Source organism: Alligator mississippiensis, chromosome 6 (genome assembly GCF_030867095.1).
Source record: "Alligator mississippiensis isolate rAllMis1 chromosome 6, rAllMis1, whole genome shotgun sequence".
Taxonomy (NCBI): Eukaryota; Metazoa; Chordata; order Crocodylia; family Alligatoridae; genus Alligator; species Alligator mississippiensis.
The window spans coordinates 55,513,424-55,585,512 of record NC_081829.1 but is presented as its reverse complement, the minus strand read 5'-3'; the positions used below and the strand labels follow the sequence as shown (position 1 = coordinate 55,585,512).

The 72,089-nt window shown below is 43.6% G+C and overlaps 1 protein-coding gene across 2 annotated transcripts; it reads right to left on the bottom strand.

Moving 5' to 3' along the window:
- Window positions 1–12,656: 12,656 nt before the first annotated feature.
- Window positions 12,657–68,875, bottom strand: LOC106736965 (hexokinase HKDC1). Of its 2 annotated transcripts, none has more exons than XM_019484379.2 (19): window positions 68,861–68,875; window positions 66,114–66,219; window positions 53,352–53,514; window positions 39,974–40,122; window positions 39,768–39,887; window positions 38,011–38,106; window positions 36,675–36,774; window positions 32,991–33,174; window positions 30,212–30,367; window positions 28,862–29,095; window positions 27,743–28,047; window positions 26,173–26,321; window positions 25,965–26,084; window positions 23,941–24,036; window positions 23,750–23,849; window positions 18,872–19,055; window positions 17,941–18,096; window positions 16,545–16,778; window positions 12,657–13,936 (listed from the first exon to the last, which is right to left on the bottom strand). In XM_019484379.2, the coding sequence occupies exons 2-19, from the start codon at window positions 66,174–66,176 to the stop codon at window positions 13,792–13,794; spliced, it is 2,754 nt and encodes a 917-aa protein (XP_019339924.1). In that variant the 5' UTR covers window positions 66,177–66,219; window positions 68,861–68,875; the 3' UTR covers window positions 12,657–13,791. The 2 variants fall into 2 exon arrangements, with proteins under 2 accessions (XP_019339924.1, XP_006273539.1); XM_006273477.4 differs by lacking the exon at window positions 68,861–68,875 and adding an exon at window positions 66,586–66,805.
- Window positions 68,876–72,089: the final 3,214 nt, after the last annotated feature.

Below are 72,089 nucleotides of genomic sequence, written 5' to 3'. Positions count from 1 at the left end.
AATCTGCTCCTTGGATGCCCCTGTCCAAGGAACCTGCACTCATCACAGATGCGTTCAGGCAGCAGATCATGGCTGGCCCAGGCACTGTCACTGCCCCATGAACCCACCCTGTGATCCCAGCCTTGCCTGCCCATCCCATTCCCAAACACTCCTCCCAGCCTGCCTGCAGCCCCATCCTACATAGGGAGTTCTGGTGAGTTTTTGCACGGGGGTGGGGGCTGCTGACCCAGCCCAAGACAACTCATCAAAACTCCCTATGTGGCCCCAGGGCAAATAATTATCCATCCCTGGATTAGTCGCTTACTTTGCATTCTGGAGGACAGAAAGAGTCATTTTCATCAAAATCATGAGAGTTTTCCTTTGTGCTCATTTCTGGAGTGCCTCTTGTGACATCACATTATAATTCTCATTGCCTGTGGAAAAGAAGTAGGGAACAACGTTAATTTTCAAAGCTTTCTCTTACCTTCAAATACCTCCATTCCTACTAAGCATGTACACATAAAATTAGAAACAATTATACCATTAAAACATACTCAAGGGCACAACAATCCAAATAGATATTAATTTGTCAAAAAATGCATTAAAAGATCCAAAAGCCAACAAATCTAACCAACCAAACTATGTCCTGGCTTTGTTTTCTTCTGAGGAAGCTTACTAAAATAACTGTTCTGGAATGGTTCATTTGGCTGCTTCCAAAGGGTAGGCAAGTCCAGAGGGCATGGGAGAGGAGATGTCTCACTGAAAGAGATTTGTGAAACTCATTTTTCTTACATTATTGTTGTTGGTTGGATTAAACCTTGTTGAAAGGAGAACATAAGAGCTCCCTTTCAGTCGGGTACCAGTCCCTGCTACTAGGGTTAATTCTGTTTTTAAGCCAAGAACCATCTAATGTAAAATTCATTAACAGCTCTTGGAGCAAAGGACTTGGGTTCACACACACAATGCATTCAACACTGAGCTACAAAATCATGCTTCCTCTTGCTTGTTCTTCTAGTCTCATGACAATTGCATTCTTGTCTACTCTGTGGCCCACCTTCAGCACAAAGAGAGTGCAGTACCCACCACCAAACTATTCTATAGCCTGGGGCTTAGGCATTCTCCTGTGAAGGAGATGTAAATCTAAATCCCCTCAGGCTGATGAAGGCCTAGAACTCAGTCTCACTTCCTGAGCAATTGCTCTAATTCTTAGGCTACTGTGCAAAAAGTGAAGATACCACCACCCCTGTTTGGCCATGGCTGTGTGTGCTGTGTTCTGTACTGAACTCAGTGCCACCTCAGCCAAGCATTAGACATGTCTGCAGATTCCTAAAGAATCAGAGAATTATATTAACTTTAGGCAGTTTCCATTTCTTATTTAGATCCTGAAAGAGCTTCAAAGGGAGTTGGGCACCTAGCTGCTTGATCTGGATCATTTCTAAGCATGCTCAGAAGCTGATGTCTAGGCACCAACAGAACTTTTCAGACTAAACTGGAGGAACATAAGTGGTTTTGTAACTGCTGGGGTAGGGTTGATCTAATATGTTTTTTGACTTTAAGGTCTGATCTAAATGTTTATCATCTAAATGGAACCTAGCTGGAAATCAGACACTAAACTCCTTATGACAGCTGACAGTCAGCTAATGGCACTGCTAACTGAAAGCTTTACATGAATTGTAAATTCTGCGACTGACCCTGCACTGCATATTCACAGAAATAATCATTAGGCACAAAAGTAGTCCAAGGCACTTCATTTGTCTATCCTTACCTATAAGAATTACTCACATGAGTAAACATTGCAGAATCAGGCTTCCAGTGTTCAATAGGGTTAGAGGAATAATTAGTCAGCATGTAACTATTTAAAGAGTTTCTAAATATGCAGGCAACCCCCGCTTAACTCTCTTAATTGGTTCTGGGAAAACTGAGTGTTAAGTGGAACCCATTTCCCCATATGCATTTATGTAAATAGAAATAATTGGTTACTGCCACTTCTTGACATAGCTTCTCACCATCACCGCTACTTTACCCCACCCCTCCGCCTGCCTGCTGGCTGCTCTGGCCCCACATGCCAGCCCCTGGCCCACATCTCCTGCTGGCTCCAGCACCACAGGGCCCCACACTCATTGCTTCTCCCTGCCACCGCTTCTCCCCCCCACTAGCCACTCCAGTACCATGTGCCAGCCTGGGCCCCCTGCTCCTGCTGCCCTGCCCTGGGCCCCTGCTGGCCCTGGCTTTGTGGCACCAGTGAGGGACCCGAGCTCATGCCTGCCCGCCTACTCACTGCTACTCACCGCTTCTTGCCACTGCTGCCACTTCGCTGAGCACTGTAACGAAACTGGCTCAGCGTTAAGTGAAATCAGGTATGAATTTTGAATGAGTGCTAAGTAAAACCGTGTTAAGCAGTGGTTGCCTGTAGTTCATTTTCAGAGGGAGATGTTACTAAGACTTCATTGTAGAAGGTGTTACTAATACCTGTTGTAAATGACTAGATAGAGCTGGGCAGGGAGAAATGGAAACCACCTTTCTTACATTTCCCATGGTTATAATTTTCCAATTCCTGTTTCATCAATGGTTTTGGCCATTGAGTCACAGTCATCTCAACTTAGAAAGGTTCTGAGAATCCTTAGCTTCCCTTGACTTCTCTGTACGCCCTTCAGAAGGACAAAACCCAATATTATGACCTTATTTTAATATAAAATCCATGTATACACCGTATTAAAAGTCTTTGAACTATAGGCTCTTGGAGTTATCTGAGCTTGTCCCAGGGGAGCTGGGGTGGCAGGAGGGCCCCAAGCCAAAAGAGAGCCCCACTTACCTCTTGTAGAGCCCGAAGAGCCGGAGGAGAGGTGCGCGGCGAAACCACCGGTGAGGGTGATTAGCTGCACATATATACAGCTGCAGCCGAGCAGCACGGGCAGGAGATGCCACCCAGGAGAGATAAAAAGCGGCCCCGACGATGCGGCGGGGCAGCTGATGAGCGGAGGCTGGAGGGAAGAGCCCTCACATGGAGAGAATCAGCCGCCGTGCCCAGCAGCATGGAAAGCCGGGGGCGGAGCCAGGAGAGGCTCTGACGGAGTCAGCAGCCACGTCGAGAGCCGAGCCGGCAGGGAAGCCGGCTGTAACATCGAGAGCCGAACAGGCTGGAAAGCCGGCAGCAACACCAGCCGCAGAGCCGGCTGGAAAGCCGGCAGCAACACCAGCCGCAGAGCCGGCAGGAAAGCCGGCAGCAACACCAGCCGCAGAGCCGGCAGGAAAGCCGGCAGCAACACCAGCCGCAGAGCCGGCAGGAAAGCCGGCAGCAACACCAGCCGCAGAGCCGGCAGGAAAGCCGGCAGCAACACCAGCCGCAGAGCCGGCAGGAAAGCCGGCAGCAACACCAGCCGCAGAGCCGGCAGGAAAGCCGGCAGCAACACCAGCCGCACAGCCGGCAGGAAAGCCGGCAGCAACACCAGCCGCACAGCCGGCAGGAAAGCCGGCAGCAACACCAGCCGCAGAGCCGGCAGGAAAGCCGGCAGCAACACCAGCCGCAGAGCCGGCAGGAAAGCCGAGAGAGACGCTGACAGGGAACTTACCAGCTGCACCTGCAGCAGAACCAGCGGCAGCACCAGCGGAGGAACCAGAGGCAGGAGCCCAGAAAGCAGCGTCGGGGCAAGCCGACACCAAGACCCAGGCATGAGTTTGCATGGGAGCCTCGGAGAAGAGGTAACGAGGGGGCATGTCCAACGGGGCCCCGTTGGGCCGCACAGGAGGGCGGCAGAAGACACAGAGTGGGGTTAGACAGTGGACCTTTGCGGCCCATAGCGGCCTTAGGAAGAGGCGGGGACTTAACACCCCAGTGGGGTGAGCCACTAGGGCGGTGGAACCCAAGTCCAGGGCAATGCACATGGCCCAGAGGCCAGAGGCACCCTTTTGGGCCTCTTGGCCCAGTAGTTTAGAGGACTTAGTTATCACAGTGGTGGGACAGGCACGTCATGTCACAGGGTGCTTAGTATAGGGCGATAGGGAGTCCTATTGGAGGGACTAGGCCAGAGGACTTCGTGGACCTTACACCAGGCCCAAAGACGCAGGCACACGGCTGGCAAGCCATAGACAGAGGTTGGGGAAGAGCCAAGGACACCAAAGGGGCCCAAAGATCGGCAGCCCAAGGTGGCGAGTGGCCAGGGTGTAGGGGAGGTCGGAGCCCCGTGAGTGCCCACCGGAAGGCACGATGACCCTGGAGACTGCCCCAAGGGGGAACCCCTCCACTGAAGCAACATACAAAGTCGTGGCAGGGGAGTTAAGGGGACCCCCTGATGTCAGCAGGGGTAGCCTGTGGGGTCCACCCACAAGCCCAGGACAGACACGATCCATAGTCTGGGCGAAGGCTGCACGGGAGCGCTTGGTCGAATGGAGGCGGGCACAGAGCTGTTATTGTCAAAAATGTGTCATAAAAAAGTTCCCTTGAATATACCCTGACTACCTGATATCTAGAAAGTAGCAGCCTGCCACACACTTACATTTTCACAGACCTGCATTTTCCATATTGGTTTAAACTTCTATTCCATCCAGGGTGTTTGGTTGTAGCCGTGTTGGTCTAAGGACATAGGCAGGCAAAGTTCTTTGGCTAGATGTGATATCCTTTATCACAGTGTTTCTCAACCTGGGGTACGTGAGACATGGGCAGGAGGTACGTGGGTGCTGCATTTTGGTCTTTGCCGGCTTGGGCCGGAAGTTCCGGCTGCCACCCTTCCCACCATGTCTGGTGCGCTGCGGCTTTTACTGCCCAGCATCAGTGTGGTGGGGGACAAGGAGGGAGGCCCCATGCAGGATGCTTTGCCCTGGGCCACAGTGTGAAAAGTGGGACTTGGCTTGCGGCAGCGAAACCAGAAGTGCCATGGTGGGACTTCCGATTTCACTTTTGCTGCATCCATCGGCAGGGGGTAAGTAAGGTACCAAAGGTTGAGAACCACTGTTTTTTTAGATCAACTGAGTAGTTGGAACAAAGTTCCTTGCAAGCTTTCGGGCACAAGTACCCTTCTTCAGGCATAGGGAGATTCTACTGTTGTTCTGAGATCTCCGAGGAATGAAAGAAGCTAAAACTGACAGGAGGTCAGTGAGAACGTAAATAGGTGGAAATTAGGAAAACAATGGGTAGAGAAGGGAAGGGAGCCTGGGCAAGGAGGGGGAAAAATGGGTGAAGGAATGCCAAAAGTTAAACAAGGGAGACTTTACTCCAGTGACAGCAACTGCTCAGTTGGTCTAAGAAAAGATAATTGCATTCCACCCAAGAGAGTGTACAAACACCAGCAGATTCTCCTTATGTCTGAAGAAGGATGTTTGTGCCAAAAAGCTTGAAAAGAACAATTTTTCTAACTATTTCGTTGGTCAGATGAAAGTATCACATTTACCCAAAGAACACTGTCTGCCTCTTTTTAAGGGAGGACAGCCAAAATAATAATCTATAAGTGATTAGCAATTATCCAAGTACAGTACCTGAAATTTTTGCTTCCCTCTAAAATACCTGGCTGGATTCTTGACTCAGTGAGTCTTTGGTCAGATTTTTATCACAAATCCTACTGCAAGCTTCTAAACAGGTTCTTGTTTAGGGCTAGAACTTGTATTTTGAATACACACACGCACGCACACCAACCCGATTTAACTATCAATGCTATTTAGTTCCAAATTCTATTATACTGTGAAATAATAAGCCCATAGATGATGATAATGATAATAATAATAATACCACCAATAACAACAACCAGATACCTACTTCAGTGCCGTCTTAGGTTGACAGGTGTCATCCTGAAAGCTGCTTAGCAAAGGTATCTTCAGAAACTTCATATCTTGACATATCTAGGATCGTGCCTGAATGCTGCAAAACTTAGCTGCTACTAAAGGAATGCCAATATTAAATATTCCTGTTTTTTTCCTTTACACTTAAGGCTTCCCCCTGTCAACTTTCTGGTATTTGTCAGCATGGTGCATACTTTACTGGACAGATATCTAGCTGTAAATTCCTTCATCTCTCTATTGCCAGCATTCTGTAGTTAGAGAGCTAAATATCTATCAGATATAAATGCTACTTACTGCTTATTCCTGCTGCAGTCTGTTGAAGTAAACACATTTTGTTTGAAAACTGTAAACAAATTATTCTTAAATCTTTCAAAAAATGTGAATTATGTTCTTTAACAATATAATTTCATTGTGAGGAATGAAGGCATTCCTTTCACTGTAATCATGATAACATATCAGCTGGTTTTTTAGCATCAATTCTTTTTTGTGCAAAATGTAATGACCATGCAATTATTTAAATTTCATGCTAACAATCTGGGCTTTAGACTTTGCAGTGGAGCAGCGCTGTACTGAGAACACAAACTTGAAAACAATGGAAAAAAGTTTCTGGACAAATGTCCTTGCATGCATAACAGATGGCCTTTAAAATTCACTCAGCCCAATCATGCCCAAATAAAAACAAAGACATGTCACTTGCAGGTTAAGTAGCAAAAAGCTAAATCCTTGCTTCTATAGCACAACTCAAAAAAAATTACCAGCCCCCTGGCTTTAGCTTGGTGACTTGTTCAATCATTTTGCTTTTGGCTTCCTGAAGTTTTCCTTGGTCGAGTGGGATATAAACCTAAATAACAACAGCAGCAGCAACAATGATAATACTAATAGTTTGCTACAGCATTACTCTCTTCTCTGAAGCATGTTTACCCTTCATGAATTTACACAATTTCTCTCTTTTTTTTTTTTACCTATTTATTTTCCAGAATCAACTGTAGTTCTAGAATCAGTATTCTGTACAGTCCTCATCAAGGTTTTCATAATATGCCTAATAGGACAGCACCTTCCTTGTTTATCTGGGACCTCACCTTACTCTACATGCATAGCTCCCAAAACCTGCACAACTCTTCGCAATCTCATGAGTTTGCAAGAATGGAGGTCCCCCCACCCCCTGCCCTTATTCAGTCTCTCTCTAATAATATGGTAACAGTAACAGCTGGCACATGTATAGATACTTCCACCTATACATGTCTAAAAGGATTTCCCCACATAGCTGTGTCAAAGGAAAGTAGAATACCCTGGCCTTACAGATGTGCACTGACAATTAAACACAGGATAAATGGGCAGTGTGGTACACATGCACCCAAATTAAGGCACCATAAGAGATATGAGCAATAAAAATATTTCACATAACACATAGAACATGTTTATAGCTGGCTTGTATGGCACCTTAATTTAACATGCGGCCAGGGCCAACAATCAGCTGATTGTCAGCTCCAGTGCCAGGAATATGCTGGGGACTTGAACTGGCCCCGAACCACACAGAGCCAGTTTGAGTTCCAAGTGTGGCCTGTGGACTGTACCAGGGCAAGTTTGAAATCTGGTGCCAGAGCCAACAATCTAATTGTCAACCCCAGCCCATCTTGCTAGTACAGGGAGAGTCTGGGATCATAATCCTAAGATCCCCCTGTGCTGGCAGGTAGCCATCTATCTCTGATCCCAAAATCATGCCCGCTGCCCTGTATGTGTATTATAAGTTCTTATTTAATCTCTCTCCATACATATGACCACACACACACACGTGTGTGTGTGTGTGCATATTCTCCATATGGAGAGAGTTTGAATAAGAGGGAAAATATGCCTATATAATTTCTTTTCTTCACTCTTCTATACAAGTATATAAATTTACCACTTACCACTATTTTTACCACTTACCACTTACCATTTACCACTTACCATTTACCATTTACCACTTACCATTTACCACTATTTATTATTTAAAGACATTAAGCCTTAAAGTTTTATTTCTCTCTCCACTTAATCACCGCCATCTTCTCCAAACAGCTTCCATCTTCCATTCACAAAAGAAATAAAGAAATCTTTTCTGCAGTCAATTTTCCTCTATTTAAGATTTTTTTAACTTCTCTCTACAAATATGAACATTCTATTCCTAACTAGGGAAGAAAGAACAGGATTTCAAGTATAGTGGTGATATCTATGAAGACATTTTTCTCTTGCTTCCTGCTCCATTAATATAAAAAAGGAGGAAAAGGTCCTCAGAATTTAAGGTATTATGTTTCCTTGAAATTCATAATATTACCTGTGTAAGAATTCTAGTCTTAAGACCTTCTAGCAAAGCATTTGTATAACTGTGATAGCTGACTGCTTGATATTTTCTAGAGTAAATTAACAGCTCCCCTGATCTTTACAATGTTTAGACCGAATAACTGATCCTACCCCACTCTATGTTTGTTACACTTTTTAATATCTATAGATTTCCTGAGGGATAGTGCAATTTAATCATGGACCTTTTGAAAATGAGAAGTAAAATCAGGGAGGGAGAACAGGAATCCAAGAGAAAAATGTTAAAACAGCAACATACTGTAGATTCAAAATCAAGTAGCATCTCTCACTTATGTATTGACACTATTCACAACTACCCTTTGAATTACTATAGCAGCTTTAAACATTTTACTATGGGCATATATGCTTATAAACAAAGACAATAGAATGTTTGAAGTAACAATTAGGCTTTTTAGAACGTCTTACAAGTGACGGCTGGATCAATTTCACTTATTCAAAGCAGCACCTGTTCTGTACCTTGCCTATAGGTCCTAGGCAAGACCCTGCATTTTGTTCTGAAGGCTTTATCTATTTTTCCACTGAAGGCTTTGTTTTTGTAGAAAAATCTATATCCTTGATCAAATACCTTCAACAGCTGCTGTGGGTTTCATGAACCATCACATATTATGTGAAGAGTGACTCAAAAAGATTTTGGACTGCATGAAGCAGATAAGCAAGTGTTCTCATTGTTATACCAGGGTGCTGGCATGCAGAAGTGGGGTTGGGTGCTATGCGGCATGAATTGCAAAATTAAATAGAACAGTGTGAGAGGTGGGATCTTAAATAGCTAAGATTAAAAGCAGAACTAAATAGAAAGCCTGTTACCAATGTCACTGAAGCTTAGACTATTTAATTTTTTTATTTAATTTACTGCACACTACTTACATTGGAACTACATTCACTGCTGTCAGCTTAACGACAGTTAACATCAACTTAAACTTTATAAAGGACATCTACCATGGTATTCAATAAAGTGGTATTCTCCCACTTCCTTACACTTTAGTCACTTACATATATAAATTACAATATAAAATACATTAGAATCTTTCACTTACCTGTTCTAGAGGAAGCGCTATCTACCAATTTTGCATTTATTTAGCATAGGTGTTAACAGCTACACAAACTGCACAAGTGACAAGACAGTGGAGAAACAGTCCCTTTGAAAAGTAGCATAAACATAACTCAAGACAGCTAATTCTCTGCCTCCCTTAACTCTTACTTGCACTCACTCTCTCTCTCTCTCTACTGTCTTGTTTCTATACACTGACACATTGCTGCCCCGTTTGGGCTCCTAGCACTACCTTAGAATGTTTAAATCACCCCCCAAATTTGAAGTATAAAGAAACAAATAATGAAAAAAACATTTTTCTTGTATTTGGTTTTGGGGCCCTAAACTTTGACACTGTTCCTCTCACCTTAAGTAAAACAAAGTTATCATAAAAAGCCATTCAGAGTTTCAGTAATCAGGGATTTCTGAAAGATTTACAAGTGATCTTATACCTATTTGTCAACCTTACCATAGTGACATAAGGGAAACACCTCAATAGCAAATTGTTTTATCATTTACTCTGGATTTCAAAGTAAATAAAAATCAGGAGCAAGTGCTATAATAAACCTTCTGAAGCCAACAAACCTAGATTCAACAGAGAGAAGGCCAGTAGATGAAACTTTCTTTTAGAGCTATATATACCAAGGCCTGAAGGCTTAATTATGATCATCCAGTTTATGTTAAGCCTGTGATTTAGAACTCATCCAACCTTCTGCTGTTAGCCCATAAACTTAGATCTTTTCCAGTTTTCCCATATTCAAGAAAAATAAAAATAAAAAAAAAACAGTCAGTTTCAGAAACCATTAAGACTTTATTAATTGGAAGGAAGCTGCATTAAAGAAAACAATACAAGACACCATCACAAAAATATGGAAGAAAGGAAGTGCAAATAAGCCACAAAATATACCAATTGAAGTGTGTCATTTTATTTAAAGACTGTTGCCATGCGCACACTATCAGTTCTATACCTAATCTGTATTTTTTTTTTCAGTGAACTATATATTGGGTAACATCTGACATTTTTATTCTTAGAATCCTAGCTAGAAGAATGCCAGGCCATGTATGACATGCATAAAAAGGATCTAGTGCTACTGCTTAAAATATGCACATGTGAAACTGCAAGCTTGTAACATTCTGTGCATGATTTATGTTTGCATTATCATGAATTATGTAATATTTCATTAGCTATTTAGAGAAACACAAATGTTGTAGACAAAGCCGAGAGTGACAATATACAGATTCTAAATACTAACCAGCATTCTGGGAAATTAACAGAAGTACTAACTCAGCTCCCTGTGGCTAAGGAGGAACTAACCCATGCCTTCTCACCTTCTTTCACAAATTAGCAGCCTCCACTGCTTCCATAACTTCTCATTGTTCTACTGATGTGTTAAATGTATCTGTACAAGTTGTGCTTGAATTCACTGTTTTCTGATTGCTTACATTAAGTTTCGAATAAATGTGGACTAAAACAATGCTCTTGGCTTTTTAAAATATCCTCATACAATGATTCACATTTACTTTGTGTGCAGCATTTTATGATCATGTAATCAGATTCCATAACACCCACAATGCAAATTGGCCTAGCTTGTTGCTGAAAAGAATAATCTGTGGGTGAGGTATAAGTTGTTTTGCTCCAAATACTTTATTTTCCAGAAAGACTTAAGCTAAAGCAGAATTGGATATTCTTAACCTAAAGCTAAAGAATTAAATTGCTCCAAACCCCCTGTATTAACTAAATTGTAATAGCCCCCAGATGTGTAGATTAGTGGGCCTCAACCTTTTTAGACTCAAGGCACCCTTCAGAAAATACCAGCTATTCTACTCATTTCTTCAGTGGAAAAATACCAGTAATAGAGAAATTCTTCTATTACGGAGAACTCAAAGATCATAACAGGTCAGTGTTTTTACACTGTGGATTCCCATTTGAAATTTTGGAGTTTATCTTGAGAATCAAGCATAGGTGTTACTCATCTAACAGTGCTTGGCTTGTGGCACTCCTGAAGTGATTTCATGGCAGTCCTGGGTGCTGCAGCACCCTAGTTGAGAAGCACTGGTGTAGAACAACCTTTAGACCCTGGTTCCACAAAGTAGCATGCCGTTGCCAGAATACATATCTTTAGCAACGTCTTTAAAGAATTGGACAGATTGTCAGCTCTTAAAATAAATATAAAATATGGGTAATTTTACAGAAAAAAAAACCCACATTTATAGTCTACATATTTTAATGAAATCAATGTTATCAAAATAAAACAGCAGCTGTATAAAATTCTTAGAACCTGCAGAATTTGCACCATCTACCAATAGATCATACTCACCTCTCCGGGAAATGTATAGAATCTCTCCCCCAACAGAGTGGTAGGAACCCAGTACCTTCTTTTTCCAGCGGTAACCAGACATCCTCTGCATTTAGGGGCCAGTATACATGGCCCAGAACACACACTACTTCTCACAAAAGTATTCTTTTCACTCTGGGGCATAAACACTAGTTGAAGCCCCTGTTTGCATAGGGGACCTTACAGGACCTTCTAGCCAAATTACTAGGTCCCAGTATTGCCAGGTCAATATGGTAATACTCTCCCTAACAGTGGCAGCAGTGTTCCTTCCTTCGTCTCTGGGAGCAGTAAGGCATCAGAATTTGGTAGCTGTGGCCATCTCTTTTTCACAGGTATTAAGCCTTTGCTCTAACTTCAATAGCCTGCAAACTACTGGTATTTGGATACAAAACTAATTAAAATCCAAGATTCATCCTATTTTTCACATGTAATCAGTATACTGTTGAGCCAGTAGATATTGTCTATGTAGGGATTCTATGGCAAAATAAACCAAAGGATGAATTTAAGAGGCAATGGCTATTTCACACTTCCTCCCCACCCTCCCCATGTGGACACTTCTTATTCTGCACTAATGTATTTTTGCAGTTCAGGTTACTCACTTCCAAAGTGGACTAAAAAGATATCTTTAACATAAAATGAAGATTGCCTATATAGGAAGTTCATGTGAAACTGCTGTTTCAGTCTATTTCTGGAAGTAGCCAACCCCTCATACCCTTCTAAGACCCTCATCACCACAGGATTTAGGCTGCTTTTTGACTTGGAAAAAGATCATTCAAACTTGTTATTTTATTTAGGAAGTTTCATTTTCTTAGATGAGACTATTTCCTGTGACAATCTGTTCAAGTGGTATTACTAAATCTGAAGAAACTTGAATGAAAATAAGTAGTGTAACTGGGATGGAGAGACTGAGACAGCAGAATTAGGTGCCACCTTTTACTGGGGGGGCGGGGGGAGAAGATGCAAAACAGCCACCATAGCTGGAAGCTGGCTAAGCCACTGGCACCAACACCACAGCACCACCACTGGCCAGAGCACAATGCTGTCCAAGTGTGCCTCTGAGGAAAATAAATGTAAACTCACTTTCGCCAGCTTGCAGTGATTACATAACTAGTCCCTTCTTAATTACTCTCTCCAGTTACCTCAAATACAAAGAAAGCTTTAGCAAGTAAAAAAAAAACAAACACAGAAAACAATTTTGAACTTTTTATTTTTTCATACATTCTATAATTTCATCATATATTCCCAGTGAAAATATAAATCAGACGTATACCTTAAAACTGAATTCACTGGTGCTAAATTTAACTCTTCAATCTTACTTCAGACTTTCTATTACCATTAGCACAAAGCCAATTATTTAATACAGTGCATGACAGTCATTACTGACACATCCAAGGTCCTATACCATGTCTGTTACAGCCCAGTGCCCTATTCCCAGCTCAATGGCACAGGAATGTATGTGAAAGGAGTAGTAAAAGAACAGGGAAGTAACTGGGTGTGGAACAGATATTCTCCTTTTGTGTCATACTATTGTTCGACATCTCTCATTTTGGAATTACTAAATCAGGATGCAATTTTTCAGTCACACCTCAACATGCTGATTATTTTCTGGGCATCTGGAAATGGCCACACATTGCTGCCTATTTCTCACAGAAAGATACTGTATAAAATGACCATCTGCCAATGTACGCAGCAGGTGCACCAGTTTTGTCATCCGCCTTACTTATTCATTAACTATATTTTGAGGAATCTGCTTTTGTCCATTACACCCAGCTGCTAACCATGTCCAATGTAAGTGCAGTTTTATAAACAAGATAATGAAAAAAAGTAATACAACTTTAATATAAAAAGGTCCATTAATTTATTCCATTTTACAGCTGTATTATAAAATATACTGGAACACAGAAGAAACATGCTTACTAGAGAGGTGCTACACTAAGATCTTGATATCCACTGAGTCAGACCATGCAATGATTAAAAGAAATAATAATACTGAAAAGCAATGGAAAATTCACAACATGGTAACATTTGTGGGAGCAGTAGTTTAAGCATTTTGAAAATGAGTTTGGAAAAATATTACATTAATATGGCTTGTGGTATTGTATTATGCGATATTGAAATGCTGACTATTTTTGCTGTATCCCAACATAGTGCAAACTATCAACAGAAATGCACAAACCAAATTATAGTGACATTAATGACTGTTCAAAGTTTGGCTGCTACCAAAATAACAGGTGCTTCTTATTGGTCTGTGGCCAAATTATTTTGTGTGATCATTCAGCCAGTCTCTAATACACATGCACAGGTCTAATTAAACATGACTTTCCTTTAATTTTCTCCAATACTATGCAATCTTTTTGCAACAGCAGTAATGAGGGCAGCTCCCTTCCCACTCCCATCTTCAGACAGCATAAAGGTCACATCACACTGAGGTGCCAGCTCTTTCACCATTTCCCGTAAGATCCTAGAAAAACTTAAAGTAAAAAAAAAAAAAAAAAGCACTTTACCAACCATTTTGTAATGTATGCAGTAATTATTTGTATTCATTATATTATGTATACTTGCTTACAAACAAGAAGTCAAACCAAACCAAACAGCCCAATCAATCAGTGTCATCTTCCATTGGTCCTTCCTTTCCTTCTCCCTTCAATATATTTAGTCACCAACAGGACACAGAAACAAATTCCTGAATCCAATAAGAAGGTGAAAGGATTGACCCATTTTTTCAGAGGGATCATACTTCACTTTTATCCTTCCTAAAGCCTTCTGGTTTTTAAAGAAGTTTGAAGAAAGGGGAAGCATTAATTCTAATGACTCTCTCCAACAAGCAGCAGGAGGTAACACTGGGTTCCTTCGTATTAAGAAAATCTACAGCCTTTGGTGGAACTAACAGACTCAAGCTATCTGTGCCATTACGCTTGTTGTACTTCTCCAGAGTCTGCCTGTTCCACATGGTGCAACAGCGAGCGCAGAAGTTCAGACACTTGCTAGGCCAACTTACTGAAGTGTTTTTTTTAAATAAATAAATAAGGAGTGATGGCTTCTTCAATCCCAGTGATTCTGATTATAGTGCTAATAGGAAATAGAGTGCAAGAATGTATACTGAAGGCTATTCAGAATTAAAAACGGGGAAAGGCGAAGAGAAAGGAAGAAGGGATAGTGAAAGAAAAGTTAAAACTATGGAAAGATTCTTAATCCTATGTTTAAGCTTAGACAGTTGAGAAGTAACAACTAAAAAAGTGCCTCCATATAAAAATGTGCAAAGAACTGATGCTAATTAGCAAACATTTTAGCCACACAATAAAAGCTAGAAACCTTCCCCATTCTTTCTATCATTTTTAGTTGCTGTTTTCCTACCTTCAGTTCTTCCATTGTGATGACGGAGAAGCCCCCTGCTTTAGAAGCTGTTATGGATGACAGGCAATCTCTCTTCCATATGGAAGGTCTTCTCATGTACCTACACTGGTAGCTAATTCTATGTCTTCCTCTACCATGGCTAGATCTTATTTGTGCAACATAGATACAACTTCAAAAACCTACATGACATTCCTTTTCAACAAAGCCACACACCTCTTTGGGAAAGATTTGGCTAAAGCCATCATTAACAAGTTCAAGATCTAAAAGAGTCATCCAATAAGTTCATTTTGAACCAGTAAAAGGCTTCTTCCAGGACAGAGGTTTTCAGCATGAAGTCTCCCCTTTGCAGAAGATCTTTGTTTTGCCCCTCAGGGCAACCAGTAGAGTTTAATAGGGGGCAGAAGGGCTTAACGATACACCTGGATAAATATGCGGCCTGACTCCATGCTGATTATTCAAATAGTCCAGGAATAATACCGAGTGCCTCCGTGAAGGCTGCACTATGCTTTGTGCATTTTTCACTACACTAAAGGAGCAGTTGGTTATGTCACTGGAGACATCCATCAGACTATAGATCTGTTATAAGCTGTTCTAGAGTAGGCAGCATGAAGCATGGTGTTATTGATGTTTATATGAATTATGGTTAAATGAGTGCTAGTTTAAAGTACAGCATAGTTGGCCAATCTGTCATGTTTCCAACTGAAGTGATCCCCTGAGAGGAGTATAAACTGTGATCACAATGAGGTAAGGAACAGAAAAAGGAAGAACACCTCACTCCTTTCAGCGATTCTTATTTCACAGACTCCCCAGCTGCACTAAGGAAAGCTTGGCAGAGCTGCATTGGCAGCTAGAACAGAATTGGGACAAGCTACATCATGTTTATGAACGGATGTTCAGATGGAGCTTCTACCACATCTCTGGGGAACCTGGTCCAGTGTTTTACTACCCTCCTAGTGTGAAAATTCTTCCTAATATCCAACCTAAACTTCCCTTGCTGCAAGCAACTTGACACTGTTGCTCCTTGTTCTGTCGTCTGCCACCACCGAGAACAATTCTTACATTCAATTTTGTTGAATCCCACTTCAGTTTAACCCACCAATAGCAGCTTTCAATTTGAGAAAACAATGCAGCTGGAATTTTAATACATTTTAAACATTCAAAAGACCATAAAAAGGAAATGTAAAGGGGCCTAGGATTGTTAAATGAACCAAAATGTGACAAACTGTTTGCTTAGCCAGGGTATACCAGTTTGCTTGCTAAATACAGCAATAGTGCTTGCTTTCTGTAAATGCATGAGCTGACATTAAACATTTAACATTGACATTGACATTAAATTAGCTCTTGGCACCAAGCCCTTACACCAGGCATGTAAAAGATTTAGTACAGTCTCCAAATACATATAACTAAAGAAATAAATCATGTGTAGTTTCCTACAAGACTAAAATCACCTCTTATGTTTAACTCAGGAGCAACAATCACAAAACAATAAGTTTCCCTTTCCTCAACCTGGCAGTTTTGAATAAAAGCACAGTACAGAAAGGTTCTGCATTGGATTCTCTGTTTTCAATTTTTTTCAACCCTAAATCCAAGCAAAAGCAGTGTCAGCTTCAGGAATAGATGATCATTTCTGGGTGGTATTCTTTCACTATCTATCATCAAAACAGAATACTGAATCCTGGTCAGAATTAAGCCAGAACTAATGAAAGTAGACACAGGGTACTCACTGTGGATGTAACTTGTATAAAGTCCCATCCACTCCGACAGTGATTTTCAAGTGCTCTACACCTCTATTTTCTCTCTTCTTCTCTACTACCGCAGCCAGTCCTGCCCCACAGAGTTGGGCTGCTCTCCTTGAAACAGCACCACACACCTCCTTCACAATAATGCTGTCGTCACAAGTGCTGTCCAGTCCAAGTTGCTGCAGAATTCTTCTGACCTGAAGAAGAGCTAGCCGGTCACTATGTTCATGCAAACACAAACAACAGCTTACAGTTAGGGGATACTATACACACTTCAGGATTTTCAGTCTTACAAATGAAACTGAATTCTCAGAGACACATTTTAAACACATTTATTCTCATGCAGCCCCACACCCAAGTTTTGTTTCTGTTGTGATGGGGTAGATTTTCAAAGGCGCAGAGTAGTTGAGCACCTAATTCTCCTTGAAAGTCAAGCAGACTTATGCCCCTCCTACCATTTGTGCCACTGAAAAAATCTCCTCCTAATGGATCACAAGACAGCCACCTTATTTTTCACTGTCTATAATAGTTACTGAAAAAACAAATACACATCCTCCTGCATACTCACACTCTAGCGTTTTTAATACTCCAGTACTTAATACTAGTAAGTAGTATTTTAAGGGCCTCACTGAAGTTTTTGAGTAACGTGCTAGAAAGGTTCATGGTGCTAGAATACCCAGGGTGTCATTGTTGGATGGAACAGGGGTAACCACTCAATTGTTACAGAAACATTACGCAATTCCCCATTTTCTTTATTTAGAATGTAATAGGCCTCTCTAACAGAAAATGTTCTACCTTTTTTTGAAAGGGAGGCTTGTCTAATAGCACAAAAAATTCAGGGCCAGGCATGAAAGTCTTCATGAAAGCCAGGACAGTCACTTAGATGATCACTGTGGGCCTGAGTTTCTATTTAAAATGAGTAATATTTGACATAGAATTTATGCTGAAAAGTAACTTACTTTGGATGCAGACAGACTTAAATTGTTCCAAGGATATCACTGATTGGGAACTGATTCACTGTTGTCCCTGGACTAGCTGTGACACCCTGGTTGAGAATCACTGGACCAGCATCTCAACTATTCTCCCAATATAAAAGTTGTGACTGGATGTCACTGTATCAGCATTCTTATGTTCTTGTAAAGTTCAAATTGGAAGCCATTTAAATGTAAAAAAGTTTGAAGACTGAAATGGATAACTTTACAGTGGTTACTTTTATCGATCGGGACAAAGTTCCATCGAGTTGAACAAGAGCACTGTCCTGAGTAAGAACTTTAACATTTAAGCTGGTAATTGTCACTGCCTCACTGTAATCTACCTATATTCACAAAAGCAGATGGCAATTAAAAAACAGGAACCACAAAGATATAATGAATTAATTTACCTTTCAATCTGAGACAGGAATTTTGTTTCAAATATTCCTCTTGTCCTGAGCGTCTCTGAAATCTGACCTCTAAACAGAAGTCCATGCTTTGTTAAGTCGATCAGAATTTGCCTCACTATTTCACCCAAATACATTCCACTGGTCATTTTTTCATATCTGTTTTACAAAAACATTTTTAAAAATAGATGGCAAGTCAGTGTTTTAGTATGATTTATGCTGTGTGCTTAAACAACTTCCTAAAAGCATTCAGAAATAAAGTATTCCATTATCTGAACTCAGTGCTGTTTGGCCATAATACCTGTATCTGGTATAATGATGTCAAATGCAAATACTAGTTGCAATATTTCACATATTAAAAAATTATGAAAGTATATAAATACACAATATTAAATGCAAAATAGCATTTAAAACCAGGGATCACACAAAACTAGAACATTTTTACCAAACCTGCCCTACCTGCAAACTTTGGTGATTCACATAAATTGGCACCTACAATCAAACCAAAACCCAGCCTCCTTAATTCATTTCTTACAGGATTTGTAGGTTTGCAGGGAGGTGGCAGGAGAGGAAGGGAGTAGGGGGCATTAACACAAAACTGTCATAATTAATCTTATACAGAAAATATTCAGAAATTAGTATTTTAACCTACCAACAAGCTAAATGAAACAGTATAGGAAGAGGAACATACAATGATGATGTGTATGCCTGAGGTTTGCTGTTTTGTAAGTTATTGTTGCTGTGGTGATAGAAATAAAAAGCCCTAACATATAGAATCAGGGAGAACCATACAATTTACCAATTGGACAAATTAAGTTTTTATATATTTTGTAATGACTTTTCTTAAAATAGGGTAAACAGAAAGCTAGCCAGCCTAGTTCAAAGAAGATGAATTAGGTTATCCATAGCTTAAAGACAATACTATCAGCTTTACCTCTGTTTCCCAGGATTTAATGAACCTTCATCCACTTCTTTGTCATATTTTGTTCTGATATTATCAATGCACCCATTGTCACCAAAACCTCCCCACTCTGTGTTAATACACATTTTTCCTTCATTCCCTTCCACAACTTCTATATTCTTCATATCTTCCATATAACACACATTGCTGCCTGTTCCTAAAAGAAAACAGCAAGGGTTCGGTCACAGGAGTGTAAAGGAGTTGAAAAGCATAGGGGAAATGCATGGTACCTATTCTGTGCAATACTTAAATGTTAGTTCTCCAGATTCCAAACTACAAAGATATCCCCAGATCTTAATAGAAGTCAGTTTCAACAAATAATTTCTCCAGTAGAATCTTCTACTTATTTGGAACACTGAACCATAGAAAGTCAGGGTTGGAAAGGATCTCAGGAGGTCATCTAGTCCAACCCCCTGCTCAAAGAGGAACCATCCCCTACTAGATCATCCCAGCCAAAGCTTTGTCTAGCTTGACTTTGAAAACATCCAAGGATGGAGCTTCTACAACATCTCTGGGGAACCTGTTCCAGTGTTTTACTACCCTCCTAGTGAGAAAATTCTTCCTAATATCTAACCTAAACTTCCCTGCTGCAACTTGACACTGTTGCTCCTTGTTCTGTCATCTGGTGCCACTGAGAACAGTCTAGCTCCATCCTCTTTGGAACAACCCTTCAGGTAGTTTAAGGCTGCTATCAAATCCCTTCTCAGTCTTCTCTTCTCTAGACTAAATAAGCCCAGTTCCCTCAGTCTTTCCTCATAAGTCAAGTCCCCCAGCCCCCTCACCATTTTTGTTGCTTTCTGCTGAACTCTCTCCAATTTGTCCACACTTTTTTTTTTTTTTTTTTTTTTTTGGGGGGGGGGGGGGGGGGGGGGGGGGGCAAAACTGAACAAAGTGCTCCAGAGGTGGCCTTGCCAGTGCTGAATAGAGGGGAATAATCACTTCCCTTGACCAACTGGCAACACACCTACCAATGCAGCTCAGTATGCCATTAGCCTTCTTGGCATCAATGGCACACTGCTGGCTCATATTCAGCTTATTGTTCACTGTAACCCCCAGGTCCTTTTCTGAAGAACTGCTGCCCAGCCAGTCAGCCCCCAGCCTGTACTGGTGCATGGAATTATTGTGTCCTAAGTGCAGGACTTCGCACTTCTCCTTGTTGAGCCTCATGAGATTTCTTTTGGCCCAATCCTCCAATTTGTTTAGGTCACTCTGAATCCTAGCCTTGCCCTGTAGTTTATCTACTACTCCCCCCAGCTTGGTGTCATCTGCAAACTTGCTGAGATTTGCACTCCATCCCATCTTTCAGGTCATTAATGAAGACATTGAACAAAACCCACCCCAGAACCAACCCCTGGGGACTCCACTTGATACTGACTGCCAACTAGAAATCAAACCATTGATTATGGCCCTCTGAGCCTGATGCTCCAGCCAGTTTTCTATTCACCTGACAGTCCACTCATCCAGCCCATACTTCCTTAGCTTGCCTGCAAGAATGCTGTAGGAGACCATATCAAAAGCCTTGTTAAAATCAAGGTACACCACATCCTCTGGTCTCCTTGCATTCACAGAGCCAGTCACCTCATCATAGAAGGCAACCAGGATGTTCAGGCATGACTTGCCCTGGTGAATCCATGCTGACTGTTCCTTATCAACTTTTTCTCCTCCAAGTGCTTAGAAATGGATTCCTTGAGGATCTGCTCCGTGATTTTTCCAGGGACTGAGGTGAGGCTGACTAGTCTGTAGTTCCCTGAATACTACTTTTTCTCTTTCTTAAATATGGGCACAGTTTGCCCTTTTCCAATCATCTCGGACCTCTCCTGATCACCATGAGTTTTCAAAAATGTTGGCCGGAGGCTCTGCAATCACATCGGCCAACTCCCTCAGCACCCTCAGGTGCATCCCATCTGGCCCCATGGACTTCTACACATCCAGCTTTTCTAAATAGTCCCTAATCTGTTCTTTCACCACTGGTGGCTGCTCACCTCCTCCCCAAACTGTGATGCTCGGTGCAGTAGTCTGGGAGCTGACCTTGCCTGTGAAGACAGAGGCAAAAAGGCATTGAGCACTTTAGCCTTTCCTGCAACCTCTGTCACAAGGTTGCCTCCGCCATTCAGTAAGGGACCCACACTTTCCCTGATCCTCCTCTTGCTACCAACATACTTGTAGAAACCATTCTTGTTACCCTTCACATTCCCTGCTAGCTGCAACTCCAATTGCACTTTGGCCTTCCTGACTTCATCCCTGCATGCCTGAGCAATGCTCTTATATTCTTCCCTAGTTATTTGCCTAAGTTTCCAGCTTTTTCTGCATCCTCTGTCACTAGGTTTCCTCCCCCATTTAGTAAGGGACTCACACTTTCTCTGATCTTCCTCTTGTTGCAGACATACTTGTAGAAGCCCTTCTTGTTACCCTTCACATTCCTTGCTAGCTGCAACTCTAATTGCGCTTTGCCCTTCCTAACTTCATCCCTGCATGCCCAAGCAATACTCTTATACTCCTCCCTAGTTTTTTATTCAACTTTCCACTTCTTATAAGCTTTCTTTTTGTGGTTTAGTTTACTGAAGAGATCCCTGCTAAACCAAGCTGGTCTTCTGCCATACTTGCTAGTTTTCCTGCGTGTTGGGATGATTTGTTCCTGCACTCTCAGTAAGGTTTCTTTGAAGTACAGTTAACTCTCCTGGACTCCTCTCCCCCCTCAGTCTGGCTTCCCAGGGGATCCTGCCCATGAGTTCCCTGAGTGAGTCAAAGTCTGTTTTTCTGAAGTCCAGGGTCTTTACTCTACTGCTCTCTATCATTCCTTTCCTCAGGATCTTGAACCCAATCATCTCGTGGTCACTGCTGCCCAAGTTGCCATCCACTACTATATTCCCCACCAATTCTTCCGTTTGATGAGCAGCAAGTCAAGAAGAGCATGGCCCCTAGTTGGCTGCTTCAACACTTGCACCGGGAAATTGTCCCCAATACTCTCCAAAAACTTCTTGGATTGCTGGAGCACTACTGTGTTGCCCTCCCAGGAGTTGTCAGGGCAACTGAAGTCCCCCATGAGAACCAGGGCTTGTGACTGAGACACTAGCTAGCTGTTCTGCTAGCTGTTTGAAGAAAGCTAGCAGAACAGCTATGGATGTTGTATACCTAGACTTCAGGAAGGCCTTCAATACGGTATCCCACCCCATACTGGTGAACAAGTTAAGAGGCTGTGACTTGGATGACTACACAGTCCAGTGGGTGGCGAATTGGCTGGAGGGTCGCACCCAGAGAGTCGTGGTAGATGGGTCGGTTTCGACCTGGAAGGGTGTGGGCAGTGGGGTCCCACAGGGCTCAGTCCTTGAACCGATACTCTTCAACGTCTTCATCAGTGACTTGGACGAGGGAGTGAAATGTACTCTGTCCAAGTCTGCAGATGACACAAAGCTATGGGGAGATATGGACACGCCGGAGGGCAGGGAACAGCTGCAGGCAGACCTGGACAGGTTGGACAAGTGGGCAGAAACCAACAGAATGTAGTTCAACAAGGAGAAATGCAAAGTGCTGCACCTAGGGAGGAAAAATGTCCAGCACACCTACAGCCTAGGAAATGACCTGCTGGGTGGCACAGAGGTGGAAAGGGATCTTGGAGTCCTAGTGGACTCCAAGATGAACATGAGTCGGCAGTGTGACGAAGCCATCAAAAAAGCCAATGGCACTTTATCGTGCATCAGCAGATGCATGACAAATAGGTCCAAGGAGGTGATACTTCCCCTCTATCAAGAGCTGGTCAGACTGCAGTTGGAGTACTGCGTGCAATTCTGGGCACCACACTTCAAGAAGGATGCGAATAACCTGGAGAGGGTCCAGAGAAGGGCAACTCGTATGGTCAAGGGCCTGCAGACCAAGCCCTACGAGGAGAGACTAGAGAAACTGGACCTTTTCAGCCTCCGCAAGAGAAGGTTGAGAGGTGACCTTGTGGCTGCCTATAAGTTCATCACAAGGGCACAGAAGGGAATTGGTAAGTATTTATTCACCAAGGCGCCCCCGGGGGTTACAAGAAATAATGGCCACAAGCTAGCAGAGAGCAGATTTAGATTGGACATTAGGAAGAACTTCTTCACAGTTCGAGTGGCCAAGGTCTGGAACGGGCTCCCGAGGGAGGTGGTGCTCTCCCCTACCCTGGAAGTCTTCAAGAGGAGGTTAGATGAGTATCTAGCTGGGGTCATCTAGACCCAGCACTCTTTCCTGCTTATGCGAGGGGTCGGACTCGATGATCTATTGAGGTCCCTTCCGACCCTAACATCTATGAATCTATGAAAGCCACAAACATTCAAAACTGAAGCAGCTTTCCCACTTAATATGCCACGTTAAGAGGAGCAGAGCTCTATTATAATAATGCCTTATTTGCAAGTCTTATTAAAAGAATGTTGGAAGGTGAGTTATGGAGTAAGTGGCCAAATATTATGCAGTTGATGTTTGCATCGTATTTTGCAAATTAGTCAGCCCACACTGGTAAAATAGTTCTCTATTTGGTCAGCCATATTTTGTTCATCTTATGCCAATGTGTCCATATTTATCTATCAAAATTGTAGCTTTAGATTATCTACAAGGAGAGAGGAGATTCTAAAACATGTCACGTTTCCTATAGCAGTATTCAGTGCTACACTGATTGAGAATTAACTAAGCCCAGTTTCTTGTATCCCAGTACAGGCAATTACCACTGAGTTAACAAGCTGGCTCAAACTCACCAAATATTAGTGATTCTTATTAAATGTAGAATTTCATCTGCTTCTTTGAATAGTAGGATTTTCTCTGGTACAAACCAAGATCCACACAGGTAGTTGGCTTTCATTTAAACGGTAATTGTACTAACAAATAATTTACCTGCAATAAGGCCAATTTCACAGTTTGGATCCTCATAGCCACATGTCATCATTGTCCCAACGGTGTCGTTTACCACTGCTACAATATCCAGGTCAAACTCCTGCAACAGAAATCACCTCATTTAAAGGGGTGGGGAAGGGAAGGAGGGAGTTGCTTTAACAAACCAAATCAACAGAAACACAATTACTTACATTTCTTCGTTTAATAGCTTCTCTTAACATGTCAACAACATCCTCCCCTTCACAGTCTGTTGCCTTAAAACCTTTTGTCCACCCCACTAGTGTTCCCTGTAACAAAACAGCACCAAAAATGACCAATGTAAATGGATAGGCATTCTGTGTACTGAATGAAACAGGGGTCCAGTAGAGAAATAAACACACAGTAACTAAAGAGTGTTTCAAAGATGTGTGTGAACAAGGGACCTGAAATCAGGTGTCCCAAGAAATTTAATTCTGGAATATTTCAATTTGAGTACTTGACTTTGCACTTTGGGTGCACTTTAACCTCCTTTTAACATAGCGGTGGTTTTTTTTTTTTGTGTGTATTTTTTTTTTTTTAATGTAAAATGCATATTTCTAGCCAAACAACTGCAGTTTCAAATATACCTTCTAGATGATCTGGCAAACGCTGCTGTGCTCAAGGCTCAACTGCTACAAGGAAACTATGCCACTCAGCTGTTGGCAGCTTTAATCCATGGTTTATTTATGAAGTAACTATCAATCCAATGGCAGCACAAGCTGAAGTATTCTCTCTACTTCATGCAGAGGCATTCCCTTCCCACATCCATCACTAAAGGGCAGCACTGGTTCTATCATTTGCAAATGAACTATGGCAAAAATTGTATTTACTCTAAATAATCATGAGTCAGTGTCAATAAATTTCTATTGCAAAGCTTCAAATCATTTGATAAAAGATACTTGAAGATTCTTACACTACCAAGTGATTTATTTGATAGATAAAACCAAACACCAAGCTTAAAACATAAACCAAAGACAGCATTAGAACAATGCTGGGATCATACCTGTTCTTTATTCTTATTTTAAGACAGAAAATTCTTGTGACAGGAAAATCCAAAACAAACTGGTCCTTACAGATTCTATAAATCTGTACTATCATTATGGTTTTTGCTTTTATTTTCCAATTACTCAGTAATTTTAATTTGTCTTTTAATTGAAAGTGCTCTTGGTTATAGTCAAGGCCTATGAGAAACTTCCAATTTTTTAGTAGTACACTTAAAATAACTTTTAAATATGGAGGCTTTTTAAAGTTTTACACAGCCTTAGGGGCTTGTCTACCCTACTTCCATTCAGAGTCCTAGAGCGTGGCTATGATGAGCACCTCACCCACATTCCTCACACACCAAATCACCGAAATAAAGCAATGTGGTTCTCTTAAAGGAACTTTTAGCAGCTCAAGAATGGCTTTGGGCATGTGGTCAGCATTGGTCTACAGCAGCTACATTGCTTCATTTTGGTCACTGTCACATGCTAAGGAGGACCAAGTGAGCAGGGTAATGTAGAGAAGCCTTAAGTGTAAATCAGAGCAGGTAGGGAGAGGACACATCCAGGAACGTTGAATATGCCTGATTAACAGAACAAAATTCAGAGATAAGCCCTTAGCTGTGAACAGCACAGCTCAGCTCTAACCTGTGGTGCATCGTAACAAGTGAAATATGGAGTGAAATTATATACTCATTGCAGATGTATTTGGTCTATATAATACTTCAGCAAAGTATTAGGGGATCAGTGTCTCTCAGAATAATAAAAAAGTGCAAATAAGAATAAGATACCTGACCAATTAAAAATCTGCAGGGTTCACTTTTCTAAGAATGAAAGAATGCATCCTTCACAAGCTCTGTCTTTTTCTCCACTTGTTATAAGCCAAATTTTGCCACCCTTTGTCATGGAGGGTAGTATTCAAGTATAATAAATCAAAATGCAGAGTAAGGGAATATTTAGCATGAAACAAAATAGTGTATCTGTATTTTACATAGGAGCATTCATAAATCAGAACATTTTACTAAAAGTTTATTTAAAAGCTTGGAAATCCTTACTTGTAAGAAAAATGCATTTTGAAAGGTATTAAAAAGAAAGGTGTGTGTTAAACATCTGAACAGGGAATAATTTTAAAACAACAACAAACTGATGTAGCAGTTTTCTAATAGGAATCAGACCTAGTATAGCCATGCAACTCTTATTTCTGTTGCAGTCCTTACCTTATCAATACTAGCTTGCCTGCAGGGGAAAGAGAACGTAAAGCCCAAAGGAAGACGAGCACCCTTAATTCCCATGTACTCCAAAAAATCTGCTATGCACTGGACAATGTGATCAAAGAGCTGAAAGAACAGAGACAACAGGTAAAACCTATATACATTTAATGAAGAGTGATCCATTTGGATAGCTCAATATTGGTATGGACATTACCTCTTCTCCTGTTCCTTGCATGATTTCCAGAGGAATGGCAAAGATTTTATTGTACATCCTCACAGCTTTTCTTCTTCCACTTCTAATTTTCACAAGCAGAACTCTGAAATTTGTTCCACCAAGATCAAGTGAAAGAAATTTTCCTTTTTCTGTAATAGAAAAAATGAAAAAAAATACATAATCCTAGAATAGTCCAATAGTTAAAGCACACTTGTTACTTTGAGCATTTTAAATACCACATGACATTAAACAACCACAAAGAAATACTGTCTCAGGCAATGACATGCTATACTATTATTTTTAGGTTTATCTTCTGGAATCATGCACATTGAGAAAAATCTTTAAGTGTTCACTACACAAAACTCAGGTGGAAGTCAATGGCAATTGCCAGGTACTCAGTATTTGTGGAACGGGAGGAAAGAGGGGGACAGGGGAGGGGTGGGGGAAAAAAAAAAAAGAAAATGGAAATCGAGCCACATTTTTTAGAAGACCTAAACATGAATTCAGGGTACTAGCTTTAAGTACTCCTTCCTTTAAAATATTGGTCTTGGTGCTAATATCAAGTCTAACCCTCCCTTCTTATCTTTCTGATCCTTGGCTAGTTGCATACACATATATGCAAAAGAAGTTGAAATGCATGTGTAAATATACACACACACTACCACAGCATATATAATAAATGTTCTTTGACTATTTTTAAAGACAATGGTAAACACCCATCAATTAAATAATCAAGTAGATATTTGTCAAAATATGCTATTGGATGCATATTCAGAATATGTAACCTTCCCAAGAAGTGTCAGTGTATAACAAATACCCTGTGGCAGGGTCTTTGATTAAGGAACTATAATTCCTGTCCTGTGACAAATTCTGAAATAAAAAAGTATTCATTCCTAAACAGCATGAAACATGGAGAAAAAAAAAAAAAAAAAAAAAAAAAATCGAACATTTGCTATGGAACAAGAATTTCAAAATTTCATTTTGACCTTTTTGAAATGTTTATAAACCTCCTACAGCTGCCCAAAGCCTAGCAGCCAGCCAGGTTAGCCATGGCTTCAACAGCTTCCAGACAGCCAAGTATCAAAATCAGAGTAAGAGCCTGGCCTTTTCAGTCCTAACACTGAAGCAGCCTGCCTTGAAGCTTGCCCCAGATCTGTCAATTCTGGAAGTTCAGGCTGCCAAGAAAATTAAGTTAGCAAGGCATCCATTTCATATCTCCCCATAAGGCTACCTGGGGCAGGCTGCCCCAGAGTCCTTGAAAACTCAGGCAGCAAGTTTCTCCACAGCCAGATGCCTGGAAGACTGAAGTTATACTTGCTAGATGCTCCTAGACACCCCAAAAGCCCGCAGACAGACTTCCGAGACCAGCGTAGGCAAGTTGACAAGAAACCTAGTAGACAGGGTTTCCTCAAGAACTGCCAGATATTGACCATAACTCCATCAAAAACAGATTACCCTGCAACATTTAAATCTATTAACATTTTATGACAGCAAAATATTCCTCTGGAAAATTTCTGACCAGCCTTCCTGCATAGCCTCATAGTCTTTCATAATTTGCATAGGCACCTACCTGTCCCATCTGGTGTTCCACAGACATAAGTTGGTAACATTTTCACTGTGGCATTGGGTTGTGTTTCTTTCTTCAGGCCATATTCTAGTTCTGCCCTCATTTTAGTTTTCACTTCTCTAAGATTTTCCTTGGAGAGTTTAAAAGATGCCAGAATCTCATCAATTTGCTTACGCTGAGATGCTAGTCTGTATGCAACTGCCGTTACCATTGCTGCCCCCTTCCCACTGCCACTCTCAGAGAGAAGAAATCGAACGTCACAATTTGGGACCAGTCTCCTCACAACCTTATGCAGACGTTTGGCATATCTAGAAGAAAAATCATTTTTCTTAAATGCTTGCAAAATATTGTGTGGAATACATGTGTGTGCATACACATAAGAACATGTGCATGGCAACACTTGACAGTTAAGAAAAGCTGAATCTGCTAAAAGCAACATCAGAAGCTCATCTGGTGAATGGGCCAGACACTTCCACAGTATTAGTTCTGTTACTATAAATATGGGGAAAACATGGCTCCACTGTTGTGTGGAAATGGGAAGGGCACAGTGAGGTAAAGGAAAGCCCTGTGACACAGTGGAAAAGGGTTAGAGCACGGTGAGCCTCCACCAGAACATGAGACAATCAGACTCTACATTTTGTAATATGGTAGATGTAGATTTTGATCCAAACTTTGCAAAACAGACCCTCCTCTGCCTAACACCAAACTTCTCAACTTAAACACATCTCTAGTTTGGAGTGAATGGTGCTCTACCGTATGACTTAATTCCATAATTCCAACACGTCACTTCAGTCTGTAGTCACAGGAAGGTGAATGCTCGATAAGACTTCTGGTGAGCTTCCTCCTTTTCCCCTAGATCCAGTGCTGTTAACATTTTCTGAATATCCCAGACAAAATAATATCATAGCTAGCAACATCAACAGAGTTTCCCCAAAATACAAACATATCTTCTTTTACTGCTTGCCATCATGACCCGTAAGACCATTGAGAACTCTTCTGCACCAGTTAGCATTACAATGAAAGTGGTACTAGATATATGGGCTAAGCATATATTTATATCTCTTTAAAAGCCAGAATGGTGACTGTTACAGTAGGTACATGACTTCCTCTAAGCTTACTTACTGAGGGTGTGTTTTATACAAAGTTCCATCCATGCCAACAGTAGTTCTCAGTCTCATTAGCTTTTTATTTTCTCGAAGACGTGTCAATATTGCCGCTAAGGCAGCAGCACAGAGGTTTGCTGAGCGGAATGACACAATGGTGCTGACATGCTGAACAGCAACACAATCTTCTTCAGAAGGAAACAGACCCAGCTCCATTAGGATCTCTTTAGTGTTGCTGAGACCTTCTTTGTATCTATCCCAAAAAAAAATCAAAGAAAAAAAGTATATAACTATAAAAGTATACTTTATGGGGTACAAACCCCCACCTAACTATAAACGTATATAGTCATATCTAAAATTATCTGGCACATCCTTCTGGCAGAAGGATGAAAGGCTTAGACTACAACCAATTAGGCAATATCCCCAAACCACTAGTTCCCACAGATCACTAGGTGTCCCACAGCTTATTTACAGGGCACCTGCAGAAGCTAGCTACTGACAGGGTGCTGGCTTCACCTACTTGTTTGTCACTTTTTAGCATTCTTCCCAAGAATGCTGCCATCAAACCATATACAAGTAAAACTGCTCAGAGGACCTGATAAAACTTCAGTACTGGTAAATATCAGGGGAAAGGTTCCCATGGATTTCAGTAAGTGACTTGGAGTACTAAACATCTGCTTTAACAAACAATAACATACTACTCCCCATCTGCTTTACAAGAGGTTTAAGTTTAGTATTAAAAATGTAGCCCTTGTATCACTCACTAAATGGATTTCAAGAAAAAATATTGTATTAAAGATTAGTATTAATCTGTTGTTTTCACTCTTTTCCCTTAGATATAACAACATTGTAAACCGATCAGTTTTGTGGTTGTCCAGAAGCACCAAAAATTGGACCACTGCTGAGCCAGTGTTTTCCAATACAACAGAGTCCTCAGTGATGTTGTCTGTGTGCAGATACACAATGGCCTTTATCATGCTTAATATAATCCACACACAAGTAAAGTCTGCCACTTTTCTGAAACACTTGAAAACAACCCTACAAATCCACGTGCATGGTCAGGTTTGTTTGTGATGCACAATAAATATAATGAATTTAAATAGTGGAATGCATTTGTTGTTGCATTACTTTGTTAAAATGTTAGCTTAACACCTGCCATTTACTGTTACCAATGAAATAAACCAATTTGGTCTGTTGTATTCTCCTCTTATTCTGTTGTTAAATTTATTTCGAGGGGGAAAAGATTAATAGCCTAGGATCAACAACAATCAATTTCAAACCCTTATTGATTATACTGTAATAAAGGAAATCTAGTTGTCTTTAAGTAAAGTCTCAAGGTGTTTAATAAAGAATATATAAAAGCTCATACTTTTCCATAGCAGCTACATGTTTTGTCTCAATCTTGCCTTTGGTGCGGAGATCAGTGGATATCTCACCATTGAAGAGTAATCCTTCTTTTGCCATTTTTAGAAGGATGAGTCTTACAAGTTCTCCTAAATACAAACCACTAATCATCTTCTCAAACCTGTTATTGAATACAAGCAATGGTTACAAAAATAGCCTAGTACAAAAGTGAATGATTGTTTCTACAGATCACTGTATATTTTAAATAGGCTATATATGTAAAATAGGTAAAAATTATTTAAGCTTATGGAAAAACAGGAATAAGAAGTTAAAAATCGGACATGAATTTTCTGGCTGTGACATCATGATGAAGTAGGTGTTTCTGAAACAATATTACACTGCTTAGAAAGGAGAGTACTAAGATTCAGTTTGAATACAGATTTAATTTGTGTGGACTGGATACTTTCTTAAGTCTACATAGGATGATATACAGTGAATACTTTATGGGGTACTGTGCAATAGAGAAGCAGTTCTCAGCAATTGACATGCCAGGGCTCCCATGTGAATTACAGTGAATAAGCACATTAAACCAAGTCAATAGTCTCAGCTAATATTCCTAATTACTTCACACCAAAGAAGCTATCCCCATGTCCTATTCTGGAGGCATCCTATTAGCACTCAAGTGATTTGAGGACACCAGCTAAATCTATGCATAAAGAAAAAAAATAAGCCAAGCAATCACACTTCCTCACTCACCCCATCACAACACAAAAACATAATTACCATCTAGTAATAATAAAGAATCACCAATTGCTTTCTAGGAACAGAAGGTGAAATCCTGACTCCACTGAAGTCATAGCAAAACTCCAAATAACTTCAGTAGGGCCAAACTTTGCCAAAATTTCTAATAGTATCCTCCCAACTGAAGACAAGAGGAAATTATGAAAAGTGATGCAGAAAGCATGAGGGCTGTGGCTTCCTATGCATTCTGGATTCCACAGCAAGTGCAGGCTACTTCAGCGGTATAAAACAGTTGTTTAAGAGATGCCCACATATAATGGTAGGTGGATAACTAGAACAGGTTTGGATATAAATGTAAGGAGCTTCAAGCCAGCTTCTATTGCAGTTAGTTTCCTTGACTCAGGAGTGGGCAAAATACAGCCTCTGGCCTGGATGGGCCATGGAGGGTCTTTGTCTGGCCCACAGCAGGTCCTTGGTCCCACCTGGTCCAGGCACAGTCTGCCACCCCCTGGGCATGCAGCGGGGCCGGGGCAGCTCTGCAGCTGAACTGTCTTTGTAAACAGCCCAGGCAGCAGTGGCTCCTTCTGGCTGTTGCCACTGCTGGCCCCACCCTGCGGTACCAGTGGGGACCTGCACACATAGGCCTGACCCGACCCGCCTTGCGCCTACACTGGGCTGCCTTGCATCTTCACCACTGTCACCAGGCTGCCCAACAGGGCAGCAGTGGCAGCACACAGAAGATGCAGGGCAGCCCAACGCAGGCTCTGGACAGCTACAGCAAGAAAGGCCCAGCAGTGGTGAGGAGCGGCTGCTTTTCCCCTGCGCTGAGCAATAGTTTCTGCCTGGCCGCCACTGCTGCTCAGCACAGGCCAGTGTGGAGCAGATGTGGGGTGGGCCTGTGAGGCTGGGACTAGTGGCAGCAGCAGCAGGAAGGAGCCATTGCTGCCTGGGCTGCCTAGGAAGGCAGTCCAGCCATGGAACCACTCCAGCCCCACTGTGTGCCCAGGGTGCGTAGCAGGTATGGGACAGGATGGGGGCAGAGCTGCATGCATGGGTTTTGGCTGCTTTGCTCCCACTGGGGTGAATCTGGAATAGGCTTGGGGTGGCACACTGTTGGCAGTGGCAGGGAGGCACCACAGGATGCGTAAGTGCCAGGCATAAGTGCAGGGCAGGAGCGGGTGCTGACCAGCTCAGGGGGGCAGGCTCAGGGGGCACCCATGCATACCCCACCATACCCGTAAACCCTCCCCTGCAAACCCCACAAGCATAATCAAACACCCCATAAACATCCCCCCACAAACTCCATACCCCTCCCCACACATGCATCCAAATGCCTCTGGGGGGGAGCCTTGCTCACTGTTACATGCACACACCCCACCACACGCACACTTACACCCCCCCATGCACACCCCACATCCGCCCCAGTCACCCTCCCCCTCCACATCCCACAGCCTCCCACAAATCCCCATATCCACCCACATCTACACACCCCCCCACACCCCACATACACATCCATACACATACACCCAGATCCCCCCACAAACCCCATACCCACCCACCCATACCCCTCCACACACCCCCACAATATACAGAAGTAAGACTTCATTTTGAGGTATGATGCAATCACCTCTACATACACAATGAAAATACACATAGATCAGGAGAAAAATATTTTTAAAAATAAAATTAAAATATGTTATTGTCAATGTTTGATTTTTGGTATACAATTTGTTTTTTTTCCAGTTCCAAGATGGCAAACCCCCTTCCCAAGAGGATTACTTCTGGGGGCAAGGGGAGGGACTTTCGGTGGCAAAGGTCAAGGGTTAGGAGGCAGGACTTCTGATCCCAAGATGGCAACCAGGGGGCAGGACATCTGTCAAGGGGCAGGGCTACCCTTGTGGCCCTTGACATTTCACCAAAATTCATTATGTGGCCCTCCAGCCAAAATAATTGCCCGCTCCTGCCTAGGCTTATGTCTATTGAAAAAGGCTTGTATGACTCTGCATTTTCTTTAAAGATATACAGAATAACAATGCTGTAGAAAGCCTCACTTAAATACTTACAGCTGTTTTCCAGGATTGATCGATCCCAAGTCAATCTCCCTATCAAACTCAGTTCTGATGTCTTCTAATGACCCGTCATCTCCAAAGGCTCCCCACTCGGTGTTAATGCACATCCTCCCCTCATCACCTTCCACCAGATCAATGTGACTCATTTCTTCCATGTAGCAGGCATTGGTGCCAGTTCCTTAGTGTATGAGATGCAGTATGGAAAGAAACAAGCACACTTACACATGAGGAATTCACTAAAAATTACGGTTGCACCAATAGACATTTTTGGAGCCGATACCGATAGCCAATTTTTGAAAAGACAAATCGGCCAATACTGATCCAATTTCTGATACGCAGCCCGGCAGCTTGAAGAGCAACGTCCACCTGGTAAGTCTGTTTTGGTGAAAGAGGGAGGGTGGGGGCAGATCAAGGCCCCTGCAGTGAGGGAGGGAGTGAGGCTGGGGCTGGGGCAGGTACTGCCCAGCCTGGGTGGGGTGGGGCATGGGACAGAGTGGTGGCTCATTTGGGGGCCTCAGGGAGGGAAAGGTAGCTCCCACCACTGCACGCACCCCAAGAGGGCACAGGGCAGGAGGGGCGTGTGCCCTGACATCTGCATGGGGCGGGGCAGGGTGGGCTGCCACTGAGGGCTAGAGCTGGGGATGCACCAGGCTCTTGCTGGTGGGGGGGGGGGGGGCAGTTAGGCCAGGGCTGCACTCAGGACAGGCAGCAGTGACTGGAAGGGGGGGCTCTAGTGAATTTTGGGGTGGCTGCAGCCCCCCCCATAATCCTCCCAGCACCACCGCCACCCACCCCTAGCGCAGCCCTGGCACAACCCTCCCCACACGCTTCAGGAGGAACCCAGCACAGCCTGCAGCAACAGGTCACCCCGCCCCACACAGATCCGGAAGCACACGCCCTACCCCCCCAGTTCCCTCCAGGGGTGTGTACAGTGGTAGGAGTCGTCTCTCCTCCCCATGCCCCCCAGACAAACTGCAGCTCCATTCTGTGGCCTGCCCCAGCTGTGCAGTGCCTGCCCCAGCCCCATTCCCTTCCTCACTGTGGGGGCCTTGATCTGTCCCCCTACTCCCCTTCCCTCCTGCCTCCCCTTCCACCACAACAGACTTACCAGCTGCACACAGCTCTCCAAGCTGCTGAGCTGTGCTCCTCGCTGCCTACACACTGCGCTGCGGCTGCACACATGCACAGGGCATTTATTGGCCACATCAGGTCAATTTCCAATACAGTCAAATTTATTTATCAGTGCCAATCTGATGTTGGACCAAGGTATTGGTGCACCTCTACTAAAAATAGATTTTAGTATTGGATTCAATATTTTCTTTACCAGAAAAAGTATCTGTGGTTAGTTACATAGTGCTTTCTGTAAGCCCATGTGCACCTGCAACCTGTTAAATAACCTTTCAGTACCAAAGAAAAACCATCAGAAATTAATATAAGGCCGGAGTCATTTAAAGATACTTGTAATATTTTGTACACACTCATATATGTGCGTGCGTCAAAAAAAACAGGGAAAAAAGTGAAGCAGATTTGTCATAGGGAGGGTATAGCATTCTGGCTGCCAGAGATAAAAGAATGTTTGCTTTTTCTGGATAAACAACATGGATCTTCTATATCATTGATACAAGAGTTTATTTTGTTGGCCAGAATATTTAAAAGAATTGGATTTCAACATATTGGGTGCATCCAAATGAGCATGCATGTGCAGGGGTGCGCGTTTACTGCAGCAAAAATAGCAGCAGCACAAATTTGTGCCTCTGCTTTTTGCTGCTGCCCATGCCGCTGCACATGGGCTTTGCTGTAGGGCAAAATGCCCCACTTTAAGGAAACTGCTATTTTGCCACTCCTCCCAGCTCCCCACATGCTGGAGGAATCAGAGAGCTAGAAGAGGGGAGACACTCTGGCCAGCAGCCAGAGCATCTCCCAGGAGGACCAAGCCTCTGTGCCTACTGGCACATGCTCCTGAAGCATGCACCGCACCACTTTTGCTGATGTTTTTGCTACCAGAATTTCCCAGAAGCAAGCGCTGGCCTCAAGCAGCAAATATGCAGTATCACAAACCGCATGTGCCTGTACAACTGGATCCAGCCATCATCTCCATCTGATAACTCTGAGTATAAATCAAGGTGGAAGATGCTTTACAATTATGCACCCATTGCTCCCTCACTGTATATACAATGCCACTTTTCCAAATAGCTAATAAGGAAGGCTATTCAATATATTCCTTATACAGAGAACTGCAGGTGCTCAGTAACTACTAAGGACCAGGCCCTGTGTGCCTTCATGACAGTTAGGCAAAAATAAATAGAAGCATCTTGCACTCAAAAGACAGTTATCTGGTATTTCTGATCTGGAATATTAAAGCTATTTTAAGGATCTAGGTACAATTCAGCTTCATAATATTACCTTCTAAATACAGTTTCAAAAATACACTGCCTCTTTCATTTGGTTATTTCCTGAAGTATGAAATGTTGGAAATAAATAAGAATTTACTTCAGTTACAATAATTAAAACATATAAATATCAAGTATGTAGAAATGAAGGCTGCATTTCACTTAAGTTTGCTCTTGTAGAAATTACTGCAATGATAAACTTTCCATTGATATTTATAGCAATGAACTTAACCCCCTGTGACTGCTTTTGAAATATTTACCTTTGGTATCCGAATGTAAATCTATAATAATAGATGGTTGTGTCCTTTATTTATTTATTTTTAACAGAGCTAAATATATGCATATCCAAATGGCAGACAAGGTTCTTTGGGTAAATGTGGTATCTTTTATTAGACCAACTAAATAGCTGGAAAAATTGTTGTTTGCAAGCTTCAGGCAAACACCCTTTTTCAGGTATGGGAAGAATCTGCTTGTGTTTGTGTGCTCTTCTGGATGGAATAGAAACCAATATGAAAAATGCAAGTCTGTGAAAATGCAAATGATTGGCAGCGAGGATCAGAGGGGATGGGAGACAATAGGTGTGAGACAGGTGGGTGATGTGGGAAGAGGGAATGTTGACTTAGTAGTAGAATGTAGCTGCTAAAATGCAGAGAGTTTACCTGGGGTTAATCCAATGTCTGTATTTAGTTCATGATTTTTTTTGTATCAAAGTAGATTTATGAAGTGAAGTTTATAGGCTCGTCTATGTCCTTAGACCAACGCAGTTATAACCAACACCCTCAAAACATATCCAAATGAAATTTTAGTATGTAGTGAATTAATTTAAAAAAAATCAATAGAGAAAGAAGGGAAAACAGGACAAACAAGGAAAGGACAGGCAGGCACCAACCACAAATAAGACATATTCATGCAGCAAAGTCTGTAAAGATCCTAAGTGAAATAACACTTGACAAGTAGCTTTATTTTTTTTTAAGTGTAAATCAGATAAACAAAGTCAACAGTCATTTAATTGATTTGGGACTAAAATTATCAATCTAGCCTTAAACAAACCACTATTTTTGCATTTGCAATTTTTGCAGATGCAATTAGTGTCACTTAGACATTCAAGTTCCACTTTGCTCCCCAAAAACAAAGCACCAGTGCTTGAAAGTATGGTACTTTTTTCATTTTCTCACTTATCTTTTTGATTTATGAAGTCTGAAATGAGCTTCTTTCCACCCAAGATGAGCCCAAACTAAATACACTGTTGCAATTTAAAGCAAAACCTTGTAACTTTAAAAAATATTACCAATTATGACACCAACTTCACAGCGCTGATCATCATATCCACAGGTCATCATAGTTCCCACCGTGTCATTTACCAGTGCCAAAACATCTGCATGAACATCCTAATGGAGTAAAAACAGATGCTTTATAGAAACCATGTTTGAAAACAGCTTCATAATTAAGCAACTATTCAAACAACATTAACTTTTTGAGGGCCCAGGTTCAGTGAAGCACTTTCACATATGTTCAATTTTAAACTTAGCTGTGCAAGTTCCTTTCAGATAATTTGTTTCATAAATTTATACTACTATTCAGCATAGTACTTTACATTAAGTAAACACTTAAATCCTATTGAAGTATATTAAAGAGGTTGATCTTTACAATATCAGTGCTTTACTGAATCAGGGCTAGAAGTTGGAATGTTTTGAGCCCTTCCCCTTCCACCCCCCCCCTCCCCCAAATTCATCATTCCTTCACCAAGAAATTTTTAAAAACCCACAAAAGTGTAACTTTTTATGATAGCACAAAATATCTGTAGGCAAGATTTTAAGAAGCATAGTCTGAAAGCCATAGCCACAATAAGGAGCACCTTATCCCACAAGTATCCCCATTGAAATCTGGAGAATTTGCAGGTATAAAAAGCTATTCAACATAAATATACCAGAATCAGGCCCAGAAAACATTTCTGTCAAAGCTGTGCAGATCCATTTCATAAACTTATTACCATATTCTGAAAGGGGTTACATGACAGAGTTGTCCTTTATAGTAAGAGGCCAGACTTGATAATCCAGGAGGTCCCTTCTAGGCCTATGCACTGCTCTTGCAAACCTTAGTATAGCAGGGATGCATTGAGAAATTAACAAAAAGCAGAGTTTTGCCATGTTAGAAACAGGAAAATATAGTTTTTCTATAAGGATGTCAATATATGGACAGATACTTTCACATTTTTAAGCTGATGTTACTAGGGATGAAGAATATTAAAATGCTTGGGATTTTTTAAATGGAACTACTGAATATCAATAAAAGCATATTAATTTAAGAATACAAAGAAGAATTTTTCAATTTGAGTTGGTCTAATAAAAGATATCATATTTACCCAAAGAACCTTGTCTGCTTAATTTAAGAATAGCTTTCATTATATTTCATCCCAAATTTTAAAATATAATAAATCATTCTGTGACTAATAACTTCTGCTGGAAACACTCCAAAGTCCAGCACTAGAAACAAAATATCATTTAAAGAAGTGTAAAAATATATTAAAACATATAAAAATATTATATGCAGTATTGTATATCTTCCAAAAACAGGGGAAGGATTCTGTCAAGATATCCTTAAGATCTCTTCACTCTAAAGCTTGCCTTATGTTTCCTGAGGGCGTTGCGCAGAGAACTGACCACATCCGTCTCCTGAACTCCTCGTGCCTTGAAGTGTTTTGTCCAAGAAAGCAGCACACCCTTTAAAAACATGTAGGCTAGGTTAAAAAAAATGAGGCTTCTGGATTTTTTAGCATAAAATTCTATAGTGGCACTGAAAATAGACTTTGTGGTATTGTTGGTTTTTGAAGAACTTCACTACCACTATGCAGTGGGTGAGAGTTTGAGCAGAAGTAATAAACACAGGGGCAGAAAATTTCAGCCATCATGAAAATATACTCAATAAGGTCCAAAAATAAGGTCCTTACCCTGTAAATACTTATGCATGTGCTAAATTCTTATTAACTAGCTTTAATCATGAGTAGCTGTATTGACCTGAGTGGAACTACTCACATACTCAGTTAAACATACACATACAGTGTTTGCAGGACCAAAGGCCAATACAAGATGCTACAGGCAGTCCTCAACTTACACACCAAACAGCATTTACAACATTTGTAAAGTGACACGCTGTTTCGAGGTTCCCATGCTAGTTTCACCTTTACAACAATCGACAGCTGCGTCCAGCTGGTAACTCTGTTGTGGTGGGAGGGAAGGGGGAGAGAAGGGGTGTGAGGGGGTAGATGAAGGCCCCCACAGCAAGGGAGGAGTTGGGGTTGGGACTGGGACCCAGGCTGGGGCAAGCGATGCTGCACGCCACCAGTCCGGGAGTTGCTCATATGGCGGCTTTTCTGGCAACTCTCGCCACTTCTCCCGCCACCAGTCCAGGGGGCATGGGGCGGGTGGGTGTGTCCCAGGATCTGCACAGGGTGGGCAGGGCTGGGGCTGCACCAGGCTGCGCTCTGGGCGGAAGGTGCTGTGCCACCCCCACCACTCGCCCAGCTGGGACAGAGACAGTGCAAGACTGAGCTGCTGTGCTGCCTCCAGACAAGCAGCATGTGGCGGTGGGAGCCAGCCCAGCCTCCCCGCGCCACCCGGACAAGCAGTGGCTTCGCCCCAGCTGGGCGAACGGTGGTAGGGTATGGGGGGGGTGTGTGCCCCCCAAAAAACAACTCACTGCAGCTCCTGCTCTGCCCTGATCCAGAGGCACATGCCTCCCCACCCCCACTTGCCAGTGGCAGACCGACGGAGACAAGGGCGAGGTGGGAGGGAGGCTGGAAGGGGGACATAGGGTACATTTGTTGTGTAACCTGCCCACCCACCCTGTGGGCTGGATGTTTAGTTACCTGTTCCAGCCAGAAATTCCAGCCGCCACTCCTTCCCCTGCGTCCAGTGTGCCGGGACTTTCATTTCCTTCCCAGTCAAAACAGATAACCAAACAGGGCCGGGGCAGGAGATTAAGTATTGCTACAAGAAGGATTGGGGGGGGGCACATGCCCCGCTCCCCACCCCATGCCTTCCTGGACCGGCAGCAGGAGCAACAGTGAGAGTTGCCAGACAAGTCACTACAAGAGCAGCTCCCAGACCAGCATTGCACAGCAGTGCAAATCCTTGCAGTCTTATCTAACACAATGATGATTCCCATCTCTCCCTTTCTCATAGGTGCCTAACATTTTGTAGAGGTTTAAGAGTGATGTAGAACTTAACTGAACTGCCATGTTAAATTACTTGTCCTCAGGAAGCAGCATAAATGTTACCTTTACCCACTCTGCTTAACAACCCTAATAAAAATTTTCCCTGAATTCTACTAGTACCAGGAAGTGATATTCCAATCTATATATTTTTTTTTTTTTAAATCTTACCTCATCTAACTTAGCTTGTTTGCAGGGAAAAGAAAATGTAAACCCAACTGGTAATTTCTTATGTTTTATGTTTTTGTTTTCCATGAAGTCTTCCAGACAGTCAGCTACATAATCAAACAGCTGCATAAACAAAGAAAATAAAAGTAATTTAAAACAATTATATTCTACACAGTAAACATTTCCAAAGAGCAAAGTGGGTTGCATACTTCTGTCGCATTCCCATGTATGATCTCCTTTGGGGTTGGGTAGAGCTGGCTCTCCATTTGAACATTCTGCTTCCCATCTTCAGACACTTTCACCTTTAGGACTCGAAACTTGGATCCACCAAGATCTAGGGCAAGAAAATCCCCCTTTTCTGCAATGTAAACAACAAAGATTATGTTCTACTGCACCAGTATACAGCAATGTGAAGTATGACCTAAAGACATGTTTAAGGTAAGTGTACAGGATAATAATCATTTACAACAGAATTCTTACCACTAAATACAAAAATAGGAATAGTTAATTTCTTAGTAGGTGCAGTAATGAAACTAATGCCGGTAGGCCTGTGCAAAGTGGCAAGTATTCTATTCAGATTTGGTCCCTTGCTTGAAGGGACAGTGATTCGATTTTGTGATTTGTGTCTCTGTCCCGATTTGATTCGGCCAAATTGGATTTGAAGATTTGGCACCGATTCAGACCTTTGGCCATAGACTAAACAGGCAGCAGTCCTCAACCATGCTGGACACAGCTGCCTCCAGATTGTAAGTCTGTTGTGGTGGGTGGAGGGACGTGCAAATCAACGCCCCACAGTGAGGGAGGGATTGGGGCTGGGACAAGCTGCCCAGATGGAGCAGGGGAGCACAGGACACAGGGAGGGGGGCTCCCAGCACTGTGCACTGCCAGTCCATGAGGGCATGGGAGTGGGCTTGTGCCCCTGGATCTGCGCAGGGCAGGCTGGGCTGGGCTGGGTTCCAAGAGGCTAGCCCTAGCTGCCCACTGTTGGGCTGTGCTCCACAGGGTGGGCAGAGCCAGGGCTGCACTCCTGGGGGCTAGCCCCAGGCGCAGCCCAGAGCACAACCCTGACTCTGCCCACCCCCCAGAGCGCAATGGAGCAGGGGCTATGGGAGGGGGGCTGCAGCCACCCTAAAATTCTCCATAGCCTCTGCCATCAGCTTCTCCCTGATATGACTGCACACATCCACCCCCACGTACTGCCACTGCTTGCCCAGCTGGGCGTGGCGGGGTAAAGTCTTGTCTTGTCCAAGAGGTGCAGGGAGGCTGGAGAGGCTTCCACCACTGCGCACCGCTCGTCTCAGGCAGTGCAGTGGCACTGTTCCATGACTCCCTGCCTCAGCTGGGTGAGCAGCAGGAAGGCATTGCCCGCACTCCCAGCATCTTCTGCCCGGAGTGAGCCATGCCTGCATCATGCCCCTCTACTCCCACTCTGGCTGGGCAAGTGGCAGCAGGACATAGCCCCCACTCCCAGAGCTGCTGTACCCACATCCTGTGCCCCCCCACCCCAGCTGGACAAACAGCAGCAGGCCAGAGCCCCCATGCCCAGTGCCCTCTGTGGCAGAAATGCCACCGTCTGTGCCCCTCTCCAGAGATCTGTCTCAGCCAGTGTGAGAGGCTGGTGTTGAATCCCACAGGGAGGGGATCTCCCACCTTGTCTGCATGACAAAGGCTCTGGTCACCTGGGCAGGGGGGGGAAAAAGGCCCGGCCCTGCGCACGGGCCCAGGTAGCCAGGGATGCTTGGTAGATTGGTTGGCTTGTGGCCAGTATTGGCAGCTTCGATTGGACCAGGCTGCTGAGGTCAGTGAGGGTTTAAAAAGGCCTGGGCCAGGAAGAAGGGCAGCCATTAGCCATGCGGTCATCCAGGTGAATCTGAAACTGGCTCTCTCCTCATCACCGCATGCTCGAAGAGCGACCTGCCTCTAGAGGGAAACTCCAGCCACCTCTGGATGATGTGTGTGAGTAAGCTACTTGAGATCAGACCAGATATTTAGCCTACAGTAACTCAGATGCGTGTTTAAACGGCTACCTCAGCCATACTGGTTTGCTCTAGGGGATTCCTCTGAGATTCCTCTGATATTTCTATGATACTGCTCTACCTTTTACCCTGTTTCCGCCCTACCCCCTGAATCAATAAAGTTCTCCTTGTGACCGGTGTGGGAGACTTTTTGAGGGGTGGGTCTAAATTATGCCAAGGAGGCTCCTTAGGTCTGCAGACTAAGGGAGACTTTCCTAATAAGCCCCTGACTTGGGAAAGTGCCCCAAGTGCTTGTATTGGGTCTAGTACCCATTGGACGACCAGGCCTGTGTTCTCCAAGGTGCGCAGAGCCAGAACTGAGTCCAGAGCCTTGGACGGTGGCAGCGGGAACCCCAGGCTAGCGGGTGTGCTCCAGGGAAGGGGTCGGCTGGATGGGAGGCACTGGGAGCCTAGAAGGTGGTTGGCCGCAGGGAGGTGGGCAGCTCCATGCAGGAGCGCCCCCTACTGGCCTGCCACACCCTCCACCGCCCATCTGGAGCACAGCCCAGCCTAGCCTGCCCTGCGCAGATCCAGGGGCACATGCCTGCTCCCATGCCCTCCTGGACCAGCAGTGCATGGTGGCGCACAGTGGCAGGAGCCCCCATCTCCGAATCCCACGCTCCCCCGCCCTGACTGGGCAGCTCGTCCCAGCCCCAACCCATCCCTCTCTGTGGGGGTGTTGATCTGTGCCCCCCATGCTCCTTCTCTCCCCACTTCACCCACCATAACAGATTTACCAGCTGTAGGCAGCTGTGTCCAGCATGGTCGAGGACTGCTGCCTATTTAGTCTGTGGCCAAATCTCTGAATTGGTGCTGAATCTCTCCAAATTGATTTGGAGGCTTCTGATTTGATTCAGACCTTTTAATGAGTCTCTGGATTCAATTTGGATTCAGAGATTCAGCCGCCAAATTGGGCAATTTCCTCCAAATCGAATCAGCTACCGAAGCTTAGCACAGCCCTAATGCATAGTCTAGAATGCACTGAGAAATCGTTGTAGTCCTATGAAGGTCAATGGAGTGACTCACACGCTTTAACTTCAGCACGCACTTCATTACCTTCCTAAATCAGTGTCTTAAGTGTGGAGTATATTGGTGAGATGATCACTGCTGACTATAAAAACTATGAAAACTTGGAACAGTGCCTCTTGCACAAAAATGCAAGACAGTGGCTGGGGCAAGACTGAACTGTGGTAACAAGCCTGTCACAAAGAAAATCAAACTCTGCTAATGGCCTGCAACCCATTTGGCATAAAAGAAAGTACAATGCTTGCAGTACCAAATACGAGACCCCTGCTATAAAATAATAACAGTCATAATAACAGTTATTATTATCAACCTCCTACCACACCTGAGCTAAAAAAAATGAGTGATGGGTAAAAGTACTGGCAGAGACCTGATGCACTCATTACATGTGCGTAATGACTCAGGGAGTAAGCCAGAAAGTCAAGTGGCCTGGGGAGAAACCTACAAAGTACATCTATATCAATTGAGCTAAGTGTCACTAAAGGAAACAAAAGAACTAAAATACCTACTTCAAAGCAAAGCCAGTAAAAGACTAGAAAAGCCAAGGTTCACTGAAAACATGACTGTAAATATATCCTAGTTAACATCTGCCTGACATCTGATTCACATGGTACCTGCCTGAGCTGACCTCTTACATTCCTTTTTCCCACCCCCCACCCTCTCTCTCCTCCCCTCCCACACTTCTCTGCCCTTTTTCTTCCTGGTTCCCTACCATTTCCTTTTTATTGCTAGCCTCGTTTTTACCTTGTATTATTACCTTTGTAATGTTTCCCTTTGGCCTTTTTGTCCTGTTTTCTTCCCCCTGCCTCCCTTGCTTTACCTTTTGTTTTCCTACTGCTACCCTTTTCTATTTTCACTGACATCCTGTCACATTTTTAGCTTCTCCCATTCTGGCTTTCCTGATCTCCAGCTATTCCCTTTTTCACAGACTGCCTCTTTTCCACCTTGTATTTATCTCTGCTGTCTCTGACTTTTTTTCCCCCTGCTCTCTTCCCCCTCCCTCCTTTTCCTTGCATCTTACTTATCTTTACCTATTTATATTTTCACCAACATCCCTCCATGCTTTTAGCTTTGCTTCATTCCTCGAAGTCTCAGGACAGCAGACTCCCTATGCCTGATGAAGGGCGACTGCACAAGGATGACTGCACCCGAAAACTTGCTAAGAACATTTTTCCAACTACTCAGTTGGTCTAATGAAAGATATCACATCTACCCAAAGAACTTTGTCTGCCTATATCCTTAGACCAACACAGCTACAACCAAAAACCCAGTATCCTGGTCAACACATTTCCGCTTTAATTAAGACCTGTTTCCAGCAAATATCCAACATCTGTCTGAAGTTTTAAATGTTATTATGCTAAATCAGTTTATGTGACTACATCTATCCTACCTTACACCTATTGTCTGATTCTCACGGTCTCACATTTGCATTTATTAATTTCTCAAAATAGACAGTTAATTTTTAAATGTTTATTATGCTATACCAGTATATTTTCCTGAAACACACTCCTATTATATCCAGTGGTCTCTGATCTTCACCATCTCCATAAGCCATTTGATGTAGCTATTTATTAGGCTCCATTGTTAAAGTAACTACTGGAAAATAGTATTCTGTGATCAGCTTCCTAAGGTACCTCATTCAACCAATACCCATCCCATTTGATTCCAAAATCAGTTTGGAAAGTTCAGAAACACACAAACAGGGTACAACTGTAATATGTTAATTCTGTCCTAGCCTGCTTTGTTCTGACTTTGATTAACCAACTATCAAGAAGGAATGCTTTGAAGCTATACAATTAAAACAGTATAAAAAGCAAGACAGAACTGCCAGCAAGGTGTGTGCATTCCAGGGAAGATCAAGAAGCCATCCTGTACCACCCAGCCACAAGTAAAAGATCTGCCCTGTGAGGCTGTACAAGAACTGCTTCCTGCCTGCACTGGATAAAGTTCTCTTTGCAGCTAAAATAATACAAGGATTAACATCTCGTTTTATATTGGGAAAGAGTCTTTTTCTGTTATTTAGTTTTGTAACTTGTTGGTAGTTATTAAAGCAAGCCTCTCTGCTATTCATCAACTGAGTGTTGTGTCAATTCTTAAAGCACAAAGTTAAAAATTTGATTTTTAACTGCAACAATAGTTCCCTTGATGTTTCTCCTGGAATTCAAGACAATCTGGTATATTCCCAAAGATGACCAGAGGAGCAACTGCTTGCGTAACATTTTGCATTTGATTTTTAAGTATATGTCATTTCCCTTGCTTTGGTTTATTCTCCTTTCTCCCCCTTAGCTCCGCTTTTCTGAATAGCAATATAAGAAGCCAATTCAGCTAAATGGAGAGCAAACGTACCTGACCAGAAGGAAACTACTAAAGCCAGGGGTGCTCAGTTTCCAATCTGCAGGCTAGATGCAATCTGCAGTGGCATGTCATCTGGTCCATGGGGATCCCCGTAGGTCCCAAAATGTGGTGGTAGGTGTAAGGGTAGCCTGTCATATTTTATACTTCAAAGTTGGACCTGCTTATAGAGTGGTGAATTATAGTATTGTTTATTTACCCTTGTTTAATCATTGCTTAAGTTTTATATAGCCTTATTAACTATTTTTTTATTAGCTGGCCTTGAGTTGTTTTTGTAGAACCTATAATGCTCATTATATTATATCTTTTCTTTTTTATCACTGTGAGAAGTTTTTCTAACATAACACATTAATGGCATTGGTAGCAGCTCAAATTAACTGAACTTGGCACTAACCAGCTGAATCAGAGGGATGACAGGATTGGATGTGTTAATGAAAGGTGATAAAGGGATACCAATGGACAATGCCCAAAGCAAAACACCAGAAAAAGGCCAAATTAAGAGGTGTGTTTGCAATGGGTCTGTTGAACAAAGGAATGTGCTGACAGGACAAAAGAGGGACAGTATGCTGACCAGAGAGACCAATTCAAAAGTAGAGAGTCATCAAATGAGTGAAGTTGAAGAAAAGCATAAAAGGGGGCAGCAAGAAAGTTAGTCATCATCATAAAGCCAGCCCTCAACACCCGTCTGGACTGTCCCAGCCCATAATGTACCCTTTGTTTCCAGGAACTGATTGGCCATCTTTCTGTTGAGACAGTAACATCTGGGATTGGGTGAGATTATTGTACTGAAAGTGTCTCCCTCTCTGAATATAGAAACTGCTAAAATAATACTTGTTGTACTAATAAAGTTAGACTTTCATTTTAGGACACTGAGTTGTCTGTTTCATATTTCACATTCCATTTAAGGGTTAATTGTGATTTAATGATCCCTTAGCACTATTTGGGAGACAGTGGTGCTAACAGTAGGGGTGTGGTTGCACTCCTTTCCTGCTGCCCAATCTCTGGACCCATGGATAGCGCTGAGCCCTGCAGACTGGATCCCAGTCTGCAGGGCCAGGTGGGGGCAGCACCAGGCCCCAATCACTGCACAAGGGGAGAAGAGAGGAAGGAAGTCCTGGAGCCACCTGGCGCGAGAGTCAGGAAAGGGGGGGGGGACACTCACCTGTCCCTTCCTTTGGTGTGGGGAGGGACCCCCTAGCCCACTGAGAGCAGCGCAGCACCAACGGGCCCTTCTGCTCATGCACGCAGTTTAAAAAGGGCCTGGCAACAGCAGAAGCCGCGCTTGGTCCCTGGCTCTGGCAAGAGACGTGTGGGTGGAAGCCCGTTGCACCTGCATGAGCCCCGGGACCCCCAAGAAGATCCCAAGGACCCCCCGACGAGCCCCGGCCTACCCAGAGGTAAGCAGGGGCCGGTGGCGGGAGGGACTTAGCCCAGCTGCAGGGAGGCAGCTGAGAGGAGCTGAGGAGGGTAATATCCAGGATGTAGCAGAGTATCCCAAAGCTTATCTGGCCCCCCAACCACTGCCCTATGCTCCTTATCCATGTGGGCACGAATGACATGGCTTGGAGCAATCCCAGCCAGGTCATGAATGGCTACAAGGCTCTGGGAGCGGGGCTTAGGGGGTTGGAGGCATAGGTAGTATTTTCCTTGATTCTCCTGGTTTTGGGTCACGAGCTGAGGAGGGAGAGATGGATTGAGGTAGTCAACTGAAGACTGCAGCGCTGATGTTATCATGAAGGCTTCGGCTTCCACGATCACAATCTGTTCTTTGGTGAGAGAGGCAGCCGTCTGCTGGGGAGACCTCACTTCACTGGGGAGGAAGCTCTTCTTAGCTAGAATGGCTGACCTGCTCAACCAGGCTTTAAACTAAGCCCACCGGGGGATGGGTGGACAACCACCAATGCAAGCCCACTAGCCAACCTAAAAAGAAAAAAAATGAAGGAAAGCTGGGAGACAGTGTCCATGAGCTGATCACTTTTACTATCCATCGCAAAGCTGGCAAGTCAGTCAGCAATGCAGAGGTCCTCGACTTTAGGAAAGCTGACTTTGATAAGCTCAGGAGGCTTGTTGTCGAGGCCCCAAGGGGGTACTTTGTGTCTGTTTTTCATCAACCCAAAGGGACCACAATACCTAACATGATGAGGGACAGCTAGGGTGAGTGTGAATTTATACTCAGCATCAGTGTAGACCTTGTAAAGGAACACCTTGAGAGGCTGGACACCTTCAAGTCAGCGGGTCCTGACAGATTGCACCCCAAAGTACTTAAGGAGCTGGCAGGAGTCATAGCCCAGCCACTGGCAAAGATATTCGAAAACTCCTGGCACTCAGGTGAAGTACCTGAAGACGGAAGAAGGCCAATGTGGTACCCATCTTCAAGAAAGGGAGGAAGGTAGATCCAGGGAACTACAGGCCAATCAGCCTGACCGACCTCAATCCCTGGAAAGGTTCTGGAAAAATTATCAAAGAGACCATTCTTGATAAGCTGGTTGAGGGCAACATCCTGACAGACAGCCAGCACGGGTTTGTTGCAGGTAGGTCTTTCCTGACCAATCTCATCTCCTTCTATGACCAGGTGACATATCGCCTGGACAAGGGAGAAGAGACTGACATCATATATCTGGACTTTAAAAAAGCTTTTGATCTGGTGTCCCACGATCTCCTCTTGGAAAAGCTGGCCAACTGCAGCCTTGGCTACATCACAGTCAATGGCTGGGGATTTGGCTCTGAAGCCAGACTCAGAGAGTGGTGGTCGACAGAAGTGAATCATTATGGTGCTCCATGACCAGTGGTGTCCCCTGATGCTCCATCCTTGGACCTGTTCTCTTTAACATCTTTATCAACCATGTGGATACTCGTGTCAGAAGTGGAATGGCCAAGTTTGTCGATGATACCAAAATTTGGGGTAGAGCATCCACACCTGAGGATAGGCTGGTGATCCAGGCTGACTTGGACAGGCTCAAAAAAGAGGGCAGATACAAACCTGATGACATTCAACACCGATAAATGTAGGGTACTCCACCTTGGGGAAAAAACCTGCAGCACGCTAATAGGCTTAGCAGTGCTACACTCGCTAGCACCATGGCTGAAAGAGACTTGGGGGTCATGACTGACCACAAGATGAGCATGAGCCACCAATGTGATGTCACAGCTGGTAAAGCAAACAAAACTCTGGCTTGCATCCATAGATGCTTCTCAAGTAAATCTCAGGATGTCACCTCCCACTTGTCACTTGTCCTTGGTGAAGCCACAGCTGGAGTACTGCATCCAGTTCTGGGCTCCACAATTCAAGAAGGATGTGGAGAAGCTTGAGAGAGTCCAGAGGAGTGCCACACACATGATCAGAGGGTAAGAAACTAAGCCTTATGAAGAAAGGCTGAGCGCCATGGGACTGTTCAGCCTGGAAAAGCGCAGGCTTAGGGGTGACCTGGTGGCAGATCTATGAGTACATCAGGGGTTTGCATCAGGATCTGGGGGAACACCTGTTCACCAAAGCGCCCCAAGGGATGACAACATCCAATGTTCACAAACTGCTCCAAGACTGTTTTAGGCTGGACATAAGGAAGGACTTCTTTACTGTCCGAGCCCCCAAGGCCTGAAATAGACTCCCTCCAAAGGTGGCGCAAGCACCTACTCTGGACTCCTTTAAGACGTATTTGGACGCTTATCTCGCTTGGATCCTTTGACCCTAAGCTGACTTCCTGCCCTTGGGACAGGGGGCTGGACTCAGTGATCTCCTGAGGTCCCTTCCAGTCCTAATGTCTATGAAATCTATGAAGTGCTGGCCCCCCAGGACCCAATCCCAGTGCACAGAGCATTGGGGTGACGCATAGGTGGTGCATGTGCACCCCCTGAGTGTGGCAGTGCACCCCCGATACTGTTGATGGCACCTGCAGGCAGTTGCCACTCACCACCACCCCCCAACGCTGACACCAGTGGCAGCACCTGCGAGCGGTCAGCAATCCCCACTGGCCACTGCCAACGGCATCTGCAGGCGGTTGCCAATCCCTGGTAGGCGCTCACCAACACCACCTCCCCGCCACCCACAGTGCTGGCAGTGTCTATGGGAGCTCCCGCTTACCATCGCTGTACTCCCGCTGCCACTGTGCCCCCACAGCTGCCAGGGGCATGCATCGTTCATGCAGAGGGTGAAAGAGGGAGTACCAGGTCACTAGGTTCCAGTCATGGCGCACAGAGCAGGAAGGAGCCAGTGCCTGCTTCCAGGATCCAATCCAGCCCACAGACGAGTCCTACACCACTGATTTGGCCTGTGGGGCCAAAAATGTTTGAGTAACACTGATTTAGACCATAATATTGAAGAAAGTTGCCTGCCAAGTGCAACCCAAAAGGCCCCCATGCCAAAAAAATGTACATGAATTGTCAAGGAAAAAAGGGAATTATTGTAATTACTAGTGCTATTATAATTATTTTGGAGGAATCAAATTAGTCTTACCTTGGAAACCACCTCAGAGTTGGAGATAATTGAAAAATCATCAAATTTTACAAATTAAACCAACTTTAATTGGATGTCTTGACATTTTCCTGAACATTTTACAAAAATTACATTTTTGTTAATTAACCAACTCCACTTTAAGCTTTTACTCCCATACCTCTGATATAGCTTCATAACAGAAATGCAGTTTTACCTCCATGCTGCAAAATCTGCTTATTCCCTCTTCCTCACACACATGACAGTGCTCTCCAAAAAATCAGAAGTGTGGGGTGTTTATGTAGCCTTGCATGATCTCAGCTCCATGATACAAATGCCAGGTTGACTTGCATTGAATCTGGCCCCAATAAGCAAACAGGAAATACCTCCATAATTCTCTAAGCTAGTATCATGAAGAAGAGAAAGGAGATAAACTGGTTTATTCAGTAAACTATGGCATTAGTCAGAAAATTAATAATTAAATGATGCAACATGAATGATGCTTTGTTAAATAAAACCTACTTCAAATATTCCAAGAGCTAATTATAATTAACAGCTTGATAATTTAATCACATTCCTATACTGCACTAAAATCTGTTGAAAGTTTTGTCTGAAAATAAATAAACCAATGGATAGTCAAGTGAGACCACAAAAAAATTAGCCATTCAGAAGACAGTTTACACAGTCCTGCATTAGATCCCATCATGCCTTATTGCCGGTGCAGGGGGAACCCAATCCCAGGCTCCCCCTGCATCAGCAAGATGCAGGCTCCTGTGGCTGGGAGACCTACGCACTGCAGTTAAGGCTCACAGCCACAGGCAGGGCTGTCCCTAGGGGGGCCCCACGGAGCTGGGCAGAGCGCCCAAGGCAACTCTGCGCTGCCCCCGGCTTCATATCCAACTGCTCAGCACCTCCCCTGCTGCCGAATCCACTGCCTCCAGCCACTCAGCACCCCCTCCCCGCCACCAAATCCACTGCTGGCTTCCTTACATCCAGGGCCGAGGCCCCGCATAGGCTGATTTGCCACAGGCCCTGTACCCTGCTCAGGTCGCCTCTGACTACAGGGGCACCCCACTCAACTGTGGAACTGGAGAATCCCCTCAGCACCAATCTCCCTGCCCGGGGGAGGGGGGCGGGGGGGGTGAAACCCGCAATCCTCTGGCCCGGGGGGTTCCCCACACCCCTGGGACAGGGAGGTCATCCTGTGGTGATCCCCTGGCCCCAGGGGTTTCCTGCACCCTGGAGCCCTAAAGATCACAGCTACTGCAATCTCTAGGGCTTGGGGGGTTTTCCACTGGGCATAATGCACTCCTGCAGTTGGAGGCCCCATTAGGTGACAGGACTCCCAGCAGCAGGGGAGACCCTGCTAGAGATGCAAATTAAAGCTCACTAGCAACCGGCTACAAAATTTGTACTTGTTTTCACAATCTAACTTCATAGCTGGTTGGACCTTTTTATTGGTGATAGCTACTTCGTATGTATAGCTGGTCTCCAGGTAATTACACAATACCTATAATGTGCAGAGGGGGCCTATATAGCATCAACAAGTTCTTAAAGAAAAAAAAATATCCATGCCAAGAAAAGCTGCCCACAGCATTTTAAGTTTCCTGCACAAAGTTTCTGCATCCCCACTCTGCACCTGTGCCAGACAGAGCCCCACATCTGGGCTTGGCTGCCTGAAAAGTATGCATGTACAAAGGAAAGATCTTTAATATCCTTGCTAGATAAAGCACATATCAAACAACCATAACTTAAACAGGAGTCTAACTGAGATGAGTAAGAGGGAGATGTCGAAACTAATGCCATGCCGGATTTTAGTCACCCAAATGTTACAAGCACTTGTAGAAAAGGTATAGATGAAACAAAAGGCTAAAAGTTTTCAAAACTAACCTCTGGCTTGCCAATACAGCCCTTAAATCAGGGGTGGGCAAAGTCCGGTCCACGGGCCAGATCAGGCCTCTGACTTGACTATATATAGATTCATAGATTATAGAGTCGGAAGGGACCACAATGGATCATCGTGTCTGACCCGATGCCCCTGACAAGAAAGAGGACCGAGGTCAGATGACCCCCAGCCAGGTTGGCAGGGCAAACGGCAGGCAAGGAGCTGCACCAGGGCCAGGATCTTGCAGTGGTGACAGCATAGTCCAAAGCTGGGGCAGAACTGTGATCCACTGCCCACGTCCTGGGCTGAGGCTTGTAGGCAACCGATTGCGGCTCTGCCCTAGCTCCGGACCACACAGTCACCACCACAAGATCCCAGCACCAGTCCCAGAGCAGCTCTTCACCCAGCTGTGTGCCCTGCCTGCACTGCTGGAGTCAGTCTCCACAGAAATCCTGGCCCCATGCTGTCATTGCCTCATTGTTGCTGGGGTCTCCATGGAAACCAGCCACAGCAATGCGGGCAAGAGCTGCTGGGAAATGGGAGTCCAGCCACTGTCTGGATCCACCATTTTGCCCAACCCTGCCTTAAATAGGAGTTGGAGTACCTAAAAGCTCAGACTTAGGAAAACCCAAGAAAGTTTAGTGAATCCAAACCCATGCTACATTCCAGTGATGGGAGCTCTAAGAAAGAAAGTTCTTCTATTCTACCTGGAAGGGGCTGATCTTCATCTGCCATATGAATATCACAAGTCCAAAGTTTGCTACCCCAAAACCTGCCACAACTGGATCCTTCAAACTGGATGAGCTGCTTTGGGTGGGTTCAGTTTCAGCTACCTTTTGTTCAGCCAGTTCAACTGCTCCCTGCATTTCCCAGGAGGGATCTGAAGCATAGAATATTTCTAGTTGGTTGATTTGGTAGTACACACATATTTCTAGTTGGTTTGGTTGTTACTGCTACTCAAAATGAGTGACTTCACTATACGCAATGAACAGCTGCCTGACAGATTACACATTCTGGGAGAGAGAGGGGGAGAGGGAGTTCACTAATGGAAACCAAACTGAGGAAGTTAACTCAAGAAATTATGGACTGGGAGAGTCAGAAGGAAGTAATTAGAATTTGAGGACAACACAATTCTTAGGGTCTCAAACAAAGTCCACAATCCTTCAGTTTGATTATCTCCAGCCTCCATACCCCACTTGGCACTCCTTTTAGTAGAACTTATTGTAGCCAATGATTCTGGTGTCTGGCTTCCATGTATTTATCCAGCTCAATAAGAAATGTGTTTGCCTGTGTGAAGCTATATCTACCTTCAAAATCAAAACGTTATATAGTCTTCAAATGGCATTTTTTCTACTGGACTGTAGTGGGGCGCCTCATCAGAGTTGCTTTGAGCATTGCCTAGCACCATGGCTAAGACTAAATTGATATTTTCATGTTCAATAATAAAGGTTTTTGTGGCCAGCCAGCCACATTTCTGATAAAAGCAACGTCCATACATAGGCACAAAAGACATTGTACATAGTCATCTCCTCTGAAAGAACATTTTATCTGAAATATATAAGGGATACTTAGAAATAACTTTTTGTTCATAATCCACAACTGACTTTTATTTGCAACACAGCTATTATGTAAGCACTATGTAGAGCTGAGTCATCCCCAAGCTGCTGGTCTCCCCCTATTATGGTCAACTGCAGCATTAACATTCTCTTGAAACAAATGGAATGCTAAAATGGACCTGGCACAGCATCAGAGCTATGTAGTACTGATCTGTAGTTGCCAAGATATTCTAAGCTTGAAACAGTTTTGAGCTGCCAAATGTTTCAGACCTCCTGGAGCCTTTTATTCCAAATCACAGTTGCCTTGATGCATGCACAAGGTTCACTCACCTGAGCCATCAGGTATTGATCGAACAAATGTTGGCAGCATTTTTACTGCAGCTGTTGGGTTTGTGTCTCTTCCAAGGCCCTTCACCATCTCTGTCTGGAAGCGAGTCATCAAGTCAAGTAGTACATCATCAGAAAGACGCATGTGATAAAGGTACCTGTCGACCTGAAACAGGACATTCAGGACATCACTATTTACTATCTCCGAGATAACAACAAGATGCCTTTAGTCAGGGATTAGGGCACCTTTGTATAAGGCACTGTATAGACATACAACAACAACAAAATCCATCCTAAGCATTTTACACTGAAAGTATATACCGGATGCTTCCTTCATCCTTACAAGGATTCACTAAGGCAGGATTTTTCTGCCCCTCCCTGTCATTAATTTTGAATTACACAGAAAATTGCTTTGCTATGCAAATACATATGTTAAGGAGCTTAGTGAAATAATATCAGTACAGAGCTAACTATAAGGATCTCTTTCAGCTCTGCCACTAACTGAATGACCCACTTCACTGTTCAGTCTCATGTTATATCTATAAAAAGGAAGTAATGATGTATGTGCCCAACCCATAGACACGGGAGAATTACTTAAATGTATAAAGATAATCACAGTGGCTACATGTTAGATGAGTACTAACACTGCTTGTTTGATCCTGCCCCCCCAAGAGGTGGGGAAGAAAACAAGTCTATAATGGCATTCCCAAGAAGTTAAGTGGAAACAGGGTCTAGGAAAACGGCTTATTTTTTCTATATCCTTGTCCTCCTGAATGCTGCGTGCCCCCGGAGGCTGGCCACTTTCAGCGGTGGGAGGGCCAGACAGTTGACCAGAGTGGACAGCTATACCTGACTCCCTCTGGCAAATCCTCTCTGGTGGATCAGGCAGCTGAGATAATATGTTCATCTCCCTGGCTATGAAGGCAGATGGCAAGAGCTATGAGGACAGTGTAGGGCATCAGTTCAGGTGCAGCGCCATCCACAGTGTCTACACATCTCAACACTCTTGTGCCACTGGATTCAGACAGGCCTGAACAAGAGAGTGAGAATGACTCTGCCCAACTTTTCCTCACTTAAATCTAACTCACATGCAAGTTATGACACATCCCCCCCTAGACACACTCAAGTCCTGTGGCAATGGGCAAGCAGCAGGTGTGAATACACTGGGAGCTGGAGCTGCAGATCTGCACACAGGCAACTCAGGACATAGGGTCACTTTTCATTGTACTGAAGCAGTGCAATATGGCAGCCCCCACACTGCTTACCTCCCTAGCTTGAAGAAAGGGCTAGAAAAGGTGCCCTCAACATTGTGTGCTTCACCTTGACCCTAGTTAGCATACCATGACTGATGGGGATCCCACTATATTGATAATTAAAAAAATCACACAAAAAGACAATAAAAACAAAGGTGACACCACTCACCATTGGTGCTTGGAAGGTGTGCACACTAATGGACTCTACAACAGCAGATAAGAGCAAAAGAAGAACAGCTATAGTTAGTAGAGAACTGGCCAGATTCAACATTCAGATAGGAACCCTGAGTGAAACTCGCCTAGATGAAGAAAGACAACTCACTGAACAAGGAGCCACCTATACCTTCTTTTGAAGTGGCTGTAGTAAAGAAGAGCAACATGAAGCTGGTGTTGAGTTTGTCATCAAAACACAGCTAGTCAGCATGCTTATAAATCTCCCAAAGGAAGTGAATAACAGGCTCATACTGATGACATTCCCACTGTCTGGGCAAAGATGTGCAACTATCATCAGTTCCTATGCACCCACCATGACCAACCCAGATGTGATTAAGAATAAATTTTAAGACCTGGAATCTCTTATCAGTTATCACAGAACTGCTGAAGGCAGACAAGCTCATCATCCCAGATGACTTAAATGCTAGAGTTGGTGCAGATCACCAGGCATGGCCAAGCGTCATTGGAAAAAAAAATGGCCTTGGGAAATGCAACAACAATAGGCTCCTCCTGCTGAGAAAATGTGCTGAACATGACCTCCTTGTCACCTGCCAAACCACAGCAAGAAGTCTTGGATGCATCTGCGCTCCAAGCACTGGCATCTCATTGCTTATGTCATCATCAGGAGAAGAGACGGACAGGATGTCAAAATGACAAAGGCCATGAGAAGTGCAGAATGCTGGACTGACCACAGGCTCATAGTTTCATAGTAGTTAGGGTCAGGAGGGGGAAGGGAGCAAAGAGAAAAAAAGGCAGACTGCCCATCTCCTGAAAAGGGGAGGGCAGGGGGGGGGAAAAAGAGGCAGGAAAAGTTCCCATGTCTCTGTCTCCAGAAGTGGAAGGGAGGGAAGGGGGAACAGGGAAAAGTCCACCAAAAGTCCAATTCTCCTGAAGGTGAGAGAGGGAAGGAGAGAGTGCCCTGCCCCTACCTTCTGGGGTATAGGGAGGCAGGGGACATATGTGTCTGTGTCTGCTATGGTTGAGGGGAGGGGAGGAGAGGATGGCAGGGGGCACATGCAGCAAAGCTCCCTGGGTTGTGCAGTGGACGTTACCCCCACAGTGCTCTGCATGGGACCAAGCCCCTCTCACTTGTGCTGGAGCAGTCTGCTCCATTCTCCTGCCAGTGCTCTGTGCCCCCTGCCTCCAGTTCCAGGATCTGAAACCAGACCCCTGCATGCCTGCTGGGAGTGGCGCAGCACAGTGTTGATGTTTACATATGGAGAGGCGGAGCTGCTGCTGGAGGTGGGGGGTACAGAGCAGCACCCGGCTGGCTGCAGTTGCACTGGGAGCAGCCAGCTGGAAGCTGCTTCTGCTCCTGCCCCAGGACACAGGGCTCTGGCTCCAGCTCCTGGGAAAGCAGCCAGGAGCTGAAATCAGAGCCCTGGCACTGTGGTGGGAGCCACCTAGCTAAAGCTGCTCACCCATCCACCTGGAACGGCATGGTGCAGGTATTGCACATTGCAGCAAGGGCAGGAGCAGCTTCCAGAGGGCTGTTCCTGGTGTGGCTGCAGCCAGCTGGGTGCTGCTCTGCACCCCCTGCCTCCAGCAGCAGCAACTCCTCTCACTCCTACTGCACCACATCATGCCACTTCCAGCAGGCACAGGGGGTGGGGTCCAGCTCCAGGTCCTTGAACTGGAAGCAGGGGGCGCAGAGCAGCACCCAGCTGCAACCACATCAGGAACAGCCCCGTTAGAAGCTGCGTGCCATAGGATTGTATGCCATAGGAGTGCAGCTGCAGGCCAATCCAGTTACTTGGCAGGCTGGATCCAGCCCACAGGCTGTATTTTGCCCACCCCTGAACTAAGGCTTTCAATCAGTGCCTGGGAGAGGTGGGACTTGCAGCGGCCCTCAGCCAGAAGTATAGGAGAGGCTGCTTTGCTTCACCTTCAAAATGGCAGCCCTGGCCATGATACAGCCGTGAAATCAAGGACCCTGGCCATGTTACAGCCGTGTAATTGGCTGCTGAGGCCCATAAATTTGGTAGGTCCCTATCTATTAGTGAGGAGGTAATTGATTGACCATCTCAGGTAGACATTAACATCTCTTGCTGATCCTCCAATGCTAAGACTGTGAAAGCAATTAACCTGTTGTCAAATGGTAAAGCACCTTAAACAGATGCTACACCAGCAGAGATCTACAAGGCTGGAGTTTCTCACACAGCTCTGAAACTGACTCTTCCGCCCAATGTGGACTCACGGAACTATACCCCAGGAGTACAAGGATGCATCCTTTCCACTTGTACAAGTGGGCGATAGCAATAGACAATCCTGCAACAACAACTGGGGCATCTCCTTTCTGTCAACAGGAGAAATGCCAGGAACAGAACTCTAACCTGTACATGACTTTCACTGACCTGACAAAAGCATTTGATACAGTCAGTTGGGCGGGCCTTCAGAAGATCTTAGCAAAATTCAGTTGCCCAGAGAAATTAATCACATTGGTTTGGCAATTCCATGATTCACTCAACTTGTGGACAATGGCAAGTTATCTGAACCACTCGCCATCACCCATGGAGTCAACGAGGGGTGTGTGTTGGCCCCCACCCTCTTCAGTATGATGTTCACTGCCTTGCTTACAGATGCCTTTCATGACTGTGACACTGGGATTGACAACAGATACTGGACTGAGGGCAAGTTCTTCAATTTGATGATGAGACTACAGGTGAACATGAAGTTACAAGAAGTGACTGTTTGTGATATTCTGGTTTCCTGATGACTGTTCCCTGAATGCCAAACCCAAGTCTGACATGCACCAGAGCATGGGCCACTTCTCTTCAGCTTGTAACAACTTTGGTCTCACAATTAACACTAAGACAGAAGTGATGCACCAGCCTGTACCGAAAGTCTTACATAGAACCTACCATCACAGAGAATGGCCAAACCCTCCAGGCAGTGGACAAGTTCACTTAGGCAGTACACTATCGTGTGCAGTTCACATTGATGATGAAACCGATGACAGAATTGCCAAAGCATGGTCTTTGGCAGTCTACGTGCAAATCTGTGGGAGCGTAGAAGCATCAGTGAACAAACAAAACTGAAGGTCTACAAAGCCATCGTGTTGCCAGTCCTGATGTATGCATGTGAAACCTGGACAATGTACAGACACCATGCTATGAAGCTTAGCCACTTTCACATGGGCTGTCTGAGGAAACTGATGAGGATAAGATGGCAAGACAGTCCCAGACACTGAGGTTCTCACACGGGCAGGCGTTCCAGGCATCCACACTCTGTTGATGAAATCACAGATGATATGGGCAGGCCATGTCACCAAGATGTCAGATAAGCAACTGTCAAAGATAATCTATGGTGAGCGAAAGGATGGAAAGCACTCTCAGGGAGCCCAAAGAAACATTTCAAGGACTCCCTCAAGTCATCCTTGAAACATTTCAACATTGGCCCCAAGTCTCAGGAAGATCTCGCTCATGATGGTTCCATCCAGTGAAGCCTCATCCATACTGGAGCTACAGCCTATGAGCAGAGGAGAACTGCTAAGGCAGAGCAGAAGCACAAACAGTGTAAGTCTCACAACAACAGTATGTCTGCCATTGCTCAAGCTAGCCAAAGTGGCATCTCTTGCTCTGTGCACCACAGACAGTTTAAAGCACAAATTGGTCTGATCAGCCACTCATGTGCTCACAGAAACCAAACCAAACAGTGATGTCACGGCCGTCTTCAAATGCAAAGGACAAACAACATGCCACACGGCCTATTTTAAAGATGTTTATCCCAATATTAGCAAAATATTATCTAAAAAAATATTAGCTATTTATCCATCCAGATTATTCTGGCTTTTTGTTCCACACAACATTTCTGTGGGAGTCTTGGTCAAAATTCTCTCTCTCTCTCTCTCTCCCTCCCTCTGTGCATGTATACACACTTATAAATCTTTCCATGTGTTCAGGTCACAAAGAACTAAACAGGAATACAGCCTCAATGAGGACTCTCAGAATTAAACTACACTGGCAGTTTGGTTTGACCTTATGGCTGCCTTCAAGTCCAAATCCATTGACCATCTACTCTGAAAACCTTGATGCTTCAACCTAGCTACCTTCCAGCCCAAGTCCAGCAGCTCCACTGAATCTGCAGGGTTCAAGACTGAGCAGCCTCCTTACCCAGCCCTCTCTGGAGTTCACAGGGGTACTGCCAACCTCCAACGCTGGAAGTCATCCAGCAACATTCCCACAACTCCCTGGTCCTGACTTCCAGTCCTTCTATACCTTGTTCTATGTCTCTCTTAACCAGAGCTAGAGCTGAACCCAGGAAAAGAGACAACACACATTCCTAAAACAGATAAACTCAAAGAACAAATCAGCAGCATGCATCTAGATGCAGTGCAGGCACCAAGGTAAATACAGACAGAAGGGACAGCTCACATGGTGGACACCCAAGTCCTACATTCAAAACTGTAATCCTAAACACTGCCACTCAGCTGTCCTAGAACACTAAACTTCCTGGGAAACATCCTGATTAAATTTAAAGTTCCTGAGGCACCAAGTGTGTGCCAGCAACTACTACCATCCAAGGAGCTTAGTGCCCATCTTCTACCTAAGGATACAACTGCAGGCACCATGCAGTGCAGCATATAGATGGAAACCCAAGCTAACTCCAGAAGTAGTATGGTCATGCTAGCTCAGAACTCTGCACAGGCTAATTCATCCAGCTTCTGAAAGCTTTGGTACCTTTGTATATAAACATAGTGATCCAGGACTTAATTCCTTTGGTAAACATTACTTCCGTGACATATGACGGCCACTATGCTGTGTACTCAGGACATACTGCTTTAATCAACTTAAAATATTTCTACATTATTTATGGCAATGTTTACAATTAAAGAACGTCAAATGTAGATAGCCCTTTTTATGTTTAATTACCCATATATTCTATACTTATAATTATAAATGTTATAAGGAAAAAGGAAATGTGAAAATAAGATAATTTGCTTGTGTGTGTGCATGTGTATACTTTTATATATTATTTCATTCCATTTTCATTAAGGAAAGAGTTTGCTTTGATGTATACACACACACTTCAAACCAACAGCTCCCTCCCCCCCCCATATATATCAAAGCAAACTCTTTCATTAATAAAAATGGAATCGCCTCCGTCCTACCTCATGCAGATGCACAGACACAGTATATATATATAAATTGAGAGTTTGACATATAAAAATGAAATCTCATGCTGATCTATTTACTTTCCTTGAACACTTTTAATTGTTACAAAGCAAAAGCAACATAAAAAGAACATTATTTAAGTTGCAATGACCTTTGCAACTTTTCTTTTGTTTTGTTTTTTTCTTGGAGGGGGAAGAAGCTGTTGGTTTGTTTAATGACAGTCATCCACACCTTGTTATGTTATTCTGAAGGTCAACCCATTAGGCCTGTGCAAGTAGGCAGCTGTTCAATCCGGCTTTGGATCTGTCCACTTCGGATTCCAGGGATTCAATCCGGAGCTCCGGATTGGGTTCCCGCTTTGATCCAGCCGAAACAGCTTCGAAGCTTCGGAGCCGCCTCAGAGACCCAGGCATAGGGTATAATGGGGAAATCAATGAAATACCTATAACGTTGTTGTTTTTTGTCTGATTTGGATGAAACTTGCAGGAGTGGTAGCCTCTGCTAAGAGCATGAAGCCTGCCACATTTCAAGAAGATCAGTGCAGGGGTTTGGGGGGAACTGTACCCCAAATTCTTGAAAGCAAAACTCATGTCACATCTATGTGTTACACCACAGGGGGGTGAAAACTGCAGGGTTGGTGGCACCTGCTGAGGCCACAAAGCCTGCCAAGTTTCAAGGTAATAGGTGCAGGGTTTTGGGGGAAACTGCACCTCAAGCTGCTGACAGGCAAAACTCGTGACATAGATGACCCTGTGTGTGTTAAAGCACAGCAGGGTGAAAGCTGCAGGCCCCTGCTGCGGCCACAAAGCCTGCCAGCTGTTGAGATCGATGCAGGGGGGTTCTGGGGCCCTGCACCTCTAGCTGCTGACAGGCAAAACTCGTGCCATGGGTGCTTGTGCGACTGACTGTCTCTGTCTTGGGGCAGTTGATTGTCTGTATTGATTCTTTCCTCTCCTTAGTCTGTGGTTTTGTAGGTGTTAATCCTTGCTTAACTGGCTACATTAGCTAGCTACTGTGTATTGAGCTGGTCCCTGAGTGAATCATGATTGATTGGTAACTGGTAACGCAGTAGCTTAGCAGCCAGGCCTGCAGTAATTCCCCCTTCCACCCCAAGACAGACACAGTTGCACAAGCACCCATGTCACAAGTTGTTTTGCCTGTCAGCAGCCAGAGGTGCAGGGTCTCAGAACCCAGAAGCCCTGCACCTATCTCCTTGACAGCTGGCAGGCTTCATGGCCACAGCAGGGACCACCATCCCTGCAGCGCCTTAACACACACAGTGTCACCTATGTCACGAGTTTTGCTTGACCGCAGCTTGAGGTGCAGTTTCCCCCAAACCCCTGCACTTATCTCCTTGAAACTTGGCAGGCTTTGTGGCCTCAGCAGGGGCTACCATCCCTGCAGTTTTCAGCAGTAACACATAGACATGACAAGTTTTGCTTCCAAGAATTTGGGGTGCAGTTTCCCCCAAACTCCTGCACCAATCTTCTTGAAACTTGGCATGCTTCATGCTCTCATCAGAGGCTACCGCCCTTGCAAGTTTCATCCATATCAGACAAAAAACAACAAAGTTATAGATATTTTATTGATTCCCCATTATACCCTATGGCTGGATCTCCGAAGCAGCTCCGAAGCGTTTTGGAAGCTCCAAACTACTTCAGAAAGCCTAACAAAGCCAGTGCTTCGATCCAGACATGCCAAAGCATCCAAAGCTTCTCTGGATCCGAAGCACGGTCTGAAGCCTCACACAGCTCTACAACTCATTCAACTACTGAAAGCAAGGTAAACAGAGGGCCTTGTTAAACTTCACCTATCAAGTTTTTGCAGCTCCCAGGTTGTTAATGAATTTGAAGCAGCTACACTTCAGGCCAGCAGGGGCCTGGAGGAGTGAAATGTAAGAATCCCTCCCCCTCCTATTCTGGGCTTCCACCTGCCCTCTGGGCCTCCCCCAGTGTCCCCTTCCCTCTCCTACAGTCTCTGGGGAAGGGTTAATTTGCCTACCCAGCCACTCCCTTTGCCCGGCAGCTGCTGTTCTGACCCAAGGAACAGCAGCTGCTGTGGTGCCACTGCCTGGCAGGCAGATTAATCCCTTCCTGCCTACTCCCCTGGGACAGATAGCACGGGTGGATGGGTGGGAAGGTAGAGGAGGGAACAGTGAGCGGAGAATCCATATGAAAATCTTGAACCAGTTTACCTAGCATTATGACCTAAAATTATTTAATTAAAGGGGATGTAGAAAGTGATATGGACTTACCACAGGCTTGAATTTACTAAAGTGATTAGGAATCAATTTTAGCAAAACCTAAAATAAGTTGCTCTTAAATCAAATTGGTTTAACAACATTGGTTTAAAAGACAATTGTAAGTAACCAGTGCAATGAATAGACAAAAGCCTAAAATTAATTACATAAAAGAACAATTCTTCCACTGACATGCATACAGCTAGGGATGTGGCTTTAACATGGCAAAGGAAGAACAGATCATCTATTTATACAGATTCTCTTTTTCCATTGTTTCTTCTAATTCTACCAACCTTTCACAGGTTATGTTCAAAGGTGATAAGCCCCACATTTTTATATCAGGGCAGATGGCAGACTGAGCACCTGACACTCTAAACAAGTGTCTTGCCATTAAACCCTGAAACAGCTTAGCCAAGCTGCAGACAATCCAACTTCCTCCCCTTCCCCACAGTTTATACTCAGCTCACTGCAGGAGGAGTTGCTTTTAGGGTTGCGGTGGTACTCAAACTGCAGTTGGCTGGACTTGGAGGCATTCTTGTAGAATTAGCCAAAAAGTGAGTTGAGCCTTCCCTCTTTCCTTTTTTGACCTTTAAAAGTCCTTTCTTTGTTATCCTACTGAATTAAAAAAATCAATTCCACTGTCCTAAGCAACTAGTGACAGTACAGGGGTTTTGTACCATAAAGAATTTCCCTGTGGCATCTTAACCATACCGCTTGAACAAGAACCCATCCCAGGAAGGACTGAGCAACTCTTGAAATAGTGAGCATTGAAGCAATGGGAGTGCATGGCTAAGGTTTAAAGGGGTCCCACCCACCCCCACATATAGAGTTTTGTACTTTAATGTGCACTCTCTTACTTTACTTGTTGAGAACACTGCATGGCCACAAACACTATTAAAGTTTCAAAGGAGGTAAGCAGCTAAGGAAACAGAAGTCCTGGTGGTGATAATATGGGGGTTCGTTCATTCATTTAAATGGAACAGGAGATGAATATGTTGGCCAGTTCTATTATCAACCACCTATCTATATTCATGTAGTGCATTTCTGGCTCTTAATTAATCATCCACAGTCCCATTTAAAATCAATGGGCAGAAATGATCCAAAGCATATATAAGAAAACACAGACAATAACACAGCCAGGACCATGGGGAAAACATCATGGTTCATCATTATTAAATTAGAAACTGTTGAAAAAGTTATATTGGAGTACATTGAGATAGAAAACATCATTGCACACAAAAGGTAGATGACCTGAAGCTTAAGTTACAGGTATGGAACAAAAGTTAAGTATTTGTTCTCATCCCAGCATGTACAGATACTTGGTGTTCTCTGATGTTTTCGAAAGTGGTCTCTCATGGCAGCGGTGTGCGTACACATGTCAGTGTCCATCCCCTTTAGTACTTGAATCCTTGGTCATGCCAAGAAAAGTTTACTGAAGGAAGACTCTTTCCCCTTCTAGAGACATCCCCCCTACCGCCAACACACACTTCTCCAAATAGACTGATGGCAGAAGTATCTGGAAAAAGCGATAAAAAAAAAAAAAAAAAGTCTACGCCTCCTTTTGCAGAATTCACACCTTAACCATTTGTTCACTTTAGGAGGGTGGGGGAAAATCAGATTATGATGATTTTGAGGTTTAAATACATGTATTGCAGTCAATGTTCCCTCTAAGGTGTAGCGATCCGTGAGCGTGCCACTTCAGTCCTGCCTCTTAAGAGGGAACCTTGATCACTACACCTTAGAGGGAACATTGCTGGTGAACATCTCAAACCCACCAGTCTTCCCTCCCTCCTGTTTCTGCACCAAAGCTGAGAACCTTCCCCTGAACCAAGTCTTTTCTACTCGTGGCTCCAGTTCTTCCCCTGAGGATGAGATTGCTCTTCATCTTAAAGTTCAATCCCTCCTTTAAATCCTGAGCCTCAGTCCTGCCCTGCAATCCCATGCCCTCTGAGACTTCCTTGGCCTGCACAGTACTTCTCAGCTGTTTGTTAAATGGAAAGAACAGCCAAATCCCCTTTGTGTGAGGGTGAAGCTGACAGGGCTCAGGGCGAAGCTCACCCGAAGGGGCTGGGGAACGGAGCAGTTCCCCGGAGCCAGAGGATCCCACGCTGTGCCTGGCTCTGCCGCAGCCCCAGCCCCCACCTTGCCTTGGGGGCTGCTCCGGCTGGGGCTGCATTGTCCCTCCCTGTGGGGATGCCAGCACGGTGAGGAGCGAAGCGGGCCCCACTCAGCTGAGCATTAAGTGTACTGAGTGCAAGGGGCGGTGCCCAAAGTTTCTGGGAAGCCGCAGCCCTGTTCCTCTCCAGTAAGGTCCTCAGCACCAGGGGCAACTGTCCCCAGCCACAGCTGGCAGCAAAGCTCCTCTGCAGCCCTGGGGGAGGTCCAGTTCCTCCATCTGTGGGAACAATTCCCACAGTGCAGTTATTGTGCGGCAATGTTTTTTATTGTGCACAGCTTAGAGGGAACCATGATTGCAGTTCTGTTTTCTCAGGCTGTTTGGACAATTGCCTTGTTTAGCTGACAACTACCAACTTTCTAAAATTACTCCCCCAAGATAAGTAGCCTCTTTAAAACACAGACTCCAGAAAAATCCAGCAGACCATCCTACAATCTAATCTGATCAAAGATTGGAATAGGGTTAAACTATCAAATCATTTCATTTTAAAAGACAAGAACCTTTGTAAACAGCTGGAAAAAGTCTCTACAAGAAGTCAAATTCTACTTGATCAGCTTCCCTCCCATCAGGCCAATACAACAGTGTTTAGGGTCTTTGTCTTGTCTATAAATTACAATGGTAACCAGAGGAGGAAATTCAGGGATTCATTGTTAAAATCTTGCCACCAAAATTTAAGAGTGCAAGGAAGAGGAAGAATCCCATCTTGCATAAGTGTGGGACTAGCCCCATGGTGGAGCTTGCATCACCTATGGAGATCTTGAATCATTTCCTCTTGGGCCTTCACCCAGCTGCTTACTTGTGCTCCTGGATTGCTTCAGGTATGTTAAAAGCTGTTCTTGGGCTTCAAAACGGAGTCCTGTGAATTTCCCCTTGGTCATAGAAACAGAATTAAGTGTGGGACAGGGAGAGCGGAAGGAATTCTAAGGGACTTGTCAAAGATGTAGAGAAATAATCTGAGGGGGAAAATACTTAATTGGGGTTTTAGATGGAAGCATCTTCAAGCTTATCCTAGTGCCTTCCCCCTAAAAAAAAGGCTTTGCTATCTGCTGTGTCCCCAAGAGAGGGCACTAGTAGTTAGCCTGTTCCCACATAAAATGCTTTAAATTGTTCTGTCTTGGACTCAGCTGATTATTACTAATTAAATCTCACATACTTGTATAATATTAACCACCTGGGTTGAGATTTTCTAAATAGAAGATTCAGGCATACATCTGCCTTTACCAATAATGGATGGCATATCCAGATTCTGACAGGTCTGATCCACAACCCACTAAATATTACAGAATGATTTCCATTGATTTAAATGGGCTTTTAATCCAACTCCCTTCACCTTTGAAAATTTCCACCTTTGCTTCTAAATCAAATTGATAGAAACATAACCAAACAAAAGGCTGCCTCATGCTTTAGATTCAACCACAGTGGAATTCTGGTAAGCAATTTACTTCTTGACCATTAGTTATGTTTAAAAAACAAACAAACAAGCAAACAAAAAAACACATTACTATTTCCATCCCCCTTATTGAAAATTATTTACATAGTGATTGGTAGAGAGCTGGTTTTCATTATCTATTACTTTAAGGTTATCAGTTCTGTTTCTATATAGCTTTCAGGTCTGTTTTGGGACCTAAACACTTCTGAGTCCTTTAATCTCTGCCATTTTGCCCAGAACATATCTTCAAAAACCTGTATTTTGCTTGAACACAGTAAAACATTCTCTCTGTTCTTTTATAACCCAGGATGCGAGTCTTGCCAAACAAAATTAGATCTTACCTTCTTAATCTGATCTTCTTTTAGTTTTGTAAAATAAAAGGCAACTAAATGTACAGCAAACATCTTCTTGAAGCGTATTGATGTCTCAGTAGTCCCAGTGCTCAGTCTGCAGTGAATAATTAATTCCAAAGTAGCAGATTTTATTCAGGAAGTAAGAGCTAAATCAAACTTCAACCAAACAATTTCCCCCAAAGTAAGATGTTAAAAAGAGTTCCCAGGAAATCAAATCCAGGACTAAATCCATTCAGTTAGTCTAGTTCAATGATTAAGCTTCAGTATCTCTATCTACACCCCTCCAATCCCTCCCCTTTCCCTGATACACACTTTATTGTCTAACAGGGAGCATCTGGCTAGCTGCCAAGATGGCAGGGCAAAAAAAAAAAAAAAAAAAGAAATGATTTACTGGCTCACTTAGGAATTTTTACCATTTAACAATCCAGTCACTACATAACGTTCTTTGCTTAACTCGTACCAATATAGGCAGCATTTGACACACTTCATGGAAAAGAGTATATGACAAACACAACTTTAGAAGATTACACAGAGCCTTTGGAACTGCGGACGGTTGTTTCCTTTGCTTAGCATCCCGGGTTTTCAGACAAATTCTTCAACAAGCTCAAGTCCAATCGACTATGAATCTATTACACACAGGACACTTCTCCCTCAATCCTTACCCTTACCCTAGCACAATGAGGCTTTCCCCTAGGCTATGATTTCCACAATTCCCAATGCAGAGCAGCCTTGAACAGACTATTTTCCTTTGGTCTATGCTGGAAACAAATTTTAAGACCAACCTACATCCTTAGAGTTGCAGAGCCGAGGAGAAAAATTAACCCCTATTTAGCAGTTTCACTATTAGACTCAGACGTATTCTGGGTTACAAATTCCATTGCAACTAGCAGAGGACAACATTGATAGAGAGGACAACACTCACCTTTTAACTTCATCAGAGGTATTTGACCTTATACAGCTTTTGATAATTTCTAGGTCAAATGCACAAAAACAAGTGGATCAACTCCTTACCCAGTTTACCATGTTATTTGAGTCACAACCATGGCTGGCCAGTTAAATAGAAAGCATCACTTTTTAAGCTCTATTAATCTTTGATCAAGAGTTCACTGTGCCTAATACAGTAGGTTTAGTTTTCATTCTTTCTTCGGGAATTGAAATAGATGTCACCAGTAAAAGGTCTCAAAGAGCTAACTGAGTTGCCAAGTAGTCAATGAGTTTTGCTAATCAAGTGACATGTTACTTACTTCAGTCACTTAGGTAATTAGAGCATTCTTACTTCAAATTGGTAGGAAGGAGGGAAGGGTGGTAGGGAAGCCAAAACAGTGAAATACTCCCATTTCTATGAAATCGTTTTGTCAAAACAGTGGTGGCTTGATTTTCATACACACTAGGGCCTTTTCATGCCAGTCTGCACTGGAAAGTGATGCAAGTCCAAATGGCAATCAGTCAAGTGATGCAAGTGCAAATGGCAATCAAGGTCAAAATTACCTTCAATTACCTGTACCTGGTTTTCCCAATAGAGACATTTAACCCAACACAAGGCAATTACAACCCCTTCTCCTGACCTTTGCTTTGTCAAACAAGCCTTCAAAATTACCAAGTGTCATTTTATGGCTCTCCTCTAATACTCCCTTTGCAGTCCCATTACAGGGGAGGGGATGGAAGCATTCCAAACAGGGCTCAGCAAAGCTGTGAGCTGGTTTGTACAGTGGTTTTACATTTCCAATGCTTAGGCAATACCCTAGAGAGGATACAAAAGTGCTGCTCGATCTGTCAAAATACTGGTAATGATAACATATAGTGTAGTTGCATCTTTCACACCTCTAAGAAACTGATTGGGGACAATCTACTCTGAGCTTTTATAGATAGGTTGGAATTTTAATCTAAATAATAATAGACAGAGCTGTTACATCACCTCTTTCAAGGAGTATACCATTTGCCATCTGCTGCTCCCAAGAAGATCCTTGGGGCAAGGCTTGTGCTGGAAGGAGGCCCAGTGCTTGGAGGATACCCAATACACACTTCCTTTACCCCCAAATGTGGCAAAGGGTCCATCCTTTGGTGTCATTGCAGCACTTCAATGCCTTCACCGAGACATCTTCCCCCATTCTCTCCCAGGGAGACGTCACCCCACAATAGGGAAATTGATTCAAATTGAGTACACCATGAAAACCTAGGCCTTTCTCAATCGCTTGGTACCCTTAAAATATTGCATATATAGGATTCTTGTAGCTATTATGCCAAGTACTAAGTAAGGGTACTATAACCTGGGCAAGGACTGAGGATATTGTTCTTGTCCTGAACAACTTGCAGTCTAAAGCCCCAGGCCTACCATCACAGCACTCCACAGACACAGGGGTCTGCCTCTCTTGATCCAGAGCATGGGCTGAGTTTGTTAGTAATCCACTCCAAACATTTTGATTTGCTAACAAATAATTCTCCAAAAATTCATTTCCTCAAAACTGCTCCTGGGCACCAAAGTTCTCTTGAATTTTCAAATCAAATCTCACTTGATGTTTTTCAGCTAATCATTTGGCATCCTTACTTTGATAATCTGTGGTACAAAAAAATTCGTCCCTTTCTCACCCAGAGCTTCTCATCTCCAAAGCACCTTAGGACAGTGAGCTCAAAATTAGTGAAATAAATTTAATCTCCTTAATTTGCTAAATCTAATGGAAAAGAAAGTTGTTTAGACTTAGGAGACAAAAGTAGGGTTTCCCCTGATGTTGTCTTACCAGAAATTGCATTCTCTTCCAATTCCTTAATTTCTTTAATTTGTAGTAACTAGTTCATAATGCATAATGCCCTGCTCATATCCACTTCTTAAAGTAGACAAAGTGAGCTTTGGTAGTTTAGCTAATCAACTCAGCTCCCATGGAAACAGTCTACTCTCAGCTTCAAGATTCCAGAGCCTTAGCTAAATGTCAGAGCTGGACAATAACAGAGAACAGTTTATTTCCCTAATATCAACTGCTTTGCTTCACAGATCTAATTCACTGAAGGGGATGACACACATAGGTGAAATACATGTTGTCGTCATACAAGAGACGCATTAGTAAGAATTTGTGAACCTTGATATTGCCTAAGATTCTTTTTAGAAATAAGCAGCATCAGGTTATGAGATCTGGTGAAATACAGATTTACATTTTCAAAGAAACTGAGTATACTAAAAAGCTGGAGCCCCTTTCCAAGCAGGAGATGCACTATCTGTCAGTGTTTAAAAGGGATGAAGATTGTACAGAACCAACCTCTTTAGAAGGGAAAAAGCAAACTGGTTTGGAGAAAAGTGCCTTCATGGACAGAGCTGCTGAAGTGGCTCTTTCAGCTGACAATTTACATTTTTGTCAGGGAGCCAGCATTTTCCCATTTAAAGCACCAGCTGAAATGAGTGCTGAGCTTTCACAACACAGGAACACACAGAACAAGCCCCATACACAAAATCATGACAGACCACTGAGAATTACCTTCCTGGGGTTTATTTGCAAGGAGCATGTAAAAATGTGAGGCTAGCATATCTTTGCACCATATCAGTTTTGATCAAACCATGTTGAAGCCAATTTGTCAGCGACATTAATTAGAACTAATGGCAGCAACACCATTAGCTCAGAAGAAAAGAAAACTTTTATGAAAGAAAGTCAGCCTAGAAATGCCTGAGTAAACGTCAGCGCTCTTACAACAGTTACTATGGCATCACTATGGGAACAAGCAATGAATTAAGCTGAAGTGCTAATCTCAGCAAAATACAAAAAGAATGCTCATACTTACTTAACTTTCTTACCAAAAGGTCTTTTGCTCAAAATACAAGAATCTGGTTTATACCCACTAAGCACCCCACCTAACTCTTTCCCTTACTCAAAATATACATTTAACTATAAGCAAACTACTTATTAAGGACAAAGTAGTTGTCAAAACATAGTAGGAGCAGAGTATACTAGGAATGTGAGCCTTCCATGTCCCACATTGTTAATTAAGAGCCTTAGTTTTACAGGGTGTTAGTCTGGCTTGAAGGTTGTAGCCTGAAAGTTAAGAATTGTAGCCTGAAAGTTAAGAATAGGTACACGCAGAGGGGCAAGTAAAATTGATAAAAGTGTAATTGTCTAAGTTTCCCTTCCTAACATCTGTCTCCATGTTCTACTCCCAACTGATGATCACAGAATACTTAGTGTTGCCCGACTGGTTTCAATTATTTGGATTAGAATATCTGTCAAAGAATTTAATCCTGAAATTGTATGTTAAGCCAAAGTGAAGTCATTGACAAGCAGAAATTGTAATGGAGCTAGGAAGGAGACTAGGACTGAAGCCCTTCAGGCCCAAATTAAAAGGAAGGTCAATGATACTCATACCGTGAATCACCACTCACCTGCTGCTGGCTACAGAAGTACAGGATGGACATAAGTCACCAAGTATATTGTTAATGGTTGCATTGATTCATGCTGCATACTGACTCACACCCTTAACATTAGCCAAGTCCAGAGCTGTCCACAACATCACATATGGGAGCACAAAGCTTTCTGCCTAGTGGGCTCCAATTTTCACTCTTCATCTTGCACAACAGGTATTCAACTTCAACCCAGTCATTTCATGGAGGCTCAACCACACAGAACCTGCATATATATATGTTTGTTTATTGAACAAAAAGTGAAGCAGAAGCATGTGCAATAATCAGTTCAAGAGCAATTTGGCTCTGTAAATAAAATATTACATGGACTTGGAAAACAATTATACACATTTCACATTTGGTGAAGAGTAGCCCACTTACATGATTACCATGGGTAGAATATAAAATGCATTCAAAATAGGAAATGAAAAGAAAGTATACATCAACAATGATTGTTTCAGTGCTGGAGCTTATGGATTCCATTGTACTCTAACCTGTGCTAAATGAAAACTCGCTTAAATTCACAAGCCTTCAAAAGGCTTCTGTCCAGACATGTTATAAAGTCAGAAATTTCTTTAAAAAGTTAAACCCTGCTTTCACTTTTTCAGCAATTAATGAGAAATGGCACTTTCAGAATGAATGTGTTCAAATCTTATGCCCACAAAACAGGTACAACCGCAGTAGCTGCATTGCTTGCCTCTCAAAAGACATGCCAACATGCCTCAGTGCTGGAAGACCATTTCTACAGGCAAGAGGAACAATTTCAGTGTCTAAATACATTTGGTCTTTGACCTCTGTCACGACACCAATAGTAACATCACCTCAAAATTAACTTAATTATTTTGACCAAAATACCAGGATCATGGACCACTTATAAATATAAGAGATAGGGCACGAGAACACTAACCTATGTCTGGAAGATAGGGGAGTGTTATACAGCGATTAACTTCTCCCTTTCAAAAAACAGCAAAATTGCATAAACAAAATAAACTGTGTTTATACAGACAATAGCCTCAATGAGTTTGACCTTTTTTTTCCTTTTTTAAGTAACCTACTTTTCAATTAAATGCTATCTAGGTAAGCATCTCTTAACAGGGTTCTGGATGTACGAAGATCACTGATATCCAATATTGTACTGGATACTGAACTCTAATTTGTATCAGATCTGGAATTACACAAAAATAAAGCAAACGCACTGGGGGGAAAAGAACTAACAACAAGTCTCTTCCCCTCTTAATGAAAGAAAAACAGTCCAACCTTTTTAGCTGTGCTTGAATAATAGCAAACTACCTTTCCTCAGAATTGTTAAAGTAGCATTAAGATGACAGAGCTGGAAGAACTATGACCTTTACTCCAGAATTTCTGTAATAGAGAAACACTGTTAATCCTCCCTACATGTAGGATATCAACAAAGAAAAGCTTTCCACCTGATTATTACAGATTAAAAGGCAGGCAAAGGTTGAAAGCCACAAAATTAATTTCACCATTCTAATCCAATTTCCACTGATGTTGTACATTACCCTTTATAGCACTTATCTCTTGAACTCTGCACTTTGGTAAAGGAGTGGATTGATTAGTTACCTCTT

Bases quoted from the DNA above. Each gene is read 5' to 3' on its own strand.
- LOC106736965 (XM_019484379.2), bottom strand. From the start codon at position 66,176: ATGTTTGCTGTACATTTAGTTGCCTTTTATTTTACAAAACTAAAAGAA. The intron at 33,175-36,674 runs GTAATATTTTTT...TCATACACTAAG, and splicing joins TGAAGTTGGTGTCATAATTG to GAACTGGCACCAATGCCTGC. The intron at 16,779-17,940 runs GTAAATTAATTC...GCATGAACATAG, and splicing joins TTCCTGTCTCAGATTGAAAG to TGACCGGCTAGCTCTTCTTC.